This window comes from Dermacentor silvarum, chromosome 9 (genome assembly GCF_013339745.2).
Source record: "Dermacentor silvarum isolate Dsil-2018 chromosome 9, BIME_Dsil_1.4, whole genome shotgun sequence".
NCBI lineage: Eukaryota > Metazoa > Arthropoda > Arachnida > Ixodida > Ixodidae > Dermacentor > Dermacentor silvarum.
In genome coordinates, this window is record NC_051162.1 from 31,563,417 (window position 1) to 31,635,505 (window position 72,089).

At 47.8% G+C, this 72,089-nt stretch overlaps 1 protein-coding gene across 1 annotated transcript; it reads right to left on the reverse strand.

Moving 5' to 3' along the window:
• Positions 1 to 11,305: 11,305 nt before the first annotated feature.
• Positions 11,306 to 39,689, reverse strand: LOC119463517 (lipase 3). The gene is made up of 11 exons (XM_049655255.1): positions 39,594 to 39,689; positions 37,113 to 37,314; positions 35,757 to 35,861; positions 33,654 to 33,768; positions 26,889 to 27,039; positions 23,321 to 23,413; positions 20,066 to 20,218; positions 18,544 to 18,554; positions 16,073 to 16,205; positions 14,008 to 14,076; positions 11,306 to 11,595 (listed from the first exon to the last, which is right to left on the reverse strand). The coding sequence occupies exons 1-11, from the start codon at positions 39,687 to 39,689 to the stop codon at positions 11,341 to 11,343; spliced, it is 1,383 nt and encodes a 460-aa protein (XP_049511212.1). The 3' UTR covers positions 11,306 to 11,340.
• Positions 39,690 to 72,089: the final 32,400 nt, after the last annotated feature.

Consider the following 72,089-nt stretch of genomic DNA (forward strand, 5'->3'; position numbering starts at 1 on the left):
CTGCCCACTGCTTGGTGGCGTAAGCAGAACGTCGTCCCAAGGGGTGAGACTTTGCGCTAGCTGCAGCCTCCCAGTCTCGGTTTCGTGCTCTCTGATAGCCGAAATTAGTTACACCACAGTTCCACAATTCCACGGGTAATCGCAATTTGCAAGATCCAAAAGTTGATATGGCTTGTGCGTAGAGCTCACTTCGAATTCCCATTTACGATGAGCCCACTGAAAACAAACGTGAAAAAGCTTATTTAATTATTATTTGTTAATTAGCCACTAGTCGGCACCACTGCCGGCATGTCTCTGAAGGAACCGTCCTTTTATTTCAAAACGATTTTTTTTAAGTATGATTTAAAATCTTCGTAGAAATGCTCTGCATATATGGTGTTGCGTCCGCTATGCATATATTGCATCGGAAAACTATCCATATATATATATATACACGAAGAGTCCTGTGAAAGTTACGCGCTAGCTGTTGCTATGGTTTTCCTTTTAATTACCGTTTTAGGTGTCTTATGATTGCCACCATAATTGAACACAGTTTGAGAGAGAGAGAAAAACATTTATTGAGCTCAAATGACGGCGTCTTCTCACAACGGACGGGGTGGTACCCTGGTTTCGGGACCCATATATGGCCAGCAGCTCCTAGCCCCTAGCCGCCAGCGCGAGCTGGATCGACAGGGCGGGGCTAGACCGTAAAGTCTCCCATCGCTCATGGGGTGGGGTAGTGGGGGACGGAGGGGGGATGGGGGGTATCGGGGATTTGAGTGACGTGCACTCCATCACGGTGTGTGCGAGGGTGCCTGTGTTGTTTTTGCAAAATGGACAAATGTCGTCTTCGGTTTCTGGGTATAATTTATTCATCAGGGCAGGGCGCGTAAGTGAACCCGCCTGAATGCGCCTGATGATTGTTTGTTGTTCCCTTCTCAGGGTGCGGTGCGGCTCGGGGAAGGTGCGCCGATCCTCCCTATACTCGGACGTAATCTCTCTGTACGTGAGCACCGGGTTGGTGGTGTCGGCGTACTGCCCTGCCCGGAGGGTCATCGCTCGGGCATAGTAATCGGCTATGACGTTGACGGCTACCGCTGTGTGGGCAGGCACCCATAGGAGCTCTACGGCTCGCTCCGGTGCCCTTTTCTACGATAATATCGCGGCTGCCTCTGAGGAGGTCACCCCTTTCCTGTAGCCGCCGTAATCTCTTTTGGAGTCGGTAACCACTACCCTAGCGCCTGGTTGTACGAGCGCCAGGGCTATGGCCACTTCCTCTGCTGTCGCTGACTCTCTGGTGTATACTGCAGCGCTGTTTATCAACCGTTCCCTGTCGGTTACCACCACCGCTGCTTTGCTGCTGCCCTTGACGAGGGACGCATCCACGTATAGGACTCCCTCCAACCACTGCATTTTGGAATTTATCGCCTGAGCTCTGGATTCTCTCCTGCCATCATTTTGCTCCGGCGTCATGTTTCGGGTTAAGGGCTTGGTGGTGATTGTCGTCATCCATTTAGTTGGATGTACCTCTTGATTTTTGCTCTCTCCTTGCGCCACCCTATCTTATCCAGCACCGCGCGGCCATGATTTGTCTGGCTCAGGCGGAGTCGCTGGTTAGACAGGTGGGCTTCTATGAGTTCGTCGACTGTGTTGTGTGCCCCCGTAGCTTGAAGGCGCTGGGTCGACGAATAGATGGGTAGGCCAAGGGCTTGCTTGGTGGCCTTTCTGATGATGGTATCGAGTGTATTCTTTTGAGTCCTGTCTAGATTGAGATACGGGGCCGAATATGTTATCCTGGATGTCATGAATGCCTGCACTAGTGTGAGGGCGTCGTCTTCCTTGAGTCCTCAGTTTCTAGTTGAAACCCTTCTCAGCATGGCTAAGATCTTCTCCGCGCTGGTCTTCATCTTGGCGATGGTGGCGTGTGCTTTGCCATTGTCTTGTATTAGGAGTCCGAGAATTCTACATGTGTCCATCGGCTTGATTGTGGTGCCGTCAGTTTGGATGCAGATGTCTGGTGGGGGCTGCTTGCGGGATTTTCCTGTTTGGATTACGAGGAGTTCCGACTTCTGCGGCGCGCAGCTGAGTCCACAGGTCTTCGCGTACTCGTGCACTGTACGAGTTTGATATACACGGATGCGGCGGTGTACTTGAAAGGAGGACAAATAGTCTTCGCAAAAAGTCCGGCACTCCCTGAGATCCGAACCACTCGCAGCTATGCAATAGAATTTTCAGACCCCTTATTATTTCAGCTGCAGGCTATACAGGATGCGATAGAAACCCTTGTCCCCTTGCCTAACATCAACGAAGCCCACATCTATTCTGACAGCCTCGGCGCAGTTAGGCATGTGAAACAAGTAACGAAAACATTGCGTATTTGTGAGCAGATACACAAAATCCACAATTCTGCAGGTGCGAACGTTACTGTCCACTGGGTGCAAGCACATGGTCAGGACAACAACAGTGACCTTGTGGATCACATTGTTCACCCGTATCTGCGCCTCTTTCCGTTCTCTCTGACCCCCACTCTGTTTTCAATGCCCGAAAATCCATCCTCCGGTGTGACACGCATGCCCTCATCCCCCCCGCGTGTCTCCTCTCTTCCCCACAATCTTTCTTTGGCTGGCATTAAATAGCGCTGCTGCACCTAGAACCTCGAACTAGATCGGGCACGGAAGAGCACCATCTATGCCACCTCCTTAAAACCCCTTTTTGCTTCATTGCGCAGGTTTTGGCCTTACCGTCCGCATCATTCGCGTGTCATCCGATGAGCTCGATTTCTTCAGCGCCGCCTGCTGTGAACGATTCCTCGCCACTCGAAAAAGAATTATTGTCTTCATTCCACTGCAGCCGGGCAGCTGCATAGACTACAGCATCCGCTTTTGCCACCGATTTAAACTGTAAGCACCGCCGCCTTCCTTTAGTGGCTACGGAGGAGCAGCAGCTGTGCGATTTGCACAAAACAATTTCTCCTTTACTGTGCACATCAGCAAATGCGCTTCTTTTCATGCTAAGCCTTCCAAAAATATGTAACTGCTGGTCTTTCCAAGCCCAGTGGTCTCTCTTGACGTGTGTGATTGTGATTGTAGGCATGTCGTAACGTTGCAGCTCGGGATCTCGAGACGATGCTTGGACCTGTGAACAATGCCGCGTCTGTAAAAAATGATGAGGTTCTGACTGCGACTGCCAAGGTGTCATTCAAAGTAGATGCATGTCATGCAGAAACGATGGAGTTGCTGTGCTATGTTTTAAATACCCAGTAACAAGCCGACACGCATGCCTCTGACCTAATAACTTGGCTCACATCAGTAGAAGCTGTTCAATTTGTCCCAGCATAATACGCATCTGCCTAGCGCTGTGATTGAGACTGTTAGAAACGAAACTGCCGTAATAAGTTCCCGCCTTAATGAACCCAACGATAGATCCCAACGCTATCGCATGATTTTTAATTTGCTCAACTGTCCCGGCGAAAACTGGTCGCAGTCTGAGTGCTATGTACGAGAAACGTCGTCTCCAATTTTAGGCTTAATCTTCTGGAATAAGAGCATCCTCGGGCGTGTCAATTAGGCACCTACGTTGATAGCAAGGCCCGGATGGTCAGTAATAGTGATATTTGCTTCCTTAAAACTAACAGAATTAATCTTTTCTCCAAGCGTGAAATTTCATGGTAAAGGATGTTTTGTTGCTTAAGACTTTTGCAAAACTACGCGTCTATCTCGAAAAACGCTCATTGAATTTGGCGGAAAGAGCGGTCATGAATACCCTTTCCGTCCAAACAAGCTATACATGTATAATAAACGGTACGTGTATTGTTCCCCATCGAATCAGACCGAATTACCCAACAATTACGTTGTAAACAAAAGCAGTTCTGCGAATGCACGCAATATTTAAATGTCGCAATACTACCAAATCTTTCCGTCCAGACCCTGAAATGAGCTGTGGCGGTGGCGTGTTGATTGCCTCACGAGATACGATGAGTTACAATAAAATAATTCTTCCTACTAGTTTTAAAAATGTGTCTATTCAATTAAGCGTAAAATACAAGGACTTTATCAAGCAACACTACAGTCCTTGTTACAGGATAACTGAATATTTGTCTTCTCGCCCAAGTTAAGACGAGGAGATAAATGCGAGTGCACTGTTTGTGACGAATCTGTACGCAGTAGCGTACATAAAGTGTTCCAACCTCGCGCTGGCTAAAGAAACCATGGGCCCAACACTCGATCGGGAATATGTGCACTTCCAAAACGACACAATCACAAAATTTCCCTCCCGTTTAAAGGCAACATTCAATGACAAAACTGCAAGACACTTGAACGACTGTATCATGTAACTGTGGTTTAGTAAACGGCGCACGGGTTATTAAAATGGACGTGTGCGTCATTTGACACTTTGAAATAACAAACCCGAAATTTCCTGCAGATTTTTGTCATCCAGTTGAATATCTGCTACCCAGAAATTATATCAGTTTTGGAAAATTTCACACAATCTACCAAATGATCACTTAACAGTTTTAATTCTGATCTACATACGCATCGTCACCATCACACATGAAAGTGGAACGAAGATGCGATAGCTTTAATTCCGGAGGCGGAGTACAGACTCAAAGCACGGTCATATAGATTACGTACGCCGCGTCACCCACAAAACAAGTGTTTTCGCTCTCAATGGCTTCAGCAGGAATTTCAGCTGGAATTTCAATTAGGCTTGCCATTGCAAGTGGGCTCTTTCGCTAGTATTTATCGGTGTTGCAGCTGCATTCTCTCAGGAACAAAATGGGAAACTCGCATTGTCGCAACATCAGAGTCGCACCATCTGTAGCGAATGTTCATCAGAGAACAAAAATCTGCTTGTTTTTTTTTTTTCTTCTGCCACACCGAAAGCGACGCGTGTTATCGATTACAACCTTATTACACTATTACAAAACTGTTCTATGTTAGATTCAATTTGTTTCCATCGCGATTATACTTATACTAGGTTTGTTTCTCAAATTACTGCTCATTCTCGGTGGCTCTCGGAGTCTTTCAGGTTCTCAGACAAAAATTAGTACGGCGTGCGACCCGGGAGGAATACCTTACACCTAAGCTGCCGCGAGATATCATCGGCAGCCAAAGACGCGTCAGACACCAATGGCGCCACCCCACTTTAAACTCACACGCTGGCAATTCAGGGACTGGAGACGCCTACAAACGAATACATATCCCAACATACACACACTCAGCAAAATGCACCTTTAGCAATACGATGACTGTTGCCCTTGGTGCGACGACACACCAACCCTCAAACACATCACTTGGCATTGCAAATAAAGACGAGCAGAGGAAAACTCACCCCTCGTCCCACGCAATTAATTTAAATAGTCGTGGGAGGCGCGACACGCCCTGCAGGACCTGGCAAGCCAGCAGGCAACCTTGGACCAAGCCAAACGAACCGCTAGTGCCAGTGGGGCCCTGTAATAGGGGCTTCACCCGCAAGAACCTCAGTGCGCTATTCAAATAAAATGTTTATTCCTCCTCCTACCATGTGTCGACGCCATATTGAATTCAGGTTTGCCTTCTAGGCGACCTAATAGATATTAGCAAACGTGTTTTGCCGGTGCATCTCTACCTTTCTTTTCTGAAGGGGGGGGGGGGGGGGATGCTGCACTTGCCGCAGCATATGGCATTTTCAGTCGCCATAGAATATTCATACGGAGTCCGTCCTTGCTCTTAATCATGTCTCGTCATTGTGTCCTATTGGTTTCCAGTGCAAAGCTATTTCAGAATGAGCGCTTTGATGGAAAAATGAAGGGATGAATGAAACGACAAATCATGCAAACAGTGAATTAATTATTAAATTTTGATTCCATCAAGAAATAAAAAACGATTAATCTTGCACTCGTCCGCGCAACGCTTGAAACAGTGAAGCTGGGCGATCGTATCCCAGCATTTTCCCGCAGTTCGCACGAACTTTTCATCTTATTACTCATAATGATGATCATTTCTCTTCGCGCGTCTCGGACTTACCACCGTCACTGCGCGTCGCATAGCGCAGCTTGCAACACCGACACCGCGTTGCAAGGCCGACAACGCGTTCCAGCAGACCCGCTCCGTGAATGCGCCTCTCTCTTTCGCTCTCATAGCGCGCAAAACCTCTTCACCTCGCAGAGCACGAGCGTGTGAACGCGCGAGCTGTGGACGAAGACGACGACGCTCGAACGCAATCATATGGTTCGCATAAATGCATACTCTGTAATCGTTGCTGTATAGCCTAGTGGTTATGACGCATGCCTTGGGACCGGTGGTACGCGTTCTCGAATCCCGCCTCGGCGAGAAAGTTCATTTTCTTTTATTTCATCATGGTTTCTTGATACGAACCACCAACCACAAATTGCGGCTGGTTTAAACAGCTTTACTGTTAAAATAGATGATACACAAAACCTGCAAGTGCATCATACTGAAAGCCACAGGCGCAGCGCTACCAACACCGGACAAAACAGCCATACGCATAAGATTCAGGTTACCAGGGTCTCAGAGTCGGGTGTCACGCAGAGAGCCTGCTCTAGCCTACGCCACCGGTGCTTCTCGAAACGGGTAGCTGGCCTTCGCTACCGTGACGTCACACGGAAGCTAAGCGGGTCCACGCCGTCGTATCTACCTTTCTTGAGGAGAGTTGCTTCTTTTCTGATGAGCACGAGGTCGGCAGGTAGGAGGACTAGAACAGGGGTTTCTTTACACGGGTAGTCACACTTATTTAAACACGAAAGCCTACCCGCGTATTGTCAGAAGTACAGAACGCATTGAACGTTAACTCGTAGCACGTTGTTACATCGTTCTCGGAGCACACCACATTATGGAGGAGCACGCGGTGGTTCTGGCAGAGCACACTACGTCATTCGGGTAGAGCACACCACCCAGCGCACAAGATGGCTCCTTAAACAGCCGTCGTCTTCCACAGATTACTTGCTATGGAACCAGGTCGTGTCATCAACGGCCAATCCAATGGCCCGCAACCGTCGCAGCCTATGAGGAGGCAAAGGTCCACATCAAGCACACGCGCTGCCCCTGAGATGATCGTGGAAAGCGGCAAATACACCATTCTCATTGTCTCAGTGAGGACAGGGAGGGTGCACAAAGGAAGCCACAAGGACGAAAGCCACTCCCCAAAAGTACTAACCGCTTGTTTACTTGGATTTATGGGTTTGCAAGATGCACAACAATTGGTGCTGGTAATCAGCAGCCTCTTGGATGCGGTCGGCTTGCGCAGCTTGGTGAATACGCACGCACGTTTTATTTTTTCGGCAATTATACCACACCATGAATAACACGTGCCTTCGAAGACGGCTTCAGAATGACGTCACGTTCAAGTCGCTTGGTATGAATAGAGGCGTGCCCTCTTGTAGAAATGCCGAATTTGTCAGCATCTCAGTACCATGTTGACTCAGTGGGCTATCGTTTCAAGCCGATAGAACAATAACGCCAGCCTGCGCTCTTCGGCTAATACGCCAAACGTAGCAACACCCCCTCCCCCCCCACACACACACGTACATACATACACGTACACACACGCACACACAAGCAGCCTGCGAACTTTCAACAATGTGTTTATTTCCGAGATCGGCGTCATATATGCCGCTGACTTGATGTTTTACATTACACGTGCTCAAAGCATACTGACACCGCCATGTGGCGATATGCATAAGGTCCATAGTTTATTCTGTGATATACATTCATGGTATGCGAAAAAGGTCTAGCGCTTTTGTTGATAATTAGATATATTATTTCATACCAAAGGTGGATAAAATACCAAAGTTGCGATTAAATTGTTAGCCTTGAAAACTCGATAACTCTTTTGCCCAGGATTACTGCGTGTGGTCAGACGCATTTCTTGCAGTTATAAGAAAGCCATCAACTGCTCATTTTCATCATACTACTTCTATTGCGATAGCAATTAAATGGACGCTCTAGGTGAATTTTTGCCGTCGTCGTCGCCTTCGCCGTGAGGTTCCGTACTAAGTCCACGGGCGATAAAATCTTCGCCACGCGGCATAAGCTGTATGCGCGAATGAAAGCATGAGACGATGAGCCGACAATCGTGGCTCGCGCACACATGGGCGGGAAGCGGGAGGGAAGCCCGCAGTCTTCCAATGGCGCACATCGCTCCGGATGGAGGGCAGGGAATTGGCAGCGCTTTACTGCGGACGCGCGCTCCCGCCGGACCGAAAGGCTCCTGGGGGAGGGGGGAAGGGGGCGTTCTGCGCAGCAAGCGCCCGCCCGTGCGGCTGTATCTTAAAAACCATCCGCGGCGGGGGCAGAGTCCGTCCTCCCTATGTTTTCGCGGCTAAGATCGCGTTGATGCGAGCGCCGGCACGAAGCTCAATTCGCTCGCTGCTCCTGCTGCACTGAGTCACTCCAGCGTTCTGACAGCGAATTTCCGCCGTTATCGAGTGAGATGAATTCATGTTTTCTCGTGCGCTCGTTACACCATGCTTGTTTATTTAGTTAGTGTGCGTATGTTTACAAGTTTATAAGGCCGATTAAACTACTATTCTTACTTTGTAAAGTCCACTAATTTGCTATCGCAATCAATGCTTCCACTTTCGGGTGAAACTTTACTTTTTTTACATAGTCCGTCGTTATGGCATCTATCAGTTTGGCCAATATAGCCAGCTCTGCATGTCATCCGGATGCGGTATATGACAGCTGCCTTGCATTTGGCATTATTTTCTCTGGTGAGAAAATACCAGCGACGATCATAGCTTACTAATGAAACAGCCTCTAAGAACTCATCAACGAGAAAGATGAGCACCTGCCGTTTAAAACAGTTGTCCGCGCTACGCGTGCTTGTGTTTTATGGATTCAGGCCGACCCTATCCTTTGGATGTGTCTATAGAGACGAAACCAGTAATGCGCGAGAAGGCGCCAGTAAGCAAGCCACCCTCCTTGTCGGCTCACTAGCGCACGCGTTGTCTCGCACGTATACAGCATACTGTGCGCTGCCACGATCTTATTGCACTTAGACTTTATGCGGAACCTCACGGCGACGTCGACGACAACAGAGTAGGTTCGCCTGGATTGTGTATATAAGGTTTATACCGCAATAGAAGCGAAGGCGTTTTGCGACGACACGATTTCCGCAAAACGGGTAAATGCGTTGGAGGACACGCGCCGAACACAAACTGGACACAGCAATCCGTTTTAGTTACCCTGCGGCTTTTACCACTTGCTGTTATTACTAAGTAAAATATTTTATTTGGTGACAGAAAGAGCATCTAAATACGAACTACTCAAGCAATGTTTTGCAACAAATGATTTTTAACCCTTGTTGAAGTAAACAGCAAAACAGCACGCACACTGTTACAATTGTCTCGTAGGTTTCTGCTACCACTCATTGTGGCTAATTCAACGTCTAGCCGGAAAACAGGCCGCACTTTGTTAAAATGGCACATTCGATGAATCAAATGTCTGTAAATGAACAAGTTTTCTGACGCAATTTGTCGGTGCCGACACACGCAAGTCTCACACGCGCTGGTCTGTCAGCGTAACCAGCAGCAAAAAAAAAAATATATATATATATATATACACCGCATATCCGCAAAGTGAATGATGATGAGTGGGCGAAGCACCGGGGGATCATTCGGGTAACCGTGAATAACCCCGTATATTGCCCACTCGAACATTCAAATGAGTGACAACACATGTGTACAGTATATACAATGTTTTATTGGTCATATATGCTGTTGAGGTGCGGACTTCGTTTTGCCTTCATTAAGACTGTCTTGTGATCAGTCCAGCAGCACAGCGACGCCGGCAAGTGGACCGAGAGGCGGCGAGAGCGCGGGAAGCGACGGCAAAACACCGGAAGCATTCTCTACCTCAGGTTGGTGGCGCCGATGCTCGGTTCAAGCGAGAGTTTCGCGAGCCCTCAGCACCGGTTCCGCTTGCCGGCGTTGCCGTTTTGCTGCAGCTTCCCGCACCCTAGACTACGGGTCCGCTTGTCGTCTGCGTCGCCGTGCTGCAGCAGCTTTGCGAGCCCACGACTCCGCTTGCAGTTGAGCCGCCACTCTCGCCTGTTCATCCATAGCGAGCGTGCCGTTATCAGAAGCGACCGTTATCATCCATGGCTGACGAGAGAAAGACAGTGCGCGTCGGGAACGACCGCAACGTCCCTAGTGGACTCCATGCAAACCGGAGCTACGGACGACCAGGGAGGGGGGGTGCAAGGCTCGGCCCTAAGGTGCTTCGCCCCTAAAATTTCGGCCTTGTCTAGTTATATTACTTCAGTATGTCCCACAGAACATTTTCCAACGTAGACGAGGACACATCATTTGAAGTCGTGCCAGCACGAAAACCACCCGCAACTGCCGAGGAGTATATGTCTAGCTTACAACAAGCAGCATTTGCACAATCCAGCATGGCAGCGAAATGCGACCGCTCACAGATGGTGCCACTCCGAACCAATATGGCGGTAAAAACAGTATTATAAAACGGTCTATACCGAATGGCTTTTTTTCTCTCTCTCTTATATTTTCTATCTCTCTCTCTTATTTTAAACAGAAGAGGTGGAGTAATGAGAAGTTGCAATGTCCATGTGGCTCATTAACACAATGTAATAAATAAATGTTTAATTACTAAATCTACATCAGTAGCTGCAATTCGAAATGTAAGCCTAGCAGTATTGAAATCACGTCTGCTCAGCAGAAATGTCGACATATCCGTCGCAAAAATGTTGCAATGCGTTGTCCTTGTAGTTAAGGTCATCCAAAACTGCTGGGGGGACGCATTTGTGAAGCTGTAACTGGATCGCCAGTGTAACTGAAACCCCAGCACATATTAGGCACGGATATCTCCAAAGTAGGGCTAGTCATAAGAGTTCTGCTAAACACGTATGATTTGCCAACTTTTCGGCGTCATTTTTACGACTACAACGCGCGTCTAACGTCAAAAATAATAAAAAACTACTTACGAATATTTTAATAAGCCAATTGAAGTTCGCAATTTTTTATGAAGATGATTTTCATGTCAACAAGAAATCGACCTAAAAAGATTGAACAGCACTATCTTGTAGCTGACTATTTTTAGAAACTCTCTTCTAAGTAAAAAAAAAATCTAGGCCAACATACAACTCGATGTAGCTGTTCAGTTTATGGGTTCTAGTTAAAGAACCCCAGGTGTTCCAAATTATTCCGTGGTCCACCACTACGGCGTGCCTCATAATCAGATCGTATCTTTGGCCCACAAAACCTCATAATTTAAAAAGTTTATGAGTTCTCGTCTTCATGTTAGATTAATTTGGCATTCGTATGTCACGAAGTTTGGGTGAGATACGTTATGTACTTTACAAAAAGATCAGCCAGCGTCTCGCTTCGTGTGTGTATTCCTTTTACGTCCCGTTTAGAAGCACCCAATTATTCATGAAATCAATGAGTGGCCTGTAGACGAATGCGGCTGCCTCAGTACCTAAAACAAAGTCCAAGTGCGTGAAGTCCGGATCTGGAACAATGTAGTCTAACACGACATTGGGCAGGCTTCGTCGAAGCGTGGAAACATCCTCGGGGTTGGCGAAGAAGTCCTTTCGAGCACTGAAGAGGGCCACTGGCGCTGTTATTCTTGAGAAGTCGTAGGCTGGGCTCTCCACCTTTAGAAACAACGCGCAAGCATAAATTAACATTTAAATCAGCATTATACAGTGACTCTACAGCAAAGCATTTTTGTAAGCTGGACTTGTCCACTACCATCCTGCACTTATCTTTTGGGATGTTGTATCTCGGTTGAAAGGATGGCTTCTATTCGAATACTGCGACTTTGTGGTATAGTGTTTACGTCATAGTGTTTATGGCCTTTCCGTGCAATTCGCCCCATTTTCTGCACATAAAAAAAGCTGCGATCTTGCGGCTTATTATTTGCCTTTTGGCGTACCTTAAAATATTTCTCAGTCAACTAACTAGCTCCGAGATTAGTTGCCGAAATCTGCAACGCCATAGAAAGGGCGTTGGTGAGTCTGAACGCGGCGTCACTATTTTCTTCAATTCACATTACCTTCTTCAATGAGATTGTGCTTACAATAAAAGTGCGCTATGCCGTATCGCAGGGTGTCTGCTCAACGAAGGATATCATACATGGCATATGTAAATTATGCATTTTCTTGCTTCATCCTAATGTTTCCCTGCCTGTCCTGCTCCTAAAATATGCCCAGATTTTCTATATACAGCTGCATCCTGGCATAATATGTGAAGCTTGTTGTTTGAAGAACAATAAAGAGTGTAAAAAATTTCTGTGAGCTCACCAAGAAACCAAGCGACTTTTAACCTAATTAGAGAAACATTTGAAGCCCGTAGAAGGCGACGTATCACTTCCTGTGCCTTATTTTGTACCAAACGCTAAGTAAAAACTTTTCCTCCAAAAGTAATATGTCTTGTTCACCAGTGTCAGGTCCCAATATTACGCGAATAATTACCAAATTAGGTTGCTTGTCTCCTGCTTCGATGCCCAAGAATATCACCTCAATAAAAAGGTAATACAAGTGATTAGTCCTATGACGATGCTGATAACAACACATTTAAGCAAGCGAGGGGGTTGAGTTGCTGAGTGGCATATTTAGAAAACTTCATGAAAAAAGTATTATAAGACAATATACGGAAGGACGACACACACTAGCAATTTCGTTCTTGCGCACGTGTACAAGGCCATCGTGATAGTGCTGAGCATGATGAGTAAATCTTTTTGATAGCTATTAGCTAAAATAATAGGTATGGTAAAAATAAGGCAAGCTTGCACTCGGTCGCGCAAAGCATAGGCACAGCGAAGCTTACTGGCAGTTACTGCTAGGTAGGAACTTGGCTGCTGCTAGGTCTTAACTTGGTTTAACTTAACTACGCTTGTAGGAAGGTATTCTCGAGCATTCATTTTCAGAGGTACGTTCCCTTTCGCGTGACTAGCGCTGGACGCGTAGGTGCCTACGAGCGACTGCGCTCCTGGCATGCCACAAACGCAGGCAGGCTAACCGAGGTTGGCACAGCGCCAAGAATGCAAGCAGACGCCGAACGCGTTGGAGGCTAGCCGCTCGATATCAATCGGCCAGCTTCGCTGTGTCTTGGGCTTTGCGCGGCCTAGGGCAAGCTTTCGCCTTTTTTTAGGGGCAAAGCTCCTTAGGGCGTGGGTCTGTCCTTCCTCCGTATGTAGCCACCTGTAGTTTTATGAAGTGTTCACTAGATGGCGTAAGTCCGTAGCTCTGGTTGGCATGGAGACCGCTATGTATGTATGTATACGCATATATACATATATATGTATATGTATAGTATAACCGGAAGCCGACTTCCGCTTCCGTGTCCACTTCCGGTTCCGCTTCCGTTTCCGCTTCCGGTTCCGGAAGCCAGCTTCCGGCTTCCGGAGAACGCTTCCGGCGTTTTTCTCTCTCGTCCGCAGCTAGGTGCGCTGCATTGCACAAGGGCGTTCGTTCCCGACGCGCGCTCTCTTTATCTCTCGTCCGTAGCTGTGGTTTACCCGAATGATCCCCCGGTGCTTCGCCCACTCTTCATCATTCACTTCGGGGATATGCTGTGATTTTTTTTTCTCCTGGCTCAGCGCGCCGCGGAGAGAAGAGAGGCAGGGGTCGGGAAGGCAGGGAGCTGGCGCGTGTCTCCTCCTCCTCCTCGTCTGGGCTGCCATGGCAACCACGGCTACGCACCACAAATTACGGCTGGCTTAAACAGCTTCGCTGTTGATATATCAGCTTTGTAGATCTAACACATGTGTATAACATTTACACCGCATCGCCTTCCACTGTGGAATATAACAAAATTCCCTCTTGACCGTCGACCGCAATCGCGACCTAGGGTGCAGCAGTGATGGTAAGCCAAGGGCTAGCGCAGACATGAATGCAGTGAGCGCGTTAATACTCGGTAATGTTCACCTTCTGCCTATGTCGTCTTGCAGTTGTATGATAATTTATTTACCGCTCCGGAGAATTGCGTGTCTCAAACTTTTAGATAAATAACACTGCCTTTACTCTTGCAAAGCATAGCGCAGAAAATGTGAATACGAGTCTTACCGTGCCATACAGGTACAAGTTCCTCTGGGGTCCGTAATTGTACTTGACAAAGTTCCTGGCTCGGATGATCTAAACCAAGGGAAGAGAAACGGTGATTTCATTATTGGGAAGATTCCTTTCGAAATTACGGAGTTGGTAAGCAGCAAGAACATTGGATATTCTCAAAGTGCACTAGAAGGTAACGTGTCGCACCATTCCGGCGCTAAAAGAACATTGCGCCATCCTTGTGTACGAACGGTGGAGTTACTTTTCAGATGACTTCTCGCTGTATCCGTGACTCGCGGCCGTATAGCCTCTAACGCCGTTAGATTCGAAGCTTCTTTTCGTCGCGGATGTGGAACTTCATTGCAATGAGCTAGAAGAATAAGGAGATCCAAGCTGCTCCATTTTTTAAGGCGAAAGCCTCATCGTCTCATCGTTCAGTCGACTTTCAACGTCCTTGAGCTGAAACCGGGTCGGCGAAGCGAAATCGTGCACGATGATGACTCGCTGTAGTAATTCACTTACTTCAACGACACGGCATCGTGTCTTACCGATATGCAAACGCTCACGCAACAATCTTGATGGTGCGCGGGTCATCGTCGTCATCGTGTTAATTAAGATGGGGTTAATTCAGGCACTTGAACCCACGACCTTCGGTGGGAGTCGAACTCTCGAGCTTATGTGGGAGTCGAACCCGCCACCTTTCGCGTTAAGGCGAAGTTAATTAAGGCACAGGTAATAATTATAGAGTTAATTAAATCACTTTAACCCACGACCTGCGGTGGGAGTCTCACCCTCGATCTTTGGTTGGAGTCGAACCCACGACTTTTGATGTTAATCAGGGTGAGGTTAATTAAGATACAGTTAATTGATGTAACGTCGATTAAGGCACTGGAACCCACGAGAAGACGTAATGAGTAACAACGCATTCGAATGAGAATTTCAAGTAATTTAATGAATAGCACTTGAGCGCGCAGGCTTTCGGCATTCACCCTCTTTGGCGTATGGTAAACTGACTGCCAATTTTTAACCGTTGTACGTAGAGTTAACGCAGTTTTCATCACGTATCTCGATGTTTTTTTTTTTGGGGGGGGGGGGGGGGGGGGGGGGGTCAATCCGGAAAATAGTGCAGCCTAAAATTATGTGCCCCTGGGGACACGGAATGTGGCACAGGATGCATGACAAAGGATATTTGCCAGTTGGTATATGCCGCTCCGAGAGAGGAAGAGAGCGATGTCGATCAGAGAGCACACGTGGATAGCCGATATTCTAGTTGACATTAAGAGGAAAAAATGGAGCTGGGCAGGCCATGTAATGCGTAGGATGGATAACCGGTGGACCATTAGAGTTACAGAATGGATGCCAAGAGAAGGGAAGTGCAGTCGAGGACGGCAGAAAACTAGGTGGGGTGATGAAGTTAGAAACTTTGCAGGCACAAGTTGGAATCAGCTGGCGCAAGACGGGTAACTCGAGATCGCAGGGAGAGGCTTTCTTCCTGCAGTGGACACAAATACAGGCTCATGATGATGATTATGGGTTACTGGGTATCACAACAACAAACACCTACGTAGTGACATCCACCTAATGCTTCGAGATAGGTAGATCTCAACTCGAGTTGGGCCTGCTTGACATTTTTAATCACAACGGTGCGAAGTTACTAGGTAGTACTGCCGAAACGCTCGTCTAGCTTAGCTGTGACTGTGCTGCGCGTGCCGTTCAGGCCTGGCATTTTTTTATCTAATGCAAGTGATTCCATTTTCTTTTCTCTTTTTTTTGTCTCTGTCACATTTTTACATAGCGCTGAATCTGTACAGCTTATAGAACCCCAGAGTTCAAGTAATATGCCAGTATGTCTGTCATTGCTGAAAAGAAAATCACGGTTTATTTTAGTTCTCCCAAGGAGATTCAATGTGGATATGAGCATGCTTAGTTCGTCACACATATTTTTTTTTCATTTTCACTTATGAGATAGCAAATAGGGGGAACCAAGGGATTTGATTTTCTTAGTCACAATCACACGAAGTCACCGATAGGCCTACAAGTGACCCTGATATATGAGTACCTTATCAGTCTTTGCACCAACCTGAGCGTACTGTTCGACGTTCCTCTTGGAAGCACCCGAGGGCAGATGACTAGTGTAGACGGCCAACCGTGACTGGACACAAAGAGAGCAAGAGTACACATAATTATATCCACCCACGTCATTCGTTAGATAACTGTCAAAAATGTCGTCGACGTAGGCTCTTTAACTATGTATGCAGTGCGAAACAAAAGTGCATCAGCGACCTATAAAGCCTCACCATGCAAAGGCAACAATTGTGGCTGAGGCACACCGCTACTTAGGAGTACAGCTTTCGCGAATAATAATCAAATAATCAACTAATCCATCTATCAGTCAATGCGATGTTTATGACTGCCCAGGAAAAGCTATGGAGCCTTCGTACTGGTGCGCTTAACGAAGTATGCGCAAGACAAAATGTACGCAGGAGAGAAATGGGATAGAACAAAGACTGTGACATAGGTAAACAGAAAATGAGGAAGCGGATCTAAAAGGCAGACAATATCACAATCTACATATATACAAAACACAAGAATGAACTCTAAAATATGTTAATAAATGCAGAATACTTACTACATGTATTTTTTTGGTGTCGAGCCATAGGACAGTCTCTAATGGAACATGGCCGTGATGAAAACACCGAATGCTGCCTGAAGTGCTTTTGTGGCACGGAAATTTGCACATGATCAAAATTCCTTGCACAACGTGTAATGCTATGGACCACCTTATAGAGGAACAAAAGGTCTGCTTTATACGTCTTTATCTTAGAGGTGCGAGTTGAGGTATGTTTGAGAGGGTTAGACTACAGTCGCTACAGGGGCAAAACCAGTGCTTGAACATAGATGTCAATTTATTGTGGAGGCGTTCAGCGAGGTCCGCATTAGATTTGCACTTACCGTCCCAAACTACAGAGGCGTACTCTGGTAGTGGAAGGCACACAGTACAATGCAATTTCAGAAAGGCTACCGGGGAGTGGAAGTCATGCGATATACGACAAACAATACCAAGAGCACGAAGGGAAGGTGGTTGTGCTTATTTAGCGTGTGAAGACAAGATTAGTGTTTTGTCGAAGTACACGCTAAAATTTTGTCTTTCATCGACCCTGGGCAATGGAGCATCCTGAAGGGTATAAATATATCAAATGGTGGGTTTTGATGGTGTGCACACACCACGACATACATGGTGTGCACATACCGGTGTTGTGGAAGCACTTAGGTGTAGCTTACTGTCCTTGCACCAGTGTGACAGTGAATAGAGTGTCTTTTTGGAGCTCAATGCTGCCGCTAACACTGTTAACAGTGTTACATAGTAGGAAGACAAGAGGGCCAAGAAAGCATCCTTGATGAGCTCCGGTAGTGGCCTCATAGCTAACAGAGCCCTGTCAATTAATACCAATTAAGCACGATGTATTTCTTATGTAATTAGATAGGACGGCAGTAATGGAAGAACGCATGTCTATTTGCGTGAGCTTTGTAATAAGGGGCTTATGGCAAACTACATCAAATGCCTTACTTAAGAACGAGCCCCACAACGTGTTTTACTGAAAAGGAAGCTCAGTTGACGTAGTAACATCTTTCACCCCAAATACAGAACAGAAATGTTCTGCAAACGCATCAGCAGTGTTTGCTGCAACATTGCCATTTTCATCAACAAGACATAATACTTCACCACTATTTTTAGAAAAGAGCGCCCACGTAGCTCCAGAAATATATAGAATTGCTTCCCACGCTGCCTTCAACACATTCGATGTGGTTCTAGTGATCATTGCTATAATAAAATTTGGAAACGCAATTACAACGCCAAAATTCAAGTTCCCGCTTATTTACGCCTGTTTCCCCGCCTTTCTGTGAGCACGAATTTTTAGTGTTATTGCTGTTTTTACTTCTTTGAAAAACCAACAAGGGACTTTTGACTTTTTGAGCGTTTTTGTAGGTAGGAATATGCGCAAGCCGTCTTCAATGATTTTCGTAATTTAGTAACCTGTTCATTACATTAGTTGTAACATTAGCTGTCCCACCTACGGTCGACCAGTCCAAGTTTTCAAGGTAATGGTACAAGAAAATGTGGTCTCCCAGAGAAAAGTTGAAGCTTCGCTTCGTGTTGATATCAGACCCGCCACTGGGTTTCTGTGTTGTCAGAGCTCCAGCGCTGAACAATACCGGTATGTAAATAAATTCTGCCCAGCAAAATATTTTAAAACTGTTGTTACTGTGATTATTTGCCTGTCCACATTTCTGCCCAAGCCCGCTCATTGGCGTTCAGCTTTTTGTGTTCCTTTTTTTTTGTCATTGCGTTACCTTGTCCCGGTGGAGCGGGCCTCCCTCTTAGCCCCTAGTTTCGGGACATTAAACCCCTCATTCAAATAAATAATTTCTTAGCTTTCCTTGTTCTTTTTTCCAGACTTGCTCTCTCGTGCGCAAATTCATGCCAGCTGTACTACAGCACTTGATACCGTTGCAACTGTTTGCACTTTTGGCCAAAACGACAAAACTTACAACTTCTTTTTCTACAATTTTGAAAACAATGCCGCCGTCATTGGCATTGCACAAACGCGACCGTCACTGCGGTGCATATATGCTTTTGAGAACGTCGTGGGAGCAGTGAGCCTCGGCCTCAGGGAACTTCCGGTTGTCTGTAAGGTAGTACTGTTGTTGCCTGAAATAGAGCGTGTTGGTTCCACATGCGAGGCGCCTTAATACGTCTTCAAATAAAACGAATGTGTGTAACACGCAGCTGTGAATTAGTGGCTATGAAGTGGCGCTTCTAAGCATAAGGACACGGCTTTGACTTCCGATCGTGGCAACCGCACACCGATGTGGCCGAAATGCGAACACGCTCCTGTACTTGGATTTAGCCGCACGGTAAAGAAGGTGGCCAAAATTAAGAGGGAGAACTGCAATACGGTGTCTCGCAATCATATCGTGTATGTGGAAGAATAAAACTCCAGAAATAAACAAATTGTCATGCCTCAAGCATACATACGTACGTAACTCTATTTTTTCTCTAATATAGGCGAAACTGATTTGTAAACATGTGTTACCAAGAGAAGAGAAGTGTAGTCGAGGACGACAGAAAACTAGGTGGGGTGATGAAGTTAGGAAAATTGCCGGCGCAAGTTGGAATCAGCTATCGCACGAGAGGGGTAATTGGTGATCGCAGGGAGAGGCCTTCGTCCTGCAGTGGACAAAAAAAATATAGGCTGATGGTGATGATGATGATTATCTGTACATAGAACGTGTTGAAGATCTGTGGGCTTTTGTTTTGCAGCACTACTGCGACCTGGCATTGCCTTCCTTGCCCGCTCTATTCGTGCAGAGAAAACGCAAAGTCTAACATTCATTATACAAGTCTGCACATATCAGGAACACTTCGTTTCTCCCTAATAATGACTTTGTGATTCTGTACTAAGAAGCCTGTGGATGGTGTTGACGTGATTTTTGTGGCAGTACTTTGTACTGACAGACGTCTTCCGACCGGCGTACATAGTATAGGAAGCATTGATCTCTTTTACGGGTTTTCATCGTCTTATGAAGTAATAAACTTTGCGTAAACAGCCAAAGTGTCTGTTTGTACTCAGCAAAATGTAAAGTGCACAGTCGCAAGCTTTTTCACAGTAAACGCGGGAGCGCGTGCCGCACAGTACATGCAGATCATCAAATGCGCCCTCGTAGCCATTAAGTTTAGCGGACACGCTAATATAGTGCTCACGCGTCGTGTGCTACTGCCACCACCGCATGGAATTCGGAAATGACGGAGCGTGCTATGTCATGCGCTTGCGCATCGATTACGGTCTGGCCGCATACACTTTCGCAGGCGACGTGCAAACGTGATCAGGGGGTGCACCCGCTAAATTTTCAACTTGCCTTACAATTTAGCACAGTCGGTTAGCCGCGCACCAGAGTATTATGCGTGTTCCGGGAGACTGCACGCGACATCCCCGGCCGTTTTCATTTTCACAAAGCTTGTTACTACTGGGCAGCAGCAGACAGCTTCTTTCGTGTCACTTGCTGTGCGTACCTGGTTTAGTTGGTTGGGGTTCACGCCAAAGAGGAAGAAAATGGGCAGCGCACAAGCGTAGCGCAGTGGTGACTCGCACAGGGCGTAAGCAGCACGGCGGAGCCACTCTGGTCTCACGAGCAGCCGACCCTGGTTGGCAACGATGGCCGATGCCTGCGGGAAGACAAGCCATCAACTTCGACTGACAGGTCTACCACTCCCAGTCAGCAGCTCCATGCGATAAATTATAGTATTCAGCACAGTCAATTTGTTATAATACAGGAAGCGTAGTCTACTATAGCGACCCTTGTCCTGCTTCGGTGACAACACTCGCTAATATGAACATGAATGAACAAATTACTATGCACCGGCCTTTTGTTCGTTATAGCTAAGATTGTAACGTATACCATATGTGTTGGCCAGGCTGCCATTACGGTAACGCTAACTAAATTTGCACCTTGTTAATTTTTTGTGCACGTAAAAACTACAGGTCCCGCGTGCTAACGCCATTAAACGCATACACTGAACTGCAATGGTCATTTTACTGTCATTCCCCGTATGAGGAGTGGCATAGGGAATGACTTCATTGCGTGTATAAAAATGTTTTGTCTCTCGGATTATAACGTTGGAAAATAGCGCCGTGTGTTCACGTTCTTACGTCTGTCCTTATATCTTTAGCGCTACACATAATCCTGTTATGACAGAGCAATTATCCAGAATTACTGCCTTAGAAGCAGGGATGTTAAGTAAGACGATCTCGGTTGGTTACCCTGCTCTGGGAAAATATGAAAGGTAATTGAAAGATGAGGCAAGAAGTTCACACTATACAAGCGGACACACGGAACACAGCGTTGATTCTCGCTATCATACAAGCTGGTCCAGTATTTCTTGGCGGACCAGCACTGTTGTGGATTTGCACATTGCAGATACACGAAGCCACGGTATCAGGACGTTCTCTTCTGCAAAAGCCTGCCATAGAATTTCCCCAAGACTGTCCGAAGGAGAAGCTGGTGATCCTATGAGAGTCAGTAAAGCTTTATTACACAGGACGGCTCTCTGGCCTAGAGAAAGGCAGGGAATTGGGCAGCCATACATAGGTATTTAATGCGCAGTATTCTTGACGACTTCAACGCGGTTTTGTGTAACGGGTATCTGGCCGGCATCAGGCCGTTCTCGTGTGCCGATCCCAAAGATTGTGCACTCTAAAAATGTGGGCCGCTCACGTTGGTTATTTTCGACTGCGTATGTGGTGCTCTCCAATGTACCTTTTTTATGCAAACTTAAGTCTGTTCCATTGGGCATGTGCCGCAATTCAATGAACTACTTGGACGCCAACTTCACAACAACGCACAATACCAGGCACTGCACTCCACGTCAAGCCACAATACGTGACCGTTCGCTGTAGAACAGTCACGTGATTCATAAGATTCATTAGAACCATTCTCCATCAAACCGCGAATGTGTCGCATTAGGTAGATGTCAGCTGGAGTTAAGCCTGCGTATTTCTTTTATGCCCGATGTATTACAATTGGCACTGACGGTCATACCAATTAGACAATTAGACCAATTACCAATTACCAATTAGACAATTAAACAATTAAGCGCCTACTGAGAGATGACACACTAATGCTTCTTGACATCGTTTCAAACTGGGCTAAAATTGGAATTTCGTCCTCCATTATATGGTAAAAAAGCATCTGGCGCCTGCTCCGCGTTATGGGAAATAAATAAATGAAATGAAATGAAATTTCAAGTAAGAATTCATGGAGCGTAGACGCTGGATAGTGAACTCCCGTGTACTTAAGGGCTACCGCCCGCTGAAAGAGGCTAATATTGTTCCGCATGACCTGACAACAAAATTCAGCAACGCACAGGCAATCTCGGTGCGCACATCCTGATGAAAGCAACGCGTATAAATATTAGTTTGTTTGCGCGCTATTCTGAGCTCGAGTTAGGGCTGTAGTAGAAGCATAGGAATAACACCAGTACACATAACATGAAATCACCAAAATCAGAATGCAGCACACTTACACGGGAAGAAAAACAGCAAGTCACTAGAGTCTCGCTTCATGCAAGAAATAATCAACGGGAAATAGGGAATGTTTCCAAGTAGTAAGATGCAATGTTCGTAGCTTAGTGTGAAAAACCTGCATTTGGTGAGTCTAAAAGCTACCTAAATTTTCTGCAGCTGCCTGTTCAGCTGGCAAATAGCTCGGTGTTTTTCTTTCAAACCAATCGACACCAATGTCTATGTTTTACATAATGGCAAATGCAGTTGTCGCTCAAGAAAACTGAATTGCCAGTTACGGTAGGCTCGTTTAAGCTACTTAAACAACAGTAAATACGAGAGAAGATGAGGGTCATCATTCTCTTTTGGGGTAATCCTACGGTAGCGTAAAGCTAAACTAGAGTGGTCAGAGCACATCTGAAGCAGTAATTGACAAGTGGGTTTTACATATTACGACCAGCGTGCGACGCCACCCGAAAACATCCAAGGAGACGAGGAGGGGCGCTGTCTCCTTGCGTGTTCTCAGTATTCCGTCTTGCGCTGGTCGTAATAATGCCGAACCAACCCGCCCAAAGCTGAACCTTACGGGTGTTATACTGTCACTGCGCACAGGTATAGACAAGTTTTACCTGAAGACTAATTGGACTGATAAAATCATGTACATTGGTCAGCAATTGAAACGCGATAATCGGTACCGCATGGCGACCGGCACTTTTTCCGCCACCGGGGTGCATTGGGTGATGGCTTCGGGAATCAAACGGCGACAGAATGCGTCACAAAGACTGTCGCTTTCGTTCTATACCAGAATGCACCAGCTCGGTGTCCCCAGCGCCCACCGTTGGTGCGAAAAGCGCCGGTAGCCACGTACTCCGAGTATCGCGTTCGAATGGCTGGGGACTGTATGTATACAATACACTCACTCGTAGGACGTTTGCCTCATTACGTCTCAGAGTTAAACACCGCTTGCAATGGACAGCAATCGGCAACATAAAAGAAAGAAAAGAAGTATCCATGGTAATACGGTGCCGTTATTTTTCAACAGAACTGCGTAAACCAAAGCTGGCCAGATAAGATTATATAATTCTGTAAAACGCAGCTTTCTTGATTTTTAACCCCCCCCCCCCCCCGAATGAAAGAAAAAGAACAGAAGAGACGGAAGATCAAGTGCTCACGTCTCTAATTTTATTGCATTTGTGGCGCTAAACACCATTCCTCTACATCGATACCAACTAGGGAAAAAAAGAAGCTCATCGATGCAGCATTCTTACCGTGAGAATGGGGGAGATAGGGACTAGAAAGCGCACGGGGCTTCGGATGAAAGTCATGTTTGCAACGGGTGCAAGGGCGACGAGCAACAGTATCTGAAACAAGAGAGAAAAAAAATTATGTGGTTCTACGTGCCAAAACCACGATCTGATTATCAGGCACACCGTAGTAGCGGACTCCGGAAATTTTAACCACTTGGTGTTCTTTAACGTGCACCTAAATCTAAGTACACGGGTGTTTTCGCATTTCGCCCCTATCGAAATGCGGCCGCCGTGGCCGGGATTTGATCCCACGACCTCGTGCTTAGCAGCCCCATAGTCATTAAGCAACTATGGGGTTTGACGACATGAAGAGCCATTCAAAAGAAATTTTAACGCGGTAGCGTTAAGGGCCCGTCTCGCAGAAAATCTGGTGTCGGCGTCCGCAGCCGGCAGCGTTGTCCGTCAGGGAAAATCATCCTGGACCACAACCACGCAGGCCCTCGGCGTGGCGCATAGGCGTTAATGAATTAATGAAGATTCTCAAAGTAAAACGCGTAACAAAATTCGTAAAGTACGATTTACACATAGCCTACCGACCGGTCACGTAGGATTGTAATTTACATATACGAGAAAATAATTTGAATATACGAAAAAACATAATTCTGTCACATGGAAACTCAAACAGAAATCAATTTTTTTCTTGCTTACAGGGCTATGAACCATTGATGAATCACTGCTTGGTGCCTCTGCCTCACGGGGTACGAGCCATTGTTCTGCCCTGCACGGCCGCCGGGATCGGCCCACCATTGTTTTCCATCGGGCCTCGTGTCACCGAAAATCCGGTGTCGCTGTAAACGGCGCCCGATAACGCTATGGCGTTCGACTCTTAAAGGTGAAGCTGACGCGTCCTCTAAGTTTTTATTCATCATTCATACATTCTGCGTTTCAGTCTATGAGGGCGTCAGGTGGTCCCTTGGCTCTGAAGCCACGGCGCTGAGACTATGAGTTCATGGAATAGAAATCGTAAAGTGTCTAACTGTTTCATTGAATTGGCCCGATCCGGAAAAGAATTTTTAGCTATAATAAACGATGTCATTTTCCTAGATATGTTAATTCATTTTGGATTGCGAATGTTGGCCACAACCAGAATATTCGGAATTTTCAATCAATAAATATTCACAATCAGAATATATCCCTGGGTTTTCCACTACTATAAATTGTTAATTGAATAAAGGGTAATGATTGGTAAAGTGAAACATTACAGCTATGCAGCAGTTCGCAGACAAACGCGGGGCAGTCATTTGGAATATCAGAAACAATATCATCATCATCATCAGCCTATATTTATGTCCACTGCAGGACGAAGGTCTCTCTCTGTGATCCCCAGTTACCCTTGTCTTGCGCTAGCTGATTCCCCAACTTGCGCCTGCAAATTTCCTAATTTCGCACCCCACCTAGTTTTCTTTCGTCCTCGACTGCGCTGCCCTTTTCTTGGTATCCATTCTTTAACTCTAATGGTTCACCGGTTATCCATCCTACACATTACATGGCCTGCCCAGCTCATTTTTCCGCTTAATGTCAACTATCGGCTATCCCTGTTTGTTCTCTCATCCGCACCGCTCTCTTCCTCTCTCTTCACGTTAGGCCTAACATTTGTCGTTCCATCGCTCGTTGTGTGGTCCTTAACTTGTTCTCGAGCTTCTTTGTTAACCTCCAAGTTTCTGCCCCATATGTTAGCACCGGTAGAATGCAATGATTGCACACTTTTCTTTCCAACGACAGTGATAAGCTCCCAGTCAGGATTTGGCAATGCCTGACGTATGCACTCCAACCCAATTTTATTCTTCTGTAAATTTCTTTCTCAGTGAACAGGGTCCCCTGTGCGTAACTGACCCTATAGATAAGCAAATTCTTTTACAGACCGTACGGGCTGACTGGCGATCCTGAATTCTTGTTCCCTTGCCAGGCTTTTGTACATTATGCTTGTCTTCTGCATATTAATCTTCAACCCTACTCTCACACTTTCTAGGTCAAGGTCCTCAATCATTTACTGTAATTCGTCCCCATCGTTGCTGAATAGGACAATGTCATGTGCAAACCGAAGGTTGCTGAGATATTCGCCGTTGATCCTCACTCCTAATATATAATGCAATAATATGTAAATAGCTAAATGAATAAGTACCCTATTCCTCAAAATCTACGTATGGACTGTAGAAAACTCGCCAAGTATTCGCAGATACTTCACGTACAATTTACAGATAGTCACTTTAAGGAAAAAGACAAAGAGAAACATACTATGTCTTCTGTATTCTGTAAGAATCCACCTAGTGGACTGTCCATTTCGGCTGTCGCTGCAGCTGCATAAGCGCGAAGCAGACTGGCTGGCTCCTTCTAGCTCATGCAGCTGGAGCCAATCGGTGACAGCCGAAATGAACAGTCCACTAGGTGGACTAACTCCCCCTCCACCGTGCACTCTGCTTTATGATGTCATGCTACTTGGACAGAAATTTCCATTGCCAAGCCTGGCGTAACCGAAGCGGTGACGTCAGAATCACCTCAGCGTACTAGGTAATGTCCCCATTAGGTTCTATGACAGTTGGGCAAGGTAGAAAAGCGTCACGGATTTATATGCACCGCCCTAGTGCTATCTAGGAGGCGTTGACGCACCTGCCTTCCTTTGTACCCCTTACCGCGCGCTCAACCCTCCCTCCCCCCCTTTCGCGCACAACACTGGGCGAGCGGGAAGACGACGCCAATTCTACTCGAGTGACCTTTTCACCCCTTTGCTCGGGCCTAGAAAAGACTACATCCTTAAGCTGAATGAAACGTAAATCCTCGATGACAGAAAAAGCGTAGTCAGGGACTTAATAAATTAACGGTTGCGTTGGTTCGATTGTTGTTTTTCGCCCCGTACATGCAGCATACCTGCTTCCGGTAATAACTGCGGCAAGCTATAGCAGGTGAGTCAGTAACGAGGGCTGAAGAGAACGAAAATTGAATGCTGAATGCTACGTCCGACCTCAACAGCCGATGCGACGGCTGAAAATGAATTCACGACTCCATTCAATACAATACATATAGCAATACCAAAATATAAACACGTGTACTTTGGAGCCGTTGCTGAGTTACCTATTCGCAGAGGAATCCTCGGCGTTTAAATTTGATCACCATATTTTTTTCCGACATTTTCGCGCAGTGTCGAAGGTTTTAATAAACCCGCCACTGTATTTCAGCGTCCATGCAAGACCCCGTTCAGAACCCGTGCTATATTACGATAGCAATTATAGGGACACTCAGCCGAATTTCCGCCGTCGCCGTGATGTTCCGTGTAAAGTACAAAGTGGGATAAGATCCCATCGCACCCAGTGGCGCAATATGCTGTAGGCCCGAGCAAAGTGGTGGGAGGGTTCACATGCTATAGCGGTCATGGGGTCTTGCGTTCCAGTTGCGACAAGGGTGTCCTTGTTCTAACAACTCGATACGGAGATACATCCATAATGATATGTCAGTGCACGCTTTAAGGCCTGAGGGTTTTAGGCTATGCCGTTGTGCTGACCTGTCAACGACTCCCCTGCTTTCACTTGCTTACTTTGTCGTTATACTGCGGCTTGTCAGCCAGCATCGCCCATGCGGCCGTGTTCCCCTGGGAGAATCCCACCAAGAAGAGCTGCGGCCATCCCGTGCTTGCCAGCACGTAGTCCACCAGGGCGGGTAGGTCCAGCAGCCCCACTTCATCCAGACTAAAGTCGCATAGTGAAAAAAGAAAGAAAGGTTCCACAGAATAAGTTAGAGGCGTGAAAAGTTCAAAATAACGAGCATCCGAAAGTCGTCATAGCGAATGAGACACTCACTACAGAGACTTCTTGCTCTGCCCTGCATAAAGTCGAGACATTTAAATATTGTGCGATATGGGGAACGCAAGTCGTTTTTGGTAATTTATGTATGCACTGCAAAGAAGAAAGTTTTAACGCTTTCGAACTTGTCCGCAAGCTATGGGCGTCTTGCGCTGGAGTTTTAGGTATACTAGTGGCGCCTGGTGGTAGCGAGGAAAGTTATCTGGGTAGCACTCAAGCGGTAATACTCAAGTTATCTGGGTAGCTACATCAAGCGAGCAGCGCACGAGGTGGCGCTGCAGCACAATTCGCACGTAGTACGTTACTGCGAGTTCGTATGCATTGTTTCAGTTATTTATCAGTTGCTAAAGGGACAGATGGCCGCTACTACAGCGCAGGCATAACTACTTGTCCAGCGGCATGCAGTCAACAAAGATTGCAGGAGGCCCGCCGTTTCGCGGCATGCTGAAAGACCGCTGCCGTCGTGGCACGTACCATCGTGCGATCGAATAGTTCCGTACACATGATGTCTGCTTATCGCTGCTGTGAATTCATTTACAGCAAGCATTTTCTCGCGTTTGTGCGCCTGAATCAAGCAGCGTGCAAACCTTACCTAAAGTTTAACTTCGTACGTGACTCGCTTCACTTGCGACCGCCCTAAAACTTCGCCGCTTATTTCTTGAACGGCATACACGTATTCGGCGTTGCATAATTTCTTGCCTTTGCGCAGCGTGCTACCCCTGAAAAAAAATCTTCGGCGTCCGATATTTGCTGCAGGCCGCGGTACGACACAACCGAAAGTGGCGGGTCCATAATGTAAACGTGATTTCCGAAGCAGAATACCGAGATTGGTACTACCCAGTTCTGGACAGAGAGCGCTCTTTAGCACCATTTTCGTATCGTTTTCGCAGTGCCCCCTGGGCAAAGCAGGAGCCCCATAATCGTCATCTGTCGTACGTGTGTTCCGTTCTTTTAGGGGCGAAGCTCCTTATGGCGTGGCCCGAGCGTCCCGTCGTAGGTAACCGCCACGTCTAGTTTTATGAATTGCTCAATAGATGGCGTTGTGTGTCCGTATATGTATGTATACACATATATACATATATATGTATACGTATAGTATAACCGGAAGCCGACTTCCGCTTCCGGTTCCACTTCCAGTTCCGCTTCCGATTCCACTTCCGGTCCCGCTTCCGGTTCCGGAAGCCAGCTTCCGGCTTCCGGAGAACGCTTCCGGCGTTTTATGAAAAAAAAAAAATTCCGAAAGTTGTGTCCGTAGCGCGGAATCGAACCAGGGACCCCTCCCTCGCTTCCGAACGCGCGGCGCTAACCACTACGCCACGAAGCGCACATAGACACACGCACCACGATGGCAATAAATACCCAACATTAACGAAAGGCCGCGTTTCTAGCGCGTTTCTAACGCGTTTGTGCTAGCGCGTTACGGCCCGTGTAAGAAGCTGGTGTAAGACGCTGTGGCCTCTCCGCCTTACCTTCAACGCGTTTCGAACGCGCTGCCCAGGGCGGTGGCAAGTCAAGTTCAAGTCGAGGAGCGTTTATGAATACGGGGGGTATACTCTCTCAGCAGTCATGTGATGGCGTCGGCAAACGCGATGCACGTTCCGGCATGTGTAACTGGCTGCGTAAGACGCTGTGGCCGCTCCACCTTACTAGAGAGTATTGCACGTTTCTAACGCGTTTGTGCTAGCGTCCCCTTAAGCGGGAGATCCGATGATTCCCTCCGGAGCTTCGCCCACTCATCATAATTCACCCCGTGGATATGCTGTGCTTTTTTTTTTACCAGTCGGCACTAGCTAATTTCCTTATAGGGACGCCTTGTGCTCACACGTGCTAGCCACTCGTGATCTGAAAGTACAGTGGGAGCACATCGTTAAAGAAATGAAATGCACGCAAGATGGATGACGATTGCAAGATAAGCTCCAAAGGGTGCTAAAGGTGTGAACAGGCGAGATACATAATACTTTAACAAATGGGCGTGCTGACACACTTGAACAAAACAAAGCCAACAAAAAAAAAACTACTCAATACCACGAATATGCCATATTTCCCAGTCAAATATTTGCACTTTATAAGAAAGACGGCATGAAATAGGAATCTTAGCTTAACAAAACACCATTCATTGGCCGCAGCTTCTCGGAAATCTTCAGTTCGCACTCACTTGACGTGATTGATGATTCCCTGATGCACGTGTCTTTCTGTTATGCGGCGCGAAATCTTACGCGTCATGTACATTTTCTTTTTTTTTTACTGTTTTGTTCTAAGCTCCGCCGTACAGGAGTGGTTTCATTGAAAAGTAGCCTTCTTTATTTTTACGATGCCTGACCAGTCGCTCCAGAGTGCACAGGCACCAGTGCATTCCGGACGCACCACGTTCACACATGTTTTATCCCTCCTGTTGCCAGATTAAGGACAACTTTCGCTGAGCACCCGCCGCACCTTCTACGATTCTGCCGATTCCGCATGACATGCGCCGAGCATTGACGTGATGCTAACCGTGTCTCATCATATGCGACCAGCTACTGGAATTGTTATCCCCTCTAATCGTCACTCGGGTTTACCGTCACTGGGAAGGCGCTCCGAAAATTCAGGAAACCCCTAAGACATAACACCCCACATAGCGCTATGTCTGTCATAACAAAAAACCAAGCCCCTTGGTCCTCCCTTATTCTCACTCAGCGCAGTGCTGTTCGCTATGCAAGTGAATATTATCCTATACAGTCCTTTTGTTATCCATAAGGCTAGTGTTAACGCACCTCCCCATTCTAAGAACCGTACAAGGAAGATGCGACAATGGCATCATCGAATACAAAATAACATTTGACAGAAAGCGGTAAATGTCAAGGAGACAGGCCTGGAATTTCTGGGAACTGAAAGGCATCACTAGGCCAATTGAGCAATGCGGCATCAGCACCTTCTCCAAGATGCACGAACGTGCTAAACGATGGCTCACAGCAACGCGTTAGTTTTCAGCGTTCGTTGAAACACATGATCGACGCACATGTTCAGATCCCGCTTACGCGTTCCAGTCTAGTTTAAGTGTAGATTAGTCCTGCCATTTAAAGTATGGCGGTCGGCAATGGAAGCCCTCAACCGCCATTCGTGTCTGTTTCAAGCATATCCCTTGAGATTAACATGAAATGGCAGAAACACATAGACCGCATCTACAGAAGGGAGTCCACAAACTAGCACATTTAAAACGATCGTTAAGGGAATTTGTGTTGTAAACTAACTGCGTACAAAACACTAATCAGGCCAATTTCGGCGTATGCGCTCGTTGTATGGTCTCCGTACTCTTCTTGTGTACGCTAACAAATTAGAATCTCTTCAAAAGGAGGCGCTAACATATAGCGCATATGACCATCGCTTTTCACCTTCATCACAAGCCCACGAGTTATCACTTATACGTGGCTTCGTATGCAATGTGCTCCGCACTTGGCTCTGAATGCACTGTGAATACATTGTGCGTACGCATGCATACACATGTCGCTACAAGTCTTTGAAGATGCTGGAGGCGAAATGCAAAAATGCCCGTGTGCTTGCGTTGTAGTGCACGTTAAAGAACCCCAGGTGGTCAAAATTATTCCGGAGCCCTCCACTACGGCGTGCCTTGTAATCAGAACTGGTTTTGGCACGTAAAACCCCAGAAATAAGAAGTTGTACATGCTAAATGTTTCTGTGTGACAGATGAATCCGAAGTGTATCCTGCGAATACAGAACGTTTTGGGGCAGGTATCTCGCTTTGGCTACGGTTCCTAAGTGGTACGACCTCTTCGGAATGCCAAGACATACTCGAAGACAGGTATTTCGCGCTGCCTCGAGTTTTGTATAGCTTGCTGGAGATAATTTTTGCGAGAATATTTCTAGAACCAGTGCTATGTCTAGCTTTTGGAAAGTGGTTGCAAGCATATCTATCTCGATTCCTGCTACGGTGTCGCCGATTACGCCAAGAAACATACCACCCTTAACAATGTCACCACGGTAAATCCTGCCATATATCCGTGGAATCAGTGCAAAAAAAAATAAAAAGAGAATGCCTCAAATAGTGACATCCCAAAAATACTCAGGAATATATACACAAATGCGCAACCGGCAACAAATACTGTCACGGATGACTCTACAATTTAACGTCGCTCATAGGGCGGTAGTCATAGACGTTAACTCCCGGCTTACCCAGATACAGCGGAAGAGGTTGCGATTGCGCTTGCGCTTACCGAACCCCTCTGCGAGGTAGTTCTTAGCGACTCACAACCCACAGTTCGTAACTACGGGCGGGGGCTCATTTCCTCCGAAGCTCTTCAGATCCTAAGGAAAGCTGGTCGACAGCACTTCGATAGCACCGCGATCATGTGGTTCCCAGCGCACGTCGCCATCCCCACCGACGAGGGCCCCCTGACTTGAATGAGGCGGCACACCGCTCTGCGCGAGAACTGACCCGCCGCGCAGAGTCTGAGACACCCTCTTCGAGTTCGGACTTCCTGGTGCGAAACACGCGATAACGCTTAGTAAGCTATAATGATATCACCAAGCACTACCAGTTAGGCAGGATGATATTGCCCCCACCTCACCCCACACTGAAACGTTGCCAGGCAGTCATCTGGCGACAACTGCAGACACACACCTTCCCCAGTCCAGTGCGATTGCAGCACACTTTCCCCACGCAATACCCGAGTGCTCTTTGCAAGTTATGTCAGGCAACTTGAGCGACACTCTCACACATGTTGTGGGAGTGTCCTGTTATAGCAGCGAAAATGGCAGTAGCTCCGGAGGCTCTTGCGTCGAAGTGGGCCGCCGCTCTGCGCAGGCTCCAACTCAAGACACAAGAGTGGGCAGTCAAGCGGGCCCGGGAGGCGGCGACGAGGCAAGGCCTCGAAGTCCCCTCATGGGAGACCTGAGCCCGGGTCGTTAAACTTCACCGGATTTCAATAAAGTTGTTTCCATTCATCCATCATAGGGCGGGCGGACATTTTGTGCCCTCTAGAGGACATTGCTTCTCGTTTCGTCTTGAGCGAGCGACATGTTCTACGTCAGCTAAGCTATGTGGCATTAAAGCGTGCCCTTACACATGTACTTCGACAGCATCTGCCAAGGAGCTGGGTGATATTCATGCATTCGAAAGCAGCCCTACAAAGTAGGTGGAATAGGTGCATAGCAAAGTAACAACCAACATACAGCCCGTGACATTGCCTATCTTCCCCACACAGCCAACATTGCTGGGCATTGCATCCCCTTCCAGTGAGTACCAGGTCATACCTGTACTGTATTTCGGAAAACGAGAAAGAAGACGAAGATGCCAGAAATGGACTGGAATACCGACATTATAAAGGAATCTTTTTTTACGATAGCCGATGCTTCGAACATGGCAAGAAAATATGCTCGTGAAGAAAAATATCGCCTCTGTAATCTGCCGTTTCACCAAGATAACATTCTGCGAGCCATTGACCCTGTAGTAAGATCAAGAATTACACGACCACTTCCTCACGACTTAGAGACATTGTAACATTGGCTTCGACAAAGCATAGCATTCACGAGTAATCATGTGTATCGTATAGGGCGTACTACCGATCCATCCTACTACGATAACTGTGGCAGCTTAGAGACAGTGATGCACATATTACCTAAATTCCCCTTGTACTGTGATAAGAGCCATTCTTTTGATTGCCAAATGGACATGGTTTTTCACGATCCGCTAATGTTTCCTACCATCTTAGGTCCAATGACCGGCCCTGCAAAGCAGTTGTGTGTCTTGAATTTATGATTCCAATACCTAGCAGAAATTCGCCTTCTCGGAAAGCTTTATGGGTCTAGTATATTATATAGAAAAGCCTAACCTCACCCACCATTTCTAATGTAAATATCATTTTCAGGTCCACTCGCGCATTTCGTATTTATCTTTATTCCCTTTCTTTTTTCTTTCCACTCTCCCTCTAGAATCTTTTAATCCTCTTCCCCCGCCCTATACCGAGTAGCATGTCAGTGGTTGTATACGCACGGTCAAAATCTGTTTTCTAATAAAGAGCTTCTTTCTCTCGCGGTCGGTCTATCTCTCTTCTCTCTCTCTCTCATATGTTGCATTTCTTGTGCTTTGTGTGCGTGTTTGATTTATTAATATAATCTGAACATTCGTCTTATGAAAAATATTTTTTCTGTATATTATTTGAGAAGTATTCTTTTTTGAAATTAAAGAGAATTGCACACTCCTATTTTTTGCCTTTAATACAAAATAGACGCGTAAATGTGCGCTTTCGGTGTGATGTCACGCTTGAACTGGGAGTGGTGTGGTGCACCCGCTACTTCGGACACTTCAAAAATGAATAAAATTAGTTAGTCGTTAGCTACAGAACAAACTCCACTCAGAGGCAGGTCATAATGATAAAATTGCGCTTCTTTGCTCGAAACGACAAGGCGGGGGGTCGCGGCGGCCCACCGCACCGGGAGCCGCTGACCCTATAGTGACGCCACTGCCTGTGGCATCTTAAGCGTAGATGGAGTCCCGCTACACTTACCGGAAGTCCCAGTATCGGCCGTCACTATCACTGTACTCCCTGTGGCCCCTCGAGTAAGGCGTGCCGCGGCAGTTTCCCAGCCACACATCGTAGCCGGCGTCGGCAAGCAGGAATCCTGCACAAAGAAATATCGTGCACATTCTGCGTAAGCATTACTCAGAGTGGTGCCGCAATACGCCCTGGAGTGGTTAATTTCTAAAGCCTTATTCCACAGTTCAGTGGTCAATGTTAGCTCCTATGGAGGTGTACAGTTGCCAGTCACGTTAGTGGCAGGCAACTCGCTGAACACACACACGAATGCCTGGATCCTTTCGCCGAAGATGAAGCATGGCCTCCGAGCATGGCCGCCGGCTGTCTTATTTGGCGTGCTCCCCAGGAAACAAATGTAATGCAGCTCGATCGCCCAGCCGCCCCTGGATGGCGCTGTTAGCCGACAGGTACGGTGCACGCGGAGGCGGCCGTAGAAGTCAAGTATGCGCGGAATCTCAACCTGCGCACTGCCTATGTATTCACGTGTTGAGGACGATTTTCACAGCATATATCCCAGGCAATTTTAAATGCGCAACCATTTCTATGTCGAGTGACTGAGGAAAACCATCGCTAACGAGTGACGCTGTCACTGCATAAATAAAATGTTGTATTATTAAAAATGAATTAGCGGTGGTGACTTTCCAACCTATGATCCCACGCTCAGTACCCGAGTGTTTTGCCCACAATGTCTGAAGCAGGCAATGCTGGGCTAAACACCCACGCTCGCAGAATGCGAATACATCTGAAACATATGAATGTGTTGTACCACGTTGTAGGAGTTGTCGCGCAATACAGATAGATAAGCACTCAATGAGGTGATAAGGACGATAAGTATAATGATGATGAGTTTATGGGTCTGACCGCGGTTAAAAAGAGCGATAAGGGTGTATAATGGTCGGAGCAATTCTGGTAAGGTTGACAACAACCGAGAAGTCTTGCTGTCCGTCCGTCCGTCCGTCCGTCCGTCCGTCCGTCCGTCCGTCCGTCCGTCCGTCCTTCTGTCTGTCTGTCTGACCGTTCCCCGCTTACCTGGATCACTGAGTGGTTCGTGGTTGGATGGTTAGCACATCCAGCTGCTGTGCTGAGGTAACAGGGTTCGAAACCAGCCACTAGACCAACTTGGGTCACTCAGTATTTAGAAATCTGTTCATAGCGCGTCTGTTGAACGAAGTTCTTTCACTCCGACAAAGGTCACTGTAGATGCGGGACTGGGTAGGCGCCATGGTTCGAAGAAACTCTTTGCACTGGGTATGTGTCACTCAGTCTCTGTTGGTCTTCAATGAACCTCTTAGATGCCAGCTTGGGTCGTTGGGTATATGTGCCAGTAGGTGTGCGCCAGTTTTGAATGAACCGTTTTCACGCCAACTTGAGTATCTACGTACGTGCCACTGGGAATGTGTCGCTCCACAATGGCGAAAAGCATCCCTTAAGTTTATCCGATGCTGCCCGGAATTGAAACCACGTGACAAAGGACAACAGTCCGATGCACCAGCAGGCTGCGCCACAAATTCATTGGTCACAGCCGCTTTTCAAAGCAAGCCATTGACGCCACAGCTATAGCGATCTGCGCCACGAATGCACTAGTGATGTGCCGCTCTTCAATGAATGTCTCGCCAAGTGGGTCACCGAGACTGTGTCACTGAGTTTACGGACGAGCGAGCGCACAATTCTCAACGTTCGCAGGCACCGGCGAGCCACGATTGTTGTCTCGGAGGCCACGCATGGACTTTTAGGTAGCGCCACTAGATGGCGCAGCGTGCCCAAAAAGAAGCGCGAGAGAGGAGCCCAGTTGCCGCATGACGGGTTTCTCAGCGTTCGCACACCGTTGTGCGCCATGCATTTCGGATGCCACATCAGGCTTCGGGGTGGTCGCTCTAGATGGCCCCGATTATTCTTAGGGAACCGCGAAAGAGAAGGCTCACTGCAGTGCACGCCTCATACATTAATCGGTTCAATAATGGCTATACATTATGCAGCTATATTGATTCAATGCTAACATATTACCGTCACGGTCATCGTGAAATCGGTTCCGCCGAATTTTTCCTCGCCTCATCCAAACCTGAGCTACAGTACCGGAGCGCGCGAACGCCTCCTCGACGCACGAAAAGCCCTCGGGTATGAGCGTCGCGATGCGGAGAAGGCGCCGGCCACGTCCATCACTGAAATTACGCACTCCCCCTGCGAATGGGAAGGCCGGAGGAAAACCTGCCTGCCAGCGTGCGCAAATCTCGGAGGCCATTGGTTAAGTCACATTTGACAAAGTGGTTCACAATGCATTTGTGGCAATTTCGTGAATGCAAAAAATATTGCATATGATTTCATTAGCTGACACTTTGAAGTTCCAAGCAAGCTCACAATTCACCGTTGTACTCTAGCCTGTGTGAATATCAAAGTACATATTTTGTATGCTTTCCAGAGGGAAGAATTTGTAAGTGACCAATCGTCGTGTCACTTTGTGGCGCTCGTTTTATTCCTCTCCATGAACATGTGCCAGCTCGCCCAGCAAGTCCTCAGAGAAAATTCCGATGCCTTTTTCAGGAAGTCACGTTTCAGTCAGTGTTTCAAGCATGGCTCTCACAGCTTGTTATCTGGACCCCGAGCAACTGTGCGCACCTATTCGGACTTACGACACAATATTGTGTGCGCGCTTATGGCCTTGACAGGTATTTCCTTGTATGTCTGCACCATATTCGTCTAAACGTGGCCAACACAAAGTAACTCCTGTATAAAATAGAGAATAGAGTCGCCAATATGTCCCGAGTGTTATGAAAGAGAGGAGAGCCCATATAATCTGCAATTGCAGCCGATTTACACTTCAAACGCGCATTTAATGTGCCTAAACTGCGCATTTAATGTGGCTGAGGGATCGCAGGCACTGCTCCAACACGCACTTGTGCCTTGGGCTAGCTAGTAGGTTATATGCGTGCCGCACCTTCCTTTTTAACACCGGTCCGCACAGGTCCTTTTTACCACTTCTGTGATACACTGGTCTGTTCTCATCTAGATATTTTGGCCATGTATGTTGCGTGTTTTATATGTGTTCTGCGGCCGTAACATGTCCTGCGAATATAGTTAGAGTAGAATAGGTGTGCCGCAGAGCCAACCACTCCAATTGGCATTGCAGGGGCTGCCTGTTTCTCTCGCCTAGCACTCTTTGTTTACATTGACTTGCGACTGCAATATCCCCTGCTCGGTATCCCATTCAATTTGCTACTTACGTTTCATGATAGAAAAAAGTAAGGCGTGCAGACACAGGCATAAGAAGAGGGATCCGTACAACACAAACGTCCGTTTTCCTCTTCTTGTGGCCGTGTCTGCTCACCTAAATTTCTTTCTAACGTGAATCCTTCCCAACTGTCTCAATTTTCTCTCGTTCTATCCTGCTAGCGGTCCAGCCCACGGCCGCAAGTGAAGGAGGCGTTCTCTGACCGAGGCTCTGGTGCGGGTAGTTGATGACCCACTCGGCAGCCGAAGACAGCAACCCGTGGACGAGCAGCACCGGTGGCCCCGAGAGCGTGCCGGGCGGCTGTCTTCCACCTCTCGGCACGCGCTGCAAGCTGAGCACGTAGCCATCCTCGGTGACAGTCACGTGTTCCTCGGCCGGGTAACCCTTGCTGCGCACGAGTTCGGCCTGCACGACAAAGTTATTGGTTGACGTACAGATTTTTCTTTTCGGCAAATGAGGGCAACGCAGGCACTTTAGTTAGTCAAACGATTACAATATACTGCAACAGGCCGCAAGAATAAGCTGGGGTCGGCCTTACACCATACCTCACGTGAACCTGGGGTCCAACAGCTAAAGACCCAGTGAACTGTCCAAATTGGGTTGCGCAGCTTCTGCAGCTGGAATTCACCACTGCTTGTAGCTGATGACAACAATATGGCCGGTGAGATTACGATAAGGTCGGTAAATTGTCCTCATTCCTTCGTGACAGATCTGTCCGTAGCCACTCATAGTCACAATATTGAGAACAGTTTCAACGACTACTTTATAACGAGAGCGGAAACATTTTTTTAAGTGTCGCTTTTTCTGAACCCTCCCCGGCTTTGTACAACGCAGTTCTATATGTTTTATATATATAGTTCTATATATAGCAAAACATATGGTTCTATATGTTTCGCTCCTACAATCGCAATTATTACAAAAAAGCGATACATAAAGATTCTATATTCAATTCACGAAATTAGTACAGAATGCTTCCACCAGTACATCTTATGTGAGGTTGAGCACAGATGCAGTGAAACTTTTCTGTAAAGAATTGCTCTAAAACAAAATCACCTGTATAACGAAGACGCCTTATGTACCTACCGAACTTCTACTAGTATCTTTCATATGTAATGCGATCGCCTCTGTATCAAAGACTACTAAAACTGAACTACATGTACAACGAAGTAATTTAGGCGTACCTGACGGCTGAATTGTTACTTTACAACGAACGTGCGTAGCGGTGCCACCGCAGCTCCCCAACACCGCCATCCACAGTTGCGGTATGCGTAGGGTGATCGCTATCGAGCTCGACAACGACCACGCGGGAGTGTCCAGACCGGGTTGTATTCCTATTACATGCACACACGATGAGAGGCTCGAAAGTGATCACTGATGACGTCGTCAAAAGTAATCCGTACAGGAGGAAGCGATTATAGCGGAAATAAAGAAGCCTGCCGATGAACCAGTTTTGACAAATGAGGCAATAGTGACATTCGATGTTCTGCAGCCGTGCCTAGCACCACTTCTGTGTTTCACCGCGGGACATGGCGTCCGCGTCAATTCCGTAAGGTCGGCTGCAGTAGCACATTCCGTCGCGCCAAAGTAGGCAGAAGAAAATAAGCGACTTCTTTCAATACGTATCTCTTGAATTAGCGGTAAATGAACGTTTTCTTTTGCTGAACATCCTTAGGCTGCTCTATTGCAAGCGGTACAAATGTTAGATTACTACAACGAATCGACCTGACCTGCGTTACGAAGAATTTTGGAGGTTCCAGGCACTTTTTTTTAAAGGCGTTGGACTACATTCGCATTTAGGTAAACGTGGCACACACGTCGTCAACAATAATCAATGTTATGAAAAGTTCTAAATGACAAATAATGAGCATTAATTAGGACATGTGATGGCACATGTCAAAGCGTGTAAATATAATTTAGCTCAATATTGATGACCTTCGATTTCACAGAGAACTACGAAATTACTCGTCTTGTAAATTTATAAATATAGTAATTTCATATACGTAGCTGAGTAATATATATATATATATATATATATATATATATATATATATATATATAGCTAGCATTTATCTTGCATCTTTCTATCCATCTCCACAATGTTTTCTTTTTCTTCAAAATCTACTTTGTACTGCTACCTATGACTGTAACGGTTCCGGTCGTGTAGCGCATCCGGTAACTGATCTAAACGCCTCTTGCTTATCTCAACTGCTGACCGGTTGATGCTTCCATCCATTTTAAATCCACCAGCACTAGCAGACACTAGCACCACAGTTCCTTCTAGTGGTTATTGAAGGCAACTCCATTGCTTGCGCTTGTGGCCGTCCACTCTCTACCTTCATAATGGAGCATCCAGTGGACGAAACTAGCTCTGTCATTCCCAAACAGTTGCCCGCGTTGTGGAAATTTTAAACAAATTCTTCTGCCATGGATTCTGCCAAAAAAATGAATTGCAGCTTCAGTTAAAATTTAATTACTATAGCAAATGATTATTTAAAAATTGGTTTGTTACACTATACACCGCCCTCCGGAGACACTTCATATCAACATATCAAAATTGCAAACTATGGGCTTTCCGTAAAGTTTCTCGCACTTCAACCACCTTTGAGGCATCACATCCAGGATACATCAGATGTTAGGCATTACACGGTTAGTAGGAATGCGCGACTAAAGTTTTCTCCACTCACCGGGCTCAGAAACGCGTCGGGTTGCCACTGGCTCAAGCTGCACGATCGCTGGACACGGCAGGCAAACCACAGTGCGCAGCAGAGAAGCCATAGCATGGACGCCGGCACAACCACCAAGCGGCAGGCACTCCTTGGCCCTTCGAGAAAGACACACGGCTTGTTTTGACCTTGGAGGCACCGTTTTCGGTCGGTGTGGTCCAGGAAAGAGCGAAGCCGTGCGATCGGCGTTTCGCGAACCGGGCGGGCTCGATTTTCTAGGTCACTGGGTTTCTTTCGGTCGCACGTGTCCAGGAGGCGCTGCTCTGCGGAATACTAACGCTGGGGGAAGAAACGAGTGACTTTTGAACCTAAGTGCATGGGTAAACTTTGACAGCCGATAAGATTGAGCCTTCAATCAGACCGCATCGACGTCTGCTTACTTACGCAACGTATGCAGAGAAAATAAACCACCGATCAACCCCTTATTTTTAGAAGGTTAAACAATCCAGAATATTTATGGCAACGTGTTAAGCAATCAAATTTATTTATGCAATACATAAATTCGGAGACTAGACCTGCCCAAAAAGACATATGGAGGAAGAGTGGAACACATTAGCGTTCAAAGATCGTAGACTGCTTCTCACGCTTCCCTGCAACTACAGCTTATGTAACCGTAATTTTTTTTCCTGAAAACGCTGGTGGCGAACACAATACACGAAAGCGAGCTTCCAGATTTTTTTTTTTTTTTTGATCGTGCTGCAAGGAACCGAGCGCGCCGTGCCGCTCCTACTAAGACCTTAACGGCAGCTGGAAAACTTTATCGCGTTAAAAGGGGTTTGTGTTTGAGTTTCCACGTAACAGAATTATGTTTTCTCGTATATTCGAATTACATCCCAACGCTATCTTATCTGTAGGTTGTGTGCAAGAGGTACTTTACGAATTTTCTGACGGATTTTACTTTGAGAAATTCAATTCCTTCAGTAACGCCTCTGCGCCACGCGGTGGGCCTGGTTGAATCGGCATGTGTGGTTCGAGACGTTTTTCTTGGTCGGAAACACCACCGGTGACGCCAACACCGGAATTTCAGTGGCAAAGGGGCCCTTAACGCTGTCGCGTTATTATCTGTTCGCACAATGGTAGGCCGTGGCTTCCTGCCATATCCAAGGGAGCAACAGCAGAGGCCGTGAATAAAGGCACACATATATAAATACCTATAAACGATAGTTGTGCATATGCAATAGCAGCCTAAGGCTCAGTGTTAGTATTCACAAAATGGAATTATTTAGTTTTTTCCAAACAAATACAGGGTATTCCTGAAAATGTGTTCGAAATATCTTTAACATAATTAATATGATATAAGCGATTTCCTCTCGATCGTTTTTCGCATAAGGACACGCCTGATGTGTGTTTTTATACAAGTAGTTATATAGCATTAGAAGTTTTAGACAAGCACTTATACCTTTTTAACCGAAAGAGCCAGATAACCGAAGTGTTGGACTTCAAGCCCACCGTCCGAGTAGTTCCTCACCATTTCCAGATGTTGTGAAATGCTGGCAATGCTAATTTTTAGAGGGTAATGAATTCTTACAAGATTCCAGCTGCTAAGGACGCTCATGAAAAGGAAACACACCGAAATTGTTTCATTATTGCATCTTTTCTATGTAAAAGGAAATCAAAATGGCTTTTCCTGAACACCCTGTATATTTGTTGCTCTAGGAAGGAAACTGTTTTACGATCAATGCAGCAATTATATTTCAATGCTATTTTCTCTGCGTTTCGTAAATGGCGCGATTGGCCCTCGCCTATGTGAGTGCCGGGATCGGCCACGCGTGAGCAGCTGATCGTACGAAGGGAATGAAATTGAGTCTGAGAATCCCTTGCATAATGCAACCACTGCAGTCTGCCGGTTGTACGTTATTCGTTTAGGTACCAATGTTGTGGGTGTCCTATGGTATATGCTGCTAAACTTGCTAGACTACGCAATCTGAGGAACGTTGGCGCCCGTTATGACATGGACGTTGTTGGTTTTTTTTTTCTGCTTCGCGCAGGTTATCCGGCCGCGGCTTGGTTGAGGGTTCACCAGGCAAAAAGTCTCAACTCTCAAGCACAGGTCGTAGTCCGTGGAATGTAACACTGGAATAGTGTATAAGCGGGCGTTATTGTGTAGACGTTACTACATAGGACAGTCGGAAAGGTGCACCAATATTACATTGTATGAACACGAAAGCAGAAGAAAGGATAACGAACAGGCACACCTCTACTGCAATAACTGGTATGTGTGGGTGTATGCCAGACTTTGGTAGCAGTAACATCATTGCGCGACAAAAATATAATGTAACTAGCTTAATCATTGAAGCATACCCCATCCAGACGACAAAATATTCATGCTTCAAGCATCCATCATTCATCATCATAAGCCTATATTTATGTCCACTGCAGGACGAAAGCCTCTCCTGCGATATCTAGTTACCCCTGTCTTGCGCTGATTCCAACTTGCGCCTGAAAATTTCCTAACTTCATCACCCCACCTAGTTTTCTGGCGTCCTCGACTGCGCTTCCCTTCTCTTGGTATCTATTCTGTAAGTCTAATGGTCAACCGGTTACACATCCTACGCATTAAATGGCCTGCCCAGCTCCATTATCCCCGTTTGCTCCATTATGAGCTATCCCCGTTTGCGCTCTGATCCACACCGCTCTCTACCCGTCTTCTAAGGTTAGGCCTAACATTTTTTCATTCCATGGCTCTTTGTGCGGTCCTTAACTTGTTCTCGAGCTTCTTTGGTAACCTCCAAGTTTCTGCCTCATATGTTAGCACCGGTAGAATGCAATGATTGTACACTTTTCTTTTCAACGACAGTGGTAGACTCCAAGTCAGGATTTGGCAATGCCTGCCGTATGCACTTTATTTTATTCTTCTGTAAATCCCTTTCTCATGATCAGGGTACCCTGTGAGTAATTGACCTAGATAAACAGTACTCCTTCACAGACTCAAACGCTAACTGGAGATCCTGAATTCTTGTTTCCTTGCCAGGCTATTGAACATTATCTTTGCCTTCTGCAAACTCACTCTTACACTTTCTCGGTTAATGTGCTCAATCGTTTCTGTAATTCGTCCCCATTCTTACTGAATAGGACAATGTCGTCTGCAAACCGAAGGTTGCTGAGATATTCGCCGTTGATCCTCACTCCTAAGCCTTCCCAGTCTAAGAGCTTGAATACTTCTTCTAAGCATGCAGTGAATAGCATTGGAGAGATTGTTTCTCCTTGCTGACCCCTTTCTCGATAGGTAACTTTCTACTTTTCTTGTGGAGAACCAAGGTGGTTGTAGAATCCCTGTATGTACTCGCAAAGATATTTATGTATGCCTCTTGTAATCCTTACTTACGCAATGCCTCTATGACTGCTCGTATCTCGACTGAATCAATTGCCTTTTCATAATCTATGAAAGCCATATAGAGAGGTTGATTCTGCTCTGCAGATTTCTCGATTACGTGATCGATGACATGGATATGAACCACCACAGAATATCCCTTCCTGAAGCCAGCCAATTATCTTGGTTGGCTGAAGTCGTGTTGCCCTGATTCTATTGGAAATTACCTTCTTTAACGTCTCCTTTCTTATGAATTAGTATAAAGTTATTGTTCTTCCAGCTCTCTGGTACACGTGCAGTCGTGAGGAATTGCCTATAAAGAGCCGCAAGCTTTTTCAAGCATGATATCTCCTCCATCTTTGATTAAATCGACTGTTATTCCATCTTCTCCAGCAGATTTTCTTCTGTTCATGCCTTTCAAGGCCCTTCTAACTTCATTGCTAGTTATAGAAGGAGCCTCTGTATCCTGTTCATCACTTCTTCGAATGAAAGTAGCTTGGCTGCTCTGGGTACTGTACATGTCAGTATACAATTCTTCCGCTAGTTTTACTATGTCATCGAAATTACTGATGATATTACCCTGCTTATCTTTCAGTGCATACATCTTGCTTTGTCCTATGCCAAGTTTTCTTCTCATTGATTGCATGCTGCGTCCATATTTTACTGCTTCCTCAATCTTTTGCACGTTATAATTTCTAATATCCCTTACGTTCTTCTTTTTGATCAGTTTTGACAGTTCAGTGAATTCTATCTGATCCCTCGAGTTAGACACTTTCATGTTTTGTCGTTTCTTTATTAGGTTCTTCGTTAGTTGGGAGAGCTTACCTACTGGTTGCCTTGGTGCCTTACCTACCACTTCAACTGGTGCTTCTGAGATCAGCCTCGTTACGGTTTCATTCATTACCTCTAAGTTGTCTTAATCTTCCTGTTCTAAAGCTGCATATTTGTTTGTGAGCAACACCCTGTATGTGTCTGCTTTTACCGTTACTGCGTGTACTCTTTCTTCTGGACTAATTTTATTCTTTCTCTCTCCCAATTGAGAGAAATGCTAGACCTGACTAACCTATGGTCACTGCACTTTACTCTACCTAACACTTCTACATCCTGCAGTACTCGTATGGTGGGATGGGCCATCAATTAGGCTAACGGAAAAAGAAATACGGCTTCCCAGAAGTTGTGAACACGTTGATTGTATGTGCGCGTGGAATTAGCGTTACAGATGTAAAAGGTGATTTTACTGTTCACGTGATGTTTCCTAGTTATCTGTTTAGTGTCATATTTGGGAGACGTATAATTGGCTACATGTCCAATAAGAGTTTAGTTGAGTTCATCGCAGGTGTGTGTAGACTCTGTTTTCGTCCGTGTAAATAGTAGCGCTGTTTTCTTTCTCTCTGTATCTGTACCAACTCGCCCAAATGTCAGCTCTCATGTAGACTGCTTAGTGAATCTTCAGTTTTCACTACACTAATTTTCAATGACCACCGAGCTTATAATAATGCACCGAGTGGACTTGAACAAAAAGTTAGATTTGCAAAAGGTTATTGCACGAAAGGCGCAGGCGTATACGGGTAGGAAGCTGTGTGTGTGTACATAAGATACACATGGGCCGCCCAAGCAGTGGCAACAGTCTTCGTCGCTAGCTCGAGCCATCTCCTTCGTTCTTTTCACCGCAACACCACCATCCCGGCGGGGGTAGGTCCGCCCCGGTGTAGGCTATGGAGCGTGACTGAAGTTGGGTACGGCCTGCGGCGACATACCGTGGCGCCGCCTGCCGCAAGCGCCTGAGTGACGCATAAAGTTGGATAACGAGCTGGGGCGTCCTTAAGCACCACCGCGTGCTCTAGTTTTTGTCGAACTGCCGCGGAATTGTGGCTGGCGGTATTAGTTTGACGCACCAGGCAAAGCTTGTTCTTGGTTTTGATTTTAAGGTCATATGCACTCTGTGAAAATATCAGCAGTTTCACCAGGCCAGTTTGGGTCAGACTTTGTTTAACGTACTACATCAGAAATAGAAAGCATGATAGCTTGTAGAATCTCACCGGTTGCTAAATTTTGCCGGCAAATTATAAACCGTTCTCATAATTGTCCGAATTACCAAATTCCAAATTCAACTTGCTATTTCGTACAACGACGTGCCTCCAAAATATGCGGAATTGAGTTTACTTGAACATGTGAAAGGACTTTATCGTAGATGTTCTGAATTTATTGGTATATTTCATTTGTTGTTGTTTTTCGTTCTCCCGGATGACATCCGCACACGCCTGCCTCACATCGTTCGGTTTTATCAGATAATTGTTTTTGGCTGTCTACAAGTCCCGAAATTCGGTTCCATTATCTGCATAGATAAAGATAGCAAGAGGAAATGCAGGAAGGTCAACCAGACGAGCGTCCATTTGGTTTCTTACACAGGGCATAAGGGAAAGGAAGTATTGAACGAGCAAAAGAGGAAGAGCCTGAGCGTTGACTGCACGTGGGATGATACACAGGAGCACAACAAGCGGTGTCTCAAACCGGTGTACTTCAAGCACTTTACTAGTGCACGAATAGCTTTTTGTGCCAGTAACGGACGTGGCCATGGTCCGGGTGTCTGACTCAGAGAAGGGTCTCGAGTCCACTCGAATTAAAGTTGTCCAGGGAGAGGGCGTTGGACGTCGTAGCGAAGAGAGATACTGAATAGGTACTCGATGGTTTCGTCGCATCTGCAGGAGTTGCGCGTCGGGCTATTGGCCCCATACAATAGGAGTAAGCGTTCGTAAACGCCACTCCCAGTCTTAAGCGGCACAGCAAGATTGCGTCTCCGCGGGAAAGGCAAGACGGTAGTTGTAGCCGTAGCGAAAGGGGTCCAGCTTATGCCGTCGGCAAAGGAAGGCATTTGAACTTCTGAAAAATTGTGTCTTTTTGAATGCAAGCAGACGAAGTTCCCTGGCAGTGTCCGTCCTCGCTAAATGTATTGGAGGTGTCTGGGGGTCTTCGCGGGCAGACCAGGCAGCCCTGTCAGCAAAGTCATTGCCAGCGATGCTACAGTGAGCTGGAATTCACTAAAAGCTTTGTTTCCAGAGCATGGTGGTGTATTTCCTTAATGTGGTATATCATATGCACCTGTGTTCTGTGATATAAGGCAGATTAATACTGGGAAGAGCGGCCTGAGAGTCACAAAATATACCCAATTCTTGCGCCGGCTCATCGGTCATGTAGTTCATAGCGGCACAGAGGGCTGCAAGTTCTGCCGCCGTAGATTTAGTCATGTGTGGCGCTTTGAATTGAACTCTAATCTGCTTCGGTGGAACAGCAATCCTGGCGGATGTGCTGATAGGTGAGATCGAACTGTCGGTATATATATATATATATATATATATATATATATATATATATATATATATATATATATGTATGTATGCAGTCATGGGTTTCTCAAGAAGGAATCCCATCTATACCCTTGGTCAATGAACAATAAAACAGCTTAGAAGACCAGGCCCACGCACTTGGTGAACACTTAGAGAATGTGTCTATCTCTATCCAGTTTTCTGAGTCATTGCTTAAGCACAAAGAAATAGCCAGACGCAAGGCACTCGACCCTAAATGCATACAGAATCACCCCTATAAGATTCCCTATAATTTCGCCGAGCGAAGAGCTTCACTGAACGTATACGAGAGCTCTGCCCCGGGCCCTGACAGAATTATGTACGACATGATTAGACACCTCCACACTGACACTCAAATGACGCTACTCGTACTTTTCAATGCCATATGGGCTGCCGGATACATTCCATCTGTATGGAAAGAAACCATTGTCATTCCGATTTTGAAACACGGTCAGAGACACGTCTATAGACACATGTTACCGCCCAATAACCCTCACAAGTTGTATGTGCAAGCTCGTCAAAAAACTCGGCGGTAATGCAGTTCCACTCAACGTGAAAGCTGAGGCAATGCGGAGCAGTGATTCACCGGAGTTTCCCTTTTGCTTTCCGTGTGTTTATCTTGTTTTATCCTGTGTTTATCTTGCGTTTAGCTATTCTTTTCACGATGTTGGGATTAGCTTGCACGCGCTGGCGAGCAACTTCAGTTTCTCGGGCGCGCACCGCTTGATCTGCCCTGCGTCGGCGCTGTCTTTCACGAGCGCCCGTTGTCGCTCCAAGCGTGCTTGCTGCCCGGCGTCCATGGCGGGAAAGAGCGTCCCGGCCGAGCGCGGGAACGGCTTTCTTTCAGCTCGCCTTAGCAGAATCTTTCCACTTGTGAGGCTGTGGCGCTCTCTCTTGACTAGTTTCGGTATCAGCTTCGCGTTTTGGATCCAGTTTTCATCATTTTGGGTTAGAATTAATTTGGGCTAGAATCGGCACGTCGACTACGAGGCCTTTCCCGAGCGCGTTCATTCTGGATGGATTTCCGTGAAATTTCTTCAAAATTAAATCTGTCCGTTACATAAGACATTCAATGGTTCATACCCCCTTAAGCAATGGCTCATACGCCCGTAAACGCGGCCTCTCCATTACGATGACAGAAGCGAAGTGAAATTCTACGCTGGCATGATTAGCGGCAACGCAACCAGCTGTGGAAGCGGGAGCAGTGGCACGAGCGCGTGCCGACTACCTGTGCATATAAAATCCTGCTTTTAGGGCCGCGTATGATAAAGCAAAGAGAAAAAACTGACAGTGGCTGAATTGGTTAGCGTAGCGGTCTCGCAACCCGGAGGTGGGTAGTTCGAATCCGCAGCTCGACGAGCAATATTTATTTTCGCGCGGCTTGATAGTGACAGTTTTTTGCGTTCACAGCTTGTGTTGTGCGTGGCACCCACCGACGAGGGACGACATCCCGGAACCCTAAAGTGCTCCGCACTTAAAAAACGTTCAGCTATTACACTTGGGTGGAGATGGAAGATCAGCGAAGCTGTACTATGGTGGGAATTATGTATTTACAATTATGACTATTAAGATGTGATGGTGTAATTGGCTATTTAAACTATTAAAGAATGAGAAATATATACGATCGGGTGGTTTTCATTTATTTAGTGACCACAGGGACCATGGCCTTATGGTCGCTACGATACACCGCCATAGGGTGCACGGCAACGGTTGGTACGTTCTTCATAAACACGTCACCAACGCCGCGCGGGTTCGGTGCGAACGCGGGCAAAACGCCGCCACCGTCGACAACAGTTCTGCGCGTTGTTTGTGCGACCGCACACATCCGCTGTCAAAACGCTGACGTGAGCAAGCGCACCAGCAGCAGCGAGCGAAGGTTCATGCGATCTATCGCTTCAACGGAAACTGAGCGGCGAAAGCACAGCGCATACAGAGGTAGGAGCCATGTTTCACCCGCCGGAGTGGCTCAGTCAGCTAAGGCGTTGCGCTGCTGAGCACGAGATCGCGGGATCGAATCTCGGCCGCGGCGGCCGCGTTTCGATGGAGGCGAAATGCAAAAACGCCCGTGTGCTTGCGTTGTAGTGCACGTTAAAGAACCCAAGGTGGTCCAAATTAATCCGGAGCCCTCCACTACGGCGTGCCTCATAATCAGAACTGGTTTTGGCACGTAAAACCCCAGAAAGAAGGAGCCATGTTTCAGATCGCTTTCAATATACGGTGCGCGCGACCGCCCCGCGCCGCGCAAAATACAAGTTGCTCGCAGAGCAGAAGCCGCAATCCCTCCCTCCCAGCGCCGCCTTCCCGCTGTCCTCCTTTCGCGTGGGAGATTGAGCTGCCAGTTCCCCTTGAGCCCGGACGCAAGATACGCATTTGGTGCCGCAGCTAAACGTCGCCTACCCTCGCTCCCTCCCGTCCCCCCACGGCCTTTCGCGTGACGAAAGAAGCGGCGTTTGCTCTCCGCCGTGCGTCCCCCCCCCCCCCTGAAAGCGCTTTCACCCGCACATACAGCATACGGCCAATGGGAGTTTTTTCTACATCCGGACACGGCCATGGAAGAGTGAGCTCTTAAACGCTTCGCTGTAAAAGTGGCTGATCGTCGTCTGCACTTAACAAGCGGTTGATCGTTGTCTTCTACATTTTCTGGAATCTAACAAACTGCTTGACCCATGCGAGTCGGGTTTAGAGAAGGCCAGTCGACCACTAACCTTCTCGCACGCATTAAGGGAAAGATTCGTGATGGCTGCTTCCCAGATAATTATTTCTGTCGTTATTCCTCGATATGGAAAAGGCGTATGATACTACCTGGCGTTGCGGAATATCGAGAGACCTCTCCAGACACTATAAACCGAACCTTATGTTTATGCACGAGACAATATGCAGACATAATAAGGAAAGTCGCAATTTCGCCCGAAAGGCGAAGCATCAGTTGCGATAGCAAATAAGTAGAGATCTATACGGAGTAGGGATAGTAGTTTTATCGGCTGCGTAAAATTGGACACATTCGCTTACTAACTGAATTAACAAGCGTGGAGTCAGTGCGCACAAGCAACTGTAAACATGAATAGATCACACTCGATGACCGCAGACAACCACTGTCAAAACGCTGGCGTGAACAAGAGCGGCAGCAGCGGCAAGCAAAGGTTCGTGCTGTCTATCGCCTCAACGGAAACTGAGCGGCGAAAGCACAGCGCATACAAAGGTAAGAGCCGTGTGGAGATCGCTTTCAAGACGCGGTCCACGCAAAAACCCGCAGCCGCGCAAAGTACAAGTAAGCAGTTGCTGGCAGAGTAGAAGCAGCACCTCCTCCCTCCCGCGCTGTGCCTTCCCGTTTTCTTCCTTTCGCGTGGGAGGTTGAGTTGCCAGTTCCCCCTTGCAGCCGGTCGCAAGATACGCATTTGGTGCCACAGCTAAACGTTGCCTCCCCTCCCTCCCTTCCATCCCCCCGCGGCCCTTCGCATTTGCTCTCCGTCGCGTTTGCTCTCCGTCGTGCGTTCGCTCTCCGTGAAAGCACGCGTCCCTCGCACGCTTTCAACGCACATGCAGCATACGGCGCGCGGCGACGATTTCATCGTCCTTGGACTTTATACAGAGCCTCACGGCGACGACGACGGCGGAAATCAGATTGGAGTGTCCATATAACTGCTATCGCAATAATATGATTACTAGCGTAAAAAGACAGGCACTAAAGAAATAACACGGGACCACGCTAGTGCCGAGTTCTGCCTTAACTGTGCAGACAGAACTGCACCAGACTATATGTCTGGTGCAGTAGTAGTACCTTCAGTGGCTTCAGACTGTGGATGGATGATTTGCTTTCTTTGTGATTCCGGGAATAGCAAGGTTCACTTCAGGCGACCCCAGGGACCACAAGGGAAATTAAGGCTTCGGCGCAGGTGTATAAGGTGACGGTATGCAATCTCTACGAGCACTAATCACTTGTGAAAAGTTTTCTTGAGGTCTCTCGGCTGGTGGGGAAGCCAAATTATGGTCAGGGTTGTTGAAAGATGTGGAATGTGCGCTCTGTTAGAGTCGACAGCTACATGTGTGTCGATCGTATGGTCTCTCGCAATGGCAGTTGTTGCTGGTGTTGAGGTGCACCGGTACAGCCCTAAACACGTACGTAGCACTTGACCTTGTATGCTATCCAGAGCGCGAATGTCGTTCTTACATGTTTCTGACAGGACTGGTAGACTGTAACACCGGAGCCCCAGAAGCCGCACAATGTAGAGCTGAAGCATAGAATGGACTGCTGTACACCAAGGTTTCCCGGAGAGAAAGTTGAAAACTTGAGCAATGGCAGATGATCTCTGCCGCTAATGTAACCTTAATGTTTACGGGGAAACGCTGGCGGCGAACGCTATGCACGAAGGCGAGCTTTCTGGTAGAAATGCGCCTCTTGCGTGGACTGAACTTCTGCTATTCTTTCGCACTTTTTATTATTTCATTCTGAGAAGATTGAACATAAAAGGCATGCGCTGCCGGTGTTTTGTTTAAGTACATTTGTTTTTGGACTGTCATTCTCAAAATTCGAGGAATAACGTTGTAAAGAAGGTAAGACAAGGTGTGAGCAACATTCGTGGTAAAAGAAGTATTTTAGTGGCGTAGAGAATGTTTCATCGCGACTATATGGACACTACAGGCGCATTCAAGGGGGTTATAAACAGAAATTGAAGTTTTTGTTATACCTCCTGGGGCGCAATACTGCTGTCGTCGTCGCCGTGAGGTTCCATAAAATTCAAGGGCGATAACACCGTCGCCACGTGCCCTACGATGTATATGCGACGGGGAAGCACGATGTATATGCGACGGGAAGTGACTTGGCAGCTGAGGTGGTGGCAGCGCAACATTCCGCTGATCGTTTTCCGTTACCTACGCAGGTTCCTGCGGATCCGGCGCAGTCGATCGCATAACCAGCGGAAGCGCTTTATCTACTGACTATACTTAAGGCGTGTGTGCCTTGCACGAAGATAGAAGAGGACTGGCTTTGTCATCAGAGCGCCACGTGCCGCCTGTGATGAACGCCACCTGTCCATCTCTCCAAGAACCATCAGCAACTGGAAGCTATATAAGCTGGGATCACCGCGGAATTCTTCACTTGGCAGCTGAGGTGGCGGCAACGCAACATTCCGCTGATCGTTTTCCGTTACCTACGCAGGTTCCTGCGGATCCGGCGCAGTCGACCGCTAACCAGCGGAAGCGCTTTATCTACTGACTATACTTAAGGCGTGTGTGCCTTGCACGAAGATAGAAGAGGACTGGCTTTGTCATCAGAGCGCCACGTGCCGCCTGTGATGAACGCCACCTGTCCATCTCTCCAGGAACCATCAGAAACTGGAAGCTATATAAGCTGGGATCACCGCGGAATTCTTCACTTGGCAGCTGAGGTGGCGGCAACGCAACATTCCGCTGATCGTTTTCCGTTACCTACGCAGGTTCCTGCGGATCCGGCGCAGTCGACCGCTAACCAGCGGAAGCGCTTTATCTACTGACTATACTTAAGGCGTGTGTGCCTTGCACGAAGATAGAAGAGGACTGGCTTTGTCATCAGAGCGCCACGTGCCGCCTGTGATGAACGCCACCTGTCCATCTCTCCAGGAACCATCAGCAACTGGAAGCTATATAAGCTGGGATCACCGCGGAATTCTTCACTTGGCAGCTGAGGTGGCGGCAACGCAACATTCCGCTGATCGTTTTCCGTTACCTACGCAGGTTCCTGCGGATCCGGCGCAGTCGACCGCTAACCATCGGAAGCGCTTTATCTACTAACTATACTTAAGGCGTGTGTGCCTTGCACGAAGATAGAAGAGGACTGGCTTTGTCATCAGAGCGCCACGTGCCGCCTGTGATGAACGCCACCTGTCCATCTCTCCAGGAACCATCAGAAACTGGAAGCTATATAAGCTGGGATCACCGCGGAATTCTTCACTTGGCAGCTGAGGTGGCGGCAACGCAACATTCCGCTGATCGTTTTCCGTTACCTACGCAGGTTCCTGCGGATCCGGCGCAGTCGACCGCTAACCAGCGGAAGCGCTTTATCTACTGACTATACTTAAGGCGTGTGTGCCTTGCACGAAGATAGAAGAGGACTGGCTTTGTCATCAGAGCGCCACGTGCCGCCTGTGATGAACGCCACCTGTCCATCTCTCCAGGAACCATCAGCAACTGGAAGCTATATAAGCTGGGATCACCGCGGAATTCTTCACTTGGCAGCTGAGGTGGCGGCAACGCAACATTCCGCTGATCGTTTTCCGTTACCTACGCAGGTTCCTGCGGATCCGGCGCAGTCTAACGCTAACCAGCGGAAGCGCTTTATCTACTGACTATACTTAAGGCGTGTGTGCCTTGCACGAAGATTAGAAGAGGACTGGCTTTGTCATCAGAGCGCCACGTGCCGCCTGTGATGAACGCCACCTGTCCATCTCTCCAGGAACCATCAGCAACTGGAAGCTATATAAGCTGGGATCACCGCGGAATTCTTCACTTGGCAGCTGAGGTGGCGGCAACGCAACATTCCGCTGATCGTTTTCCGTTACCTACGCAGGTTCCTGCGGATCCGGCGCAGTCTACCGCTAACCAGCGGAAGCGCTTTATCTACTCACTATACTTAAGGCGTGTGTGCCTTGCACGAAGATAGAAGAGGACTGGCTTTGTCATCAGAGCGCCACGTGCCGCCTGTGATGAACGCCACCTGTCCATCTCTCCAAGGAACCATCAGCAACTGGAAGCTATATAAGCTGGGATCACCGCGGAATTCTTCACTTGGCAGCTGAGGTGGCGGCAACGCAACATTCCGCTGATCGTTTTCCGTTACCTACGCAGGTTCCTGCGGATCCGGCGCAGTCTACCGCTAACCAGCGGAAGCGCTTTATCTACTGACTATACTTAAGGCGTGTGTGCCTTGCACGAAGATAGAAGAGGACTGGCTTTGTCATCAAGGCGCCACGTGCCGCCTGTGACGAACGCCACCTGTCCATCTCTCCAGGAACCATCAGCAACTGGAAGCTATATAAGCTGGGATCACCGCGGAATTCTTCACTTGGCAGCTGAGGTGGCGGCAACGCAACATTCCGCTGATCGTTTTCCGTTACCTACGCAGGTTCCTGCGGATCCGGCGCAGTCTACCGCTAACCAGCGGAAGCGCTTTATCTACTGACTATACTTAAGGCGTGTGTGCCTTGCACGAAGATAGAAGAGGACTGGCTTTGTCATCAAGGCGCCACGTGCCGCCTGTGACGAACGCCACCTGTCCATCTCTCCAGGAACCATCAGCAACTGGAAGCTATATAAGCTGGGATCACCGCGGAATTCTTCACTTGGCAGCTGAGGTGGCGGCAACGCAACATTCCGCTGATCGTTTTCCGTTACCTACGCAGGTTCCTGCGGATCCGGCGCAGTCTACCGCTAACCAGCGGAAGCGCTTTATCTACTGACTATACTTAAGGCGTGTGTGCCTTGCACGAAGATAGAAGAGGACTGGCTTTGTCATCAAGGCGCCACGTGCCGCCTGTGACGAACGCCACCTGTCCATCTCTCCAGGAACCATCAGCAACTGGAAGCTATATAAGCTGGGATCACCGCGGAATTCTTCACTTGGCAGCTGAGGTGGCGGCAACGCAACATTCCGCTGATCGTTTTCCGTTACCTACGCAGGTTCCTGCGGATCCGGCGCAGTCTACCGCTAACCAGCGGAAGCGCTTTATCTACTCACTATACTTAAGGCGTGTGTGCCTTGCACGAAGATAGAAGAGGACTGGCTTTGTCATCAAGGCGCCACGTGCCGCCTGTGACGAACGCCACCTGTCCATCTCTCCAGGAACCATCAGCAACTGGAAGCTATATAAGCTGGGATCACCGCGGAATTCTTCACTTGGCAGCTGAGGTGGCGGCAACGCAACATTCCGCTGATCGTTTTCCGTTACCTACGCAGGTTCCTGCGGATCCGGCGCAGTCTACCGCTAACCAGCGGAAGCGCTTTATCTACTGACTATACTTAAGGCGTGTGTGCCTTGCACGAAGATAGAAGAGGACTGGCTTTGTCATCAAGGCGCCACGTGCCGCCTGTGACGAACGCCACCTGTCCATCTCTCCAGGAACCATCAGCAACTGGAAGCTATATAAGCTGGGATCACCGCGGAATTCTTCACTTGGCAGCTGAGGTGGCGGCAACGCAACATTCCGCTGATCGTTTTCCGTTACCTACGCAGGTTCCTGCGGATCCGGCGCAGTCTACCGCTAACCAGCGGAAGCGCTTTATCTACTGACTATACTTAAGGCGTGTGTGCCTTGCACGAAGATAGAAGAGGACTGGCTTTGTCATCAGAGCGCCACGTGCCGCCTGTGACTGAACGCCACCTGTCCATCTCTCCAGGAACCATCAGCAACTGGAAGCTATATAAGCTGGGATCACCGCGGAATTCTTCACTTGGCAGCTGAGGTGGCGGCAACGCAACATTCCGCTGATCGTTTTCCGTTACCTACGCAGGTTCCTGCGGATCCGGCGCAGTCTACCGCTAACCAGCGGAAGCGCTTTATCTACTCACTATACTTAAGGCGTGTGTGCCTTGCACGAAGATAGAAGAGGACTGGCTTTGTCATCAAGGCGCCACGTGCCGCCTGTGACGAACGCCACCTGTCCATCTCTCCAGGAACCATCAGCAACTGGAAGCTATATAAGCTGGGATCACCGCGGAATTCTTCACTTGGCAGCTGAGGTGGCGGCAACGCAACATTCCGCTGATCGTTTTCCGTTACCTACGCAGGTTCCTGCGGATCCGGCGCAGTCTACCGCTAACCAGCGGAAGCGCTTTATCTACTGACTATACTTAAGGCGTGTGTGCCTTGCACGAAGATAGAAGAGGACTGGCTTTGTCATCAAAGCGCCACGTGCCGCCTGTGACGAACGCCACCTGTCCATCTCTCCAGGAACCATCAGCAACTGGAAGCTATATAAGCTGGGATCACCGCGGAATTCTTCACTTGGCAGCTGAGGTGGCGGCAACGCAACATTCCGCTGATCGTTTTCCGTTACCTACGCAGGTTCCTGCGGATCCGGCGCAGTCTACCGCTAACCAGCGGAAGCGCTTTATCTACTGACTATACTTAAGGCGTGTGTGCCTTGCACGAAGATAGAAGAGGACTGGCTTTGTCATCAAGGCGCCACGTGCCGCCTGTGACGAACGCCACCTGTCCATCTCTCCAGGAACCATCAGCAACTGGAAGCTATATAAGCTGGGATCACCGCGGAATTCTTCACTTGGCAGCTGAGGTGGCGGCAACGCAACATTCCGCTGATCGTTTTCCGTTACCTACGCAGGTTCCTGCGGATCCGGCGCAGTCTACCGCTAACCAGCGGAAGCGCTTTATCTACTGACTATACTTAAGGCGTGTGTGCCTTGCACGAAGATAGAAGAGGACTGGCTTTGTCATCAGAGCGCCACGTGCCGCCTGTGATGAACGCCACCTGTCCATCTCTCCAGGAACCATCAGCAACTGGAAGCTATATAAGCTGGGATCACCGCGGAATTCTTCACTTGGCAGCTGAGGTGGCGGCAACGCAACATTCCGCTGATCGTTTTCCGTTACCTACGCAGGTTCCTGCGGATCCGGCGCAGTCTACCGCTAACCAGCGGAAGCGCTTTATCTACTGACTATACTTAAGGCGTGTGTGCCTTGCACGAAGATAGAAGAGGACTGGCTTTGTCATCAAAGCGCCACGTGCCGCCTGTGACGAACGCCACCTGTCCATCTCTCCAGGAACCATCAGCAACTGGAAGCTATATAAGCTGGGATCACCGCGGAATTCTTCACTTGGCAGCTGAGGTGGCGGCAACGCAACATTCCGCTGATCGTTTTCCGTTACCTACGCAGGTTCCTGCGGATCCGGCGCAGTCTACCGCTAACCAGCGGAAGCGCTTTATCTACTGACTATACTTAAGGCGTGTGTGCCTTGCACGAAGATAGAAGAGGACTGGCTTTGTCATCAAAGCGCCACGTGCCGCCTGTGACGAACGCCACCTGTCCATCTCTCCAGGAACCATCAGCAACTGGAAGCTATATAAGCTGGGATCACCGCGGAATTCTTCACTTGGCAGCTGAGGTGGCGGCAACGCAACATTCCGCTGATCGTTTTCCGTTACCTACGCAGGTTCCTGCGGATCCGGCGCAGTCTACCGCTAACCAGCGGAAGCGCTTTATCTACTGACTATACTTAAGGCGTGTGTGCCTTGCACGAAGATAGAAGAGGACTGGCTTTGTCATCAAGGCGCCACGTGCCGCCTGTGACGAACGCCACCTGTCCATCTCTCCAGGAACCATCAGCAACTGGAAGCTATATAAGCTGGGATCACCGCGGAATTCTTCACTTGGCAGCTGAGGTGGCGGCAACGCAACATTCCGCTGATCGTTTCCCGTTACCTACGCAGGTTCCTGCGGATCCGGCGCAGTCTACCGCTAACCAGCGGAAGCGCTTTATCTACTGACTATACTTAAGGCGTGTGTGCCTTGCACGAAGATAGAAGAGGACTGGCTTTGTCATCAAAGCGCCACGTGCCGCCTGTGACGAACGCCACCTGTCCATCTCTCCAGGAACCATCAGCAACTGGAAGCTATATAAGCTGGGATCACCGCGGAATTCTTCACTTGGCAGCTGAGGTGGCGGCAACGCAACATTCCGCTGATCGTTTTCCGTTACCTACGCAGGTTCCTGCGGATCCGGCGCAGTCTACCGCTAACCAGCGGAAGCGCTTTATCTACTGACTATACTTAAGGCGTGTGTGCCTTGCACGAAGATAGAAGAGGACTGGCTTTGTCATCAAGGCGCCACGTGCCGCCTGTGACGAACGCCACCTGTCCATCTCTCCAGGAACCATCAGCAACTGGAAGCTATATAAGCTGGGATCACCGCGGAATTCTTCACTTGGCAGCTGAGGTGGCGGCAACGCAACATTCCGCTGATCGTTTTCCGTTACCTACGCAGGTTCCTGCGGATCCGGCGCAGTCTACCGCTAACCAGCGGAAGCGCTTTATCTACTGACTATACTTAAGGCGTGTGTGCCTTGCACGAAGATAGAAGAGGACTGGCTTTGTCATCAGAGCGCCACGTGCCGCCTGTGACTGAACGCCACCTGTCCATCTCTCCAGAACCTATCAGCAACTGGAAGCTATATAAGCTGGGATCACCGCGGAATTCTTCACTTGGCAGCTGAGGTGGCGGCAACGCAACATTCCGCTGATCGTTTCCGTTACCTACGCAGGTTCCTGCGGATCCGGCGCAGTCGACCGCTAACCAGCGGAAGCGCTTTATCTACTGACTATACTTAAGGCGTGTGTGCCTTGCACGAAGATAGAAGAGGACTGGCTTGGTCATCAGAGCGCCACGTGCCGCCTGTGACGAACGCCACCTGTCCATCTCTCCAGGAACCATCAGAAACTGGAAGCTATATAAGCTGGGATCACCGCGGAATTCTTCACTTGGCAGCTGAGGTGGCGGCAACGCAACATTCCGCTGATCGTTTTCCGTTACCTACGCAGGTTCCTGCGGATCCGGCGCAGTCGACCGCTAACCAGCGGAAGCGCTTTATCTACTGACTATACTTAAGGCGTGTGTGCCTTGCACGAAGATAGAAGAGGACTGGCTTTGTCATCAGAGCGCCACGTGCCGCTAAAGCCCCTTGATGTTAGAAAGTAGCGACACTCTCCCCCCCGCGCGCGCTTTCCTCCTCAATTCTCCTCGGATTTCTCCCCCTCACCGGGCCGGCGCGGCGCTGAACCCTCCAGTGGCTCGCTGCAGCCGCATTAGAATCAATGCGCGCGCTTGTTTATTCGGCCCTTTCAAGCGTTGTATGGGAATTTATCCCTTGTGAAACTGTCATGACGAAAGTACGTTTCCGATAGAACGTCGTGACATTTTTTTTGAGGACGCTTCGATAAATAGAAGCGGAAGCGCTCCGAAAAAATGGGTACCAAGCAGTGGCTGAGCTGTTTACCTCTACGTCGCCACTTGGATAGTCCGTAACGCGGAGGTGTATTGGGTGCATACAATATAAGCAGCGTAGAGTATAAACTAGAATTTGGTTCACAATATTCGCTCTTAAAATGCTCAGAGAAGGTAACCAAGAAGAAATGTGATAGTTTACTTAAAGTGAATTCGCCAAAATGAGTGGGGCAAAAGCCTTTGTACCAATGCCACTGTGCAAAATACGTGCTGTGTTTGCGAAACAGCCAACATAGAACTTTACTCACGCGCCTGTATTCCGTCACTATGAAACGACGAGAAATTACATTCCATCACCTCTGGGAGTAACCTAAGTCTCTCTCTCAAAAAAAAAAAAAAAAAACAAAAGGCTGATTGCTTACACGGAAACTGCTAAGACTGGCACTTGATAATTAACTTACAGACTTCAAGATGGCAAGTTAATCAGAATTGAGGGAGATTATCAGAAGCGCGTGGCTTGTACTTAATGAGCATGCGCGAATAATACATAATACCACTTATCTACATATATATTGCGGTTCATGCCTTCGCAACATAAAGTACGTAAAGAAAAAGAAATGCTCGCAGTATTGAAACTTTGCAAAGATACAATAAGCACGCAATAAGAGTAAAATAGTTCCTTGGCTTCACAAGTATCAGGCGCAAGGATCACACGCACACACACACACACGCGCGCGCGCACACACATACACGCACACACGCACGCACATACACAAACACGCACACACACACGCACAAAACTACAAAATATGAGTTACAGGCATTAACTCACAGATTACATACATTTGAAAACTAACGCACGCGCGAAAACACAAAAAGCTTTGTCACGGGTCGAAGAGTCAACAAAAATTTGAGCCGACTCACTTTAAGAAAAAAACTATATGCACAGTTATCGGTGCTCTGTATTGAACTGAACGAAGAGTCCGGCTATGCGAAGAGCATTAAAATCTTCATGCAACTTCATCCGCAAATATGAGGAAAGCTGCAACATTCGCCTCGCAAAGAACGGCGTGCTTAGAAGGGGCGAAATCCCTTCTCCAGATGTTATGGAGCCACTGCTTCCGACGCACGACATTCCGTTCACCTCGGGGGATATAAAATAAGGCTTGCCCTTTCTCTGGCCTGCTGCTGCATTGAAACGCGCAGCAGCAAGGCATTTTCACTGAAAACGAAGCTCAGATTCCTACGAAAGGATGGAAAAACTTGGGAAACACACGTTCGGAGCGGCAGGGCGACCACTACTTGGACTGCTCATGGCGAGCGGGAGAAACCAAAGGCGCGCGAAAGCAAGTTCCGCGCAGTTTTCGTGACGTCAGGGTCACCTGACCGGGTAGTCTCGCGCGCCGCAGCCATTCAGCGTGGCGGATGCGCTGCCTCCGCGAAAGAGGGGGAGAAAAGGAGGAGGTTGACCGCGCCGGCGAGGGTGTGGCGGCGTAGATCAAAGCGTGTCGCTACTTTCTAACATCAAGGGGCTTTACGTGCCGCCTGTGACGAACGCCACCTGTCCATCTCTCCAGGAACCATCAGAAACTGGAAGCTATATAAGCTGGGATCACCACGGAATTCTTCACTTGGCAGCTGAGGTGGCGGCAACGCAACATTCCGCTGATCGTTTTCCGTTACCTACGCAGGTTCCTGCGGATCCGGCGCAGTCGACGGCTAACCAGCGGAAGCGCTTTATCTACTGACTATACTTAAGGCGTGTGTGCCTTGCACGAAGATAGAAGAGGACTGGCTTTGTCATCAGAGCGCCACGTGCCGCCTGTGACGAACGCCACCTGTCCATCTCTCCAGGAACCATCAGAAACTGGAAGCTATATAAGCTGGGATCACCGCGGAATTCTTCACTTGGCAGCTGAGGTGGCGGCAACGCAACATTCCGCTGATCGTTTTCCGTTACCTACGCAGGTTCCTGCGGATCCGGCGCAGTCGACCGCTAACCAGCGGAAGCGCTTTATCTACTGACTATACTTAAGGCGTGTGTGCCTTGCACGAAGATAGAAGAGGACTGGCTTTGTCATCAGAGCGCCACGTGCCGCCTGTGACGAACGCCACCTGTCCATCTCTCCAGGAACCATCAGAAACTGGAAGCTATATAAGCTGGGATCACCACGGAATTCTTCACTTGGCAGCTGAGGTGGCGGCAACGCAACATTCCGCTGATCGTTTTCCGTTACCTACGCAGGTTCCTGCGGATCCGGCGCAGTCGACCGCTAACCAGCGGAAGCGCTTTATCTACTGACTATACTTAAGGCGTGTGTGCCTTGCACGAAGATAGAAGAGGACTGGCTTTGTCATCAGAGCGCCACGTGCCGCCTGTGATGAACGCCACCTGTCCATCTCTCCAAGAACCATCAGCAACTGGAAGCTATATAAGCTGGGATCACCGCGGAATTCTTCACTTGGCAGCTGAGGTGGCGGCAACGCAACATTCCGCTGATCGTTTTCCGTTACCTACGCAGGTTCCTGCGGATCCGGCGCAGTCGACCGCTAACCAGCGGAAGCGCTTTATCTACTGACTATACTTAAGGCGTGTGTGCCTTGCACGAAGATAGAAGAGGACTGGCTTTGTCATCAGAGCGCCACGTGCCGCCTGTGACGAACGCCACCTGTCCATCTCTCCAGGAACCATCAGAAACTGGAAGCTATATAAGCTGGGATCACCGCGGAATTCTTCACTTGGCAGCTGAGGTGGCGGCAACGCAACATTCCGCTGATCGTTTTCCGTTACCTACGCAGGTTCCTGCGGATCCGGCGCAGTCGACCGCTAACCAGCGGAAGCGCTTTATCTACTGACTATACTTAAGGCGTGTGTGCCTTGCACGAAGATAGAAGAGGACTGGCTTTGTCATCAGAGCGCCACGTGCCGCCTGTGATGAACGCCACCTGTCCATCTCTCCAAGAACCATCAGCAACTGGAAGCTATATAAGCTGGGATCACCGCGGAATTCTTCACTTGGCAGCTGAGGTGGCGGCAACGCAACATTCCGCTGATCGTTTTCCGTTACCTACGCAGGTTCCTGCGGATCCGGCGCAGTCGACCGCTAACCAGTGGAAGCGCTTTATCTACTGACTATACTTAAGGCGTGTGTGCCTTGCACGAAGATAGAAGAGGACTGGCTTTGTCATCAGAGCGCCACGTGCCGCCTGTGACGAACGCCACCTGTCCATCTCTCCAGGAACCATCAGAAACTGGAAGCTATATAAGCTGGGATCACCGCGGAATTCTTCACTTGGCAGCTGAGGTGGCGGCAACGCAACATTCCGCTGATCGTTTTCCGTTACCTACGCAGGTTCCTGCGGATCCGGCGCAGTCGACCGCTAACCAGCGGAAGCGCTTTATCTACTGACTATACTTAAGGCGTGTGTGCCTTGCACGAAGATAGAAGAGGACTGGCTTTGTCATCAGAGCGCCACGTGCCGCCTGTGACGAACGCCACCTGTCCATCTCTCCAGGAACCATCAGAAACTGGAAGCTATATAAGCTGGGATCACCGCGGAATTCTTCACTTGGCAGCTGAGGTGGCGGCAACGCAACATTCCGCTGATCGTTTCCCGTTACCTACGCAGGTTCCTGCGGATCCGGCGCAGTCGACCGCTAACCAGCGGAAGCGCTTTATCTACTGACTATACTTAAGGCGTGTGTGCCTTGCACGAAGATAGAAGAGGACTGGCTTTGTCATCAGAGCGCCACGTGCCGCCTGTGACGAACGCCACCTGTCCATCTCTCCAGGAACCATCAGAAACTGGAAGCTATATAAGCTGGGATCACCACGGAATTCTTCACTTGGCAGCTGAGGTGGCGGCAACGCAACATTCCGCTGATCGTTTTCCGTTACCTACGCAGGTTCCTGCGGATCCGGCGCAGTCGACCGCTACCCAGCGGAAGCGCTTTATCTACTGACTATACTTAAGGCGTGTGTGCCTTGCACGAAGATAGAAGAGGACTGGCTTTGTCATCAGAGTGCCACGTGCCGCCTGTGACGAACGCCACCTGTCCATCTCTCCAGGAACCATCAGAAACTGGAAGCTATATAAGCTGGGATCACCGCGGAATTCTTCACTTGGCAGCTGAGGTGGCGGCAACGCAACATTCCGCTGATCGTTTTCCGTTGCCTACGCAGGTTCCTGCGGATCCGGCGCAGTCGACCGCTAACCAGCGGAAGCGCTTTATCTACTGACTATACTTAAGGCGTGTGTGCCTTGCACGAAGATAGAAGAGGACTGGCTTTGTCATCAGAGTGCCACGTGCCGCCTGTGACGAACGCCACCTGTCCATCTCTCCAGGAACCATCAGAAACTGGAAGCTATATAAGCTGGGATCACCACGGAATTCTTCACTTGGCAGCTGAGGTGGCGGCAACGCAACATTCCGCTGATCGTTTTCCGTTACCTACGCAGGTTCCTGCGGATGCGGCGCAGTCGACCGCTAACCAGCGGAAGCGCTTTATCTACTGACTATACTTAAGGCGTGTGTGCCTTGCACGAAGATAGAAGAGGACTGGCTTTGTCATCAGAGTGCCACGTGCCGCCTGTGACGAACGCCACCTGTCCATCTCTCCAGGAACCATCAGAAACTGGAAGCTATATAAGCTGGGATCACCGCGGAATTCTTCACTTGGCAGCTGAGGTGGCGGCAACGCAACATTCCGCTGATCGTTTTCCGTTGCCTACGCAGGTTCCTGCGGATCCGGCGCAGTCGACCGCTAACCAGCGGAAGCGCTTTATCTACTGACTATACTTAAGGCGTGTGTGCCTTGCACGAAGATAGAAGAGGACTGGCTTTGTCATCAGAGCGCCACGTGCCACCTGTGACGAACGCCACCTGTCCATCTTTCCAGGAACCATCAGCAACTGGAAGCTATATAAGCTGGGATCACCACGGAATTCTTCACTTGGCAGCTGAGGTGGCGGCAACGCAACATTCCGCTGATCGTTTTCCGTTACCTACGCAGGTTGGTCGCATTTGCGTCACTGCATAGTAATTTATTTCATATTTTCCTGCCGCCCCCACTGCTGCCATTTCAAGATGCCAACTTGTGCTGAGCTAACTAGAGATTTGGATGCATTGCGAAAGAAAGTTGGAGAGTTGCGTAACAGCGTCGCCCTATTTAACGAATTTTTTGCAAAAATGAAGACTAAACAGGGGGAGGGGGGGGGAGCTCTAGTGGTAGAAAATAAGGAACTCTCGTGAACGAACGAGCAGCTAACAAAACAGGTTGCTGAATTGCAACCATACTCGCGCATGAACAATGTGGAAATCAAGGGTGTGCCGGAAACAAAGGGCCAGAGCTGTGAAGCAATTCTACAACAGATCGCAGAAAAAATTGGTTGTCCCGTGAGTCCTGCAGAGATTGATGTTGTGCACAGGGTCCCTACTAAAGGTGGCCCAAATATTATTGCGCGTTTCTGTTCTCGACAGAAGAAGGCTGAATTTGCTACAAAGGCTAGGAAGGCGCGTCTGTCAACCAGGTCTATTGGCATAACGAATCAGGATAAGCCCATATTCGTGAACGATCACCTGACTCCGAAGAACAAGCGGCTGTTTGCTCAAGCACTGGCTCTTAAGAAAGAAAAGCAGTGGCAGTTCCTTTGGGTCGACAATTGCCGTATCAAAGCAAGAAAGTCTACAGACAGTCGAGTCTACCGCATCGCTGGAGTCGATGATCTGGCCATTTTTACGTAAAAGCACTATCGCATGCCTTGCTGATTGTGAATAAGCATGGCGTCACACACTGTTAACGAGCTGAAGCAACTTCTTAGTTGTTCGTCCAATCTTCGCATTTCCATCATACATTTTAACGTCCGAAGCTTACCAAAAATTTTGATGATATGGTTAATTTTCTTACTTTAACCAATCACCACTTCTCACTCATATGTCTATCAGAAACATGGCTATCTGCAGCTGATGATAACCTATTTTCCATACCGGGCTATCAAACAGAATTTTCTCATCGTCTGGCAGACTACCACGGTGGATCGGCTATATTTATTTCTAACACATTATCATATAAACGGCGTGGTGATATCACATTTTCCATGGCTAAATGCGAATCAGTTTGGCTTGAAATTGAAGATGACTTTCTTCCATCTAACAAAAGAACTATCATTGGTTCAATTTACCGTTCCCCATCATCATCTTACGATGACTTTTGTGGTGAACTTGACAATATACTCGACTCGTTTGTTACGAAAAATTATAATTTAATTATTGTAGGGGACATTAACATTAACATCATAAATATCAATGATAGTTCCTGTGTAAAGTACGCTAAGTGCTTCATTGGACATGGTTTGGATTTGCTACTGGATTCTCCGACGCGGTGTGCTCCTTCCGGTCGAAATACGCTTATTGACCACATACTCAGTAACGTCATGTCTGATCGAAAACCTGGTGTGGTGAATTTTAACCTGACGGACCATTATCCGGTTTTTCTCTTATTGAATACTCAAAATAAATGTAAAAATAAAATGGTTAATAAGTGTTCTTTTGATTCTGTGAAATTTGTGGATATGGTATCCCGCTCTGACTGGGGGCTGTTATCTGAAGAGTCATGTGTTACCAAAGCAATCATTAATTTGACTGAGAAACTAACATATATCATAAACTCATGTACGTCTGTATCCTCCATATCTCGTTGGTATTCTACCCCCAGAAACCCGTGGATCACTAGAGGCCTACTGCGCAGTATAAATAAAAAAGATAATCTTTACAAAAAAGTAAAACTCCAGCCATTTAACCTCGCCCTAAGGGCCCGTTTTAAATTGTATTCACAAACTCTCACCGTCTTACTGAAACAGGCTAAAAGAACCTACTGCCAAAATAAAGTGCTCGAAAATGGGAATGACTGCAGAAATAATTGGAACGTAATAAAAGAATTTTTAAATCTAAATCAACAGGAGGCGCTTGTAACAGAATTTACGGACGGCACGAGCACTATAACTAATCCAATAGCTGTCGCCAATTCTTTTAATGAATCATTTTTCAAGAGCCCTCCATCTGTTGTCACTAACTTGCCCAGGTTGTCTCGCTCGCCTCACTCTTTTTTCCTAAAACCCACTTCACCAGATGAAGTTCTTCGCACTATAATAAGTCTGAAGACCACAGGCTGTGGCCTAGATTCGATTTATCCATCTAAAATGAAACTTGTTGCTCGCGAGTTATCTTTTGTTCTTTCTGATATAATTAACACTGCATTTCGTACCGGCGTTTTTCCAACGAGTCTCAAACAAGGAAAAGTAACACCTGTATTTAAAAAGGGAGATCAACATGTTTTTTCTAATTATCACCCTATTACCGTCCTCCCATTTTTCAGCAAGGTAATTGAGAAGCTCATTGTTAATCGCCTAACAAACTACCTAACAAAATTTAGCCTTTTGACACCTAAGCAGTTTGGTTTTCGGGCTAACTTCTCAACCGAATTAGCGTTGATAAAACTAACTGACCGCATAAAGCAGTTTATCGATAATGGGCTATGGGCAGGAGGGGTATTTGTTAATTTAACTAAAGCTTTCGACGCTATTAACCATCCCATTTTGTATGCTAAACTTGAATCCCTCGGAATTTGTGGCCCTGCTTTAGCCCTTTTGAAAAGCTACCTTACTAACAGAAACCAGGTTGTTAGTTACGGAAGTGTTTTATCATCTCCAATAACAACTAACCAGGGCGTTCCACAAGGATCAATTCTGGGTCCTCTATTATTCCTTATCTACATCAATGACTTACCATCATCACTTAATTCTTCTGACTGCATCCTCTATGCTGATGATACAACCATATTCATTAGTGATAAAGACATTAACAGTCTACTAAGAAAGTTAAACGCCGATGTCACGAATCTTGTTTCTTGGTGTAAGGATAACTTGCTAAATGTAAACCCTGTTAAAACAAAGTTCATGTTATTTCACTCGTCCCAAAAAACGCTTACAATAACCCCTGAGCTATGCATCGACAACTGCGTTATTCCTCCCTCTAATTGTATTACTTTTCTAGGTGTTACATTAGACTCTCAACTTAAATACAACATTCACATTAATGTTCTCATTTAGAAGATTGCTTTTGGCATCCGCGTGCTCATTCGAACAAGATATTTTTTTCAGCAACATATTCTAAAATCGCTTTACTATGCTTTCATTAACAGTCACCTTACTTACTGTATTTCATCATGGGGCAACACATACCCCACACACCTGACATCCTTCAATCACCTTCAGAACCGGGCAGTCCGATTAATTGCCCATAGTTCATTCACCGCATCAGCACCACCCATTTTTCGCACTCTTGAAATTCTACCATTAACCTGCACATTTCAACTCAAACTAGGTCTTTTATTGTTTAGAAGTAGAAACTGTGACATTCCTACCGAGCTACTTCCCCCAACGCTACTTTACAATACAAATAACACACGGTTTTCTGAAAATAATAAACTCTTGCTTCCAAAAGTAAACACTAACTACGGTAAAATGACAGCCTTCTTTTCTGCAATTTCGTTTTGGAATTCTCTGCCGTCAAATATTAAATCAAGCCCTTCGCTACACTGTTTACGTCGGCTTCTAAAACAGTTTTTACTAACATACGTTAACTAATACATATATGTGTATACCTGTGTGAGTATGTATATATATGTATACATATGTATATGTATGTGTGTATATATGCGCATACATTATGGTTTATCAACTTTTTATTGTTTTTCTCGGTTTGTGTTCCTGTATCTGGCAATTGGCTGTATATACTGGAATATTATTAGCAATTGGCTGTATATACATTAAGTATGTTGCTGTGTTGGATTGCGCACGGTTGATGTTATGTAATCATTATATTCCTATTCAATTATTCCTATGTTTGAAATTACATATGTATTTCAAAGTAGAATTGTTGTTGCTCTTTTCTGTGTAATCTTCAACTACCGGATGATTGATTAATTACTTCTATTTTGTTTATTTGCATTTTTCCATAATCGCAAGCCTTAGGTGATGTGATATTTTTTATTCATTTACTTGGGTTATATTGATTTGTATTTTCCCGCTATTTTTGCTTTAGGTGCTAATCGTATGCTCTACATTTTTATGCATGTACTAACAGGAGGTCCCCCTGACAGTTTTTACTTTGGGACCTCCTTCTGTATTACTATTACTTTGTAACTGTATTAATGTATAATAATAAAATGATTCATTGATTGATTGATTGATTGATTGATTGATTGATTGATTGATTGATTGATTGATCGAAAGCGTGCGAGGGGAGCCGACGATAGCGGCACAATCTCGGCCGCGCGAAAGGGAGGAAAGCGGGCAGGAAGCACGCCGTCTGCCGTCACGCGCGAGGCACCCAACTTTGATTGGAATGGGGGGAAGGGAGGGAGGGGGGCGGTGCTCTACTCCGGATGCAACTGCGTATGTGGCGGCTGCGCGCGATCGCGCGGCCGTATCTGGAGAGCGATCTCCGTTGGGGGCAGAGTCTAGGTGCGTCGGCGGCTCGTAGCTTTGTGCCATGCTATGTGCTCTCTACGCTCAGTTTGGGTTGAAGTGACAGACCACACGAAGTCCTCTTCGCTCGCTGCTGCGGCCACGTTTCCTCGCGCATGCGTTTTGACAGCGCGAGTGTCCGCAGTCATCGAGTGTGATGTGATAATGTTTGCTCTGCGCGCTGACATGCTGCTTGTTAATTTATTTAGCAAACTAATGTTTACAAGTTCATACGGCCGATCAAAGGGCTCTCCTTACTTCGTATGGTTCTCTGCTAATTTGCTATCACAATCAATGCTTCGCCTTTAGGGCAAAACTGCGACATATTTTTTCGCTCACAGGACTCCAAGCCGGACGCCGACAACGGATTTTCTGCGACACGCGGCCCTTAACACCCACCAATTAAAATATCAAGTAATAAATTAAGCAAGTGTGTGTGTGTGTGTGTGTGTGTGTGTGTGTGTGTGTGTGTGTGTGTGTGTGTGTGTGTGTGTGTGTGTGTGTGTGTGTGTGTTACACGTTTGTAAAACATGAAGGGGAAAGCCTGCCCTCTGTGGAAGAAGACGACGACGTTCGACGAACGCGGGAGTAGTGACACGAGCGCAAGGAGCCGTATGGGAACGGTGGCATGATCAGCGGTATCGGCCGTAGAGGGATCAGCGAAGGCCGTGGAGGGATCCATCCATGTCATGTGTCCATGTAATTGCTATAGCAATAAAAAGAACGTTTTAACTGAGGGTCTGACCAGGCATTTTCTGAGCATGCTTTAGCACATCGCGCTCTGGACCTAGCTTGTAGACAGCTCGATAGACAGGTATTGGTAAGAATACATCAAGAATATCACAATACAAACGCTTGTAAGCGAAGCTTTATAGGCTCACAAATCTGGCGGTGGTATTGGTGGTGATAGTGTCGTGCTGAAAAGTGGGCCGATCCTGGCGATTGCGCAGAAACGGTCCAAGCTCAATGGCACTTACCCCTGTCGTCTCGGCCGATCCTGATGATTGTGTAGAAAGGGTCCAAGCTTAATAGCACATACCAGGGACACAAAAGAAAGAAAGAACGGAAAGAAGGAAGAGAGAGAGAAAGAAATAGAGAAAAAAAGTCACAGTTTCGCCCGAAAGCCGAAGCATCAATTGCGATAGCAAATTAGTAGAGAGCTATTCGGAGTAGGGATAGTAGTTTTATCGGCTGCATTAACTTGGACACATCCGCTTACTAACTGAATTAACAAGCGTGGTGTCAGCGCGCACAAGCAAACATGAATAGATCACACTGAATGACCGCAGTCAACGACTGCCACAACGCTGGCAGCAAGCGCAAGTTCGCGCGGTCTATCGCTTCAACGGAAACTGAGCGGTGAATGCACAGCGCATACAATGGTCAGAGCCGTGTGGAGATAAGAGACGGTGCGGGCGACCGCCGGGCAGAGAAGTTGTTGGCAGGGGAGAAGCTGCGCCCCCCCCCCCTCCCTCCCGCGCTGCCTTACCGCTTTGTTGCTTTCGCGTGGGAGATAGAGTAGCAAGTTCCCCTTACGCCTGATTGCAAGATACGCCTTTGGTGCCAGAGCACAGCGTTGCCCCGCCTCCCTCCCTCCCATACACCGACGGCCTTTCGCGCGACGGTCGCGTCTGCTTTCGGCCGTGCGTTCGCTCTCCGTGATAGCGAGCGCGTCCCCCCCCCCCCCCCCCGCGCGCGCTTTTGCTCACGCATACGGCGCGCGGCGACGATTTTATCGCCCTTGAAATCTATACGGAACCTCACGGCGACGGCGACGACGATGGCGACGCCGACGGCAGAAATTCGGTTTAAGTCTCCATGTAATTGCTATCGGAATAAAAGAAAGAAATCACGTGAGGCGCACACCCGCATTGGATATGCTACATGCGTGATCACGGATGACGTGACACGCGCGCGACCAATCAGGTTCGTTTGGTGTGTCGCGAGGAGGGTCATGGAAGGAAAGAGGGTTGGCGCGTGCTCCTCCGGGATTCCTCGCCTCAGATCAGTTCCGGCGAACATATGGGAAGGCTACGCGTGGTTCGTTCGGCAAAGGAGCAAGCTGCGTTTGATGAACGCCAGTGTGAACTCGCTCGGGAAAGGGCTCGTCGTCGACGTGGCGATTCTAGCGTGAGGGCTACCGTAGCCGAGTCTCGCCTTCAGCGAAGAGCCGACGATCCCGAGACAATGGCTTCCGAAGCCGAGGATCGCCGTTAGCGACGATCAGATAATCCCGAGGTGACGGCTTCCGAACGTTACCCTGACAAAGGTCAGATACACGCACGACAAACTTCGCTTACCCCCATTTTCTCGACAGGGGAAGGAAAGGCTGGTGCTTTTTTCGTAACATCAGACAAGTATTCATATGAAAATCTTGCCTTGAACAAGCGTACAGACATAAGCACTTCACTCAAATAAGAACTAAGCGGCCCAGCTTCCAAAGACAAGGACAATACATCAAAATCAGATTGATAATATTGTAGTGTTTGGATTACAGTTCTCAAGAAAACATCAGTTTAATCCCGCACAAAGAAGAATCTGTTCACCAACTGCTTGAAGAACAGGTGCGAGAGCCCTAAACTCCTATTTTTCACCTTGTGAAACAAATTGCACCGGCTCATTCGCTCCCACTAAGATTCCCATATAAAGGTCGCAAACACTCGGTGCATTTTTTGTACCGAAGTTCTGGCTATGGTCATCGCTTTCAAGACGGATAACATTATGGCAAATAAAAACATATTACAAACGGAAGCTCTTGCAAACACTGAAAAGTTATGGCTGCCCCATTTATCGGTAGTGCTTTTAACGGGTTTGTTTTCGTGAGACAAATATTCCTCAGCATTTCGGTAATAATTTAGCGGAACTCCGAGGTACTTTCCGGGGAAAGCTTCTCAATTCATATTACAGTACACTTCGGATGTGCTCTGCCAGTTGCCACGCCAGAATCCAATTCATTTCGGCCAACTGATCGCGCTACCTGTGGCTGTGCAGAAAGCCGTAGCTATTTTGACAACTTCCCCCACGCTTTTTTCATCAGTACGAAACACGGCTATGTCGTCCGCATACGCTAGAACCCTACTATCACTGCTCAAAAATGTGTAGCCTCGAATACGTGGTGTTGCAAACAAACGTAAACAAGAAGGTTCCAGGTAAATCGCAATAAGAGCAGACAAAGCGCATCCTTGTTTCACGCCCGACCGCACCATCGCAGCGTTCGGACGTGTCATCATGTGCTCCCTTGAAGGGGAGGTTTCAGTGGCCCGCCTGGGCCGCGGTATCAGGTATACTGAAAAGCCCGCTGAAGATTACCAGGTTTTTATGCCTCATCTACCCAAAGGTGCGTATCTTTTAAACACGTTTTTTTTTTCGTGGGGATGTAAAAGTCAGGCAGTATCGAGTGGAGTATGTCCGAGACAGCCTTGTGCGTCTCTTGCTGCTGCCGGAAGTGAATTACCTGTGGGAAGTGACGTTTAAGTATGAGAAAGGCAAGAAGGAGATATTAGCGACAGATGCGTTTAACGTTAAAGACCACCGATGCATGGTCATCGACCTGCGCGATCATGGTGTCAGACAGAAGCTATACTGGCTGCTTCATGGCGTACCGGACGATGGCGTGCGAGTGGCATTGGCGCCGTTCGGAAAAGTTACGGAAATCAGCAGATACAAGTGGGAGGTGAAGGGATGCATCGACAAAGGATCAACCACCCGCTCGGTGACGCTGAAATTAAAGGTGGGCGTTACAGTGGACGACCTGCCACACAAGATGCGTGTTGCTGAGGGCATAGCGCTCGTCTTCGTTCCTGGCAGAGCACCGCTCTGCCTCCGATACCGTGGCACTTGGCACATCCGACGAGAGTGCCGAGTTGCACGATGTGGAGTCTGTCGCCGCTTCGGCTACGATGACTGCCAGTGCATGCGCTCTTATGCCAGCGTTACAGGCCCACTACGAAGCGACGTTGTGTCAGAACACCTGATGGGCGCCGAAGAAGCTATAGCAGTGAATACAGCGACAGCGACTGTGCGAAGACTACTGCAACGCCCCCTGAAGCCACGGATGCTCCACGGTTGTGGCTTACTAAAGATATGCCTAGTGCGTGCCTGATTGCACGCATCACGTGGCCACGGAGATGGGCTCGTCCCAATGGTCGCGCGTTCGTCGTCGTCGTCCTCTTTCGCAGCTGGCTCCGATACCGCTGATCATGCCAGCGTTCCCATACTGCGCCTTGCGCTCGTGTCACTACTACCGCGTTCGTCGAACTTCGTCGTCTTCTTCCACAGAGTGCAGGCTTTCCCCTTCATGTTTTACAAACGTGTAACACACACAC

Excerpts from the sequence above, each read along its gene's own strand:
- LOC119463517 (XM_049655255.1), bottom strand. The coding sequence starts at position 39,689 with ATGCTATGGCTTCTCTGCTGCGCACTGTGGTTTGCCTGCCGTGTCCAG. Across the intron at positions 23,414-26,888 it reads AGCCGCAGTATAACGACAAA|ATACTGTTGCTCGTCGCCCT; the intron begins GTAAGCAAGTGA and ends CTCTTGTTTCAG. Across the intron at positions 11,596-14,007 it reads ACTTGTACCTGTATGGCACG|GTGGAGAGCCCAGCCTACGA; the intron begins GTAAGACTCGTA and ends TTGTTTCTAAAG.